The 69,379-nt window shown below is 51.8% G+C and overlaps 3 protein-coding genes across 6 annotated transcripts; 2 read left to right on the top strand and 1 right to left on the bottom strand.

Annotated features, from left to right (window-relative positions):
- Positions 1–24,645: 24,645 nt before the first annotated feature.
- Positions 24,646–42,500, bottom strand: LOC128340012 (transmembrane ascorbate-dependent reductase CYB561). 4 transcript variants are annotated; one of them, XM_053284613.1, is made up of 6 exons: positions 42,372–42,500; positions 35,938–36,173; positions 30,505–30,603; positions 29,734–29,837; positions 27,420–27,577; positions 24,646–26,219 (listed from the first exon to the last, which is right to left on the bottom strand). In XM_053284613.1, the coding sequence occupies exons 2-6, from the start codon at positions 36,143–36,145 to the stop codon at positions 26,024–26,026; spliced, it is 765 nt and encodes a 254-aa protein (XP_053140588.1). In that variant the 5' UTR covers positions 36,146–36,173; positions 42,372–42,500; the 3' UTR covers positions 24,646–26,023. The 4 variants fall into 4 exon arrangements, with proteins under 4 accessions (XP_053140588.1, XP_053140590.1, XP_053140589.1 ...); XM_053284615.1 differs by having other exon boundaries at positions 42,298–42,382; XM_053284614.1 differs by lacking the exon at positions 42,372–42,500 and adding an exon at positions 42,158–42,253.
- On the top strand, positions 41,362–46,073 carry LOC128338400 (basic salivary proline-rich protein 1-like). Its single transcript, XM_053280772.1, has 3 exons — positions 41,362–41,391; positions 41,601–42,644; positions 45,334–46,073. The coding sequence occupies exons 1-3, from the start codon at positions 41,362–41,364 to the stop codon at positions 45,643–45,645; spliced, it is 1,386 nt and encodes a 461-aa protein (XP_053136747.1). The 3' UTR covers positions 45,646–46,073.
- A 556-nt stretch (positions 46,074–46,629) lies between these two features.
- On the top strand, positions 46,630–68,570 carry MMADHC (metabolism of cobalamin associated D). The gene is made up of 7 exons (XM_053277749.1): positions 46,630–46,859; positions 47,199–47,349; positions 47,651–47,868; positions 50,417–50,522; positions 50,875–51,005; positions 64,972–65,058; positions 68,166–68,570. The coding sequence occupies exons 1-7, from the start codon at positions 46,845–46,847 to the stop codon at positions 68,358–68,360; spliced, it is 903 nt and encodes a 300-aa protein (XP_053133724.1). The 5' UTR covers positions 46,630–46,844; the 3' UTR covers positions 68,361–68,570.
- The last annotated feature ends 809 nt before the right edge of the window (positions 68,571–69,379 follow it).

Raw genomic sequence — 69,379 nt, 5'->3', positions numbered from 1 at the left:
TAATCCAGTCATCAGGGTGTTTGGTCTGGTTGCTTGCTTCAGTGTAGGCCCCCTCTGAAGGTGTAGCTCTTTCATCCTCTTCAAAACACACTGCTCTGCTTATGGTTATCCTGTTGGTGTCAGGATCCAGAATTCTGTAGGCTTTGGATTGTGCTGCGTAGCCTACAAAAATCCCTTTTGTGGCCCTAGCCCCTAACTTAGTCCTTTTTTCCTTTGGGATGTATGAGTAAGCCGTGCTTCCAAAGACACGCAGATGTGTCATGGACGGCTTATGACCATGCCAAAGTTCATAAGGTGTTGTTTCAATAGGTTTTGTGTTCATTCTGTTGTGTATGTATGTAGCAGTCATGATGCCTTCTCCCCAGAATTTCTGTGGGAGGTGTGCGTCAGCAAGCATGCATCTTACCATGTCCAGTAGAGTTCTGTTCATTCTTTCTGCGATTCCATTTTGGGGCGGGCAGTAAGGCACCGTAGTTTGATGCACGATTCCATGTTCTCTCAAGAACTGCTGTGTAGCATTGGACATGTACCGTATTTTCCGGCGTATAAGACGACTGGGCGTATAAGACGACCCCCTGACTTTTCCAGTTAAAATATAGATTTTGTTATATACTCGCCGTATAAGACTACCCCCTCTTCCGCACACCAAATAAAACTTATAAGAACCGAACCATCTTTTCTGTTACTCCATATTGTCTTGCAGCAGCGCAATTATTATGTTCCATGGCAAAGTTTACAACTTTAAGTTTGAAACTAGCTTCATATTTCTTTCTTCTTGCTGGTGCCATGATGGGGTTTGATGATGGCATGATAGGATTTTGACTGTTGGACATTTTCTATACTGTACTGTATGCTGTGTGTGCAGGAGGAGGAGGTAAGGGGCACAACAGGAGCTCGGGACTACAATGGGCGGTAGTGGATGCAGGGGCGGGCTCCGCTTTCCCTCCGCCCGCTGTTACACTGCACCGGAAAGCTGTGTGTGTGCAGGAGGAGGTAAGGGGCACAACAGGAGCTTGGAACCATAGTATAATTAGCGATCCCTAAACTATACTCGGCGTATAAGACGACCCCCCCATTTACGAGCAGAAATTTATGGTGTGAAAAGTCGTCTTATACGCCGGAAAATACGGTATTCTCCTCCATTGTCTGTGCGCAGGATCTTTGGCTTCCAGCCAAATTTGTTGCTTGCCATCGCCACATATTGTTTTAATTTCTCCAGCATCTCTGATTTTTCCTTCAGTAAATAAACACACGTGTATCGTGAGAAATCATCTGTTATAGTTAGAAAATATTTATGATTACCTATGGTTGCTGGTAGTGGCCCAGATATGTCGCTGTGGATCAGATCCAAGGGTCCTTTCGTCTTGCTTTCACTCTGCTTTGGGAATGGCTTGTTTACTGCTTTGAACTCGAGACAAGAAACACAGTTAGTTACAGTGTCACATGGTACAAAATCAATGCCATTAGCTAATCCCTGTTCCTTCATGTTTTGAATTTATTCAAAACTTCTGTGTCCTAGTCTTCTGTGCCATAATTGTAAGCAGTTTCCATGCTGACACAACTTGGCTAGGTTCACTACATTAGGCTGGTATGCCTCAGGTCTTTCTCTGTCTGTAGAATGCTCTTCCACACAATAAAGACCTTGAAATTCCGAGCCCACAAAGCAAACTTCTCCATTCTGGGTAACAACACATTGTCCATCTTTAATATACAATTCACAGCCTTGTTGCTCTAGCTTGGATATTGAAATCAAAGAGCTTGAGAATTCAGGGATAAACAAAACATCTCTCAGAAAAAATGGTTTAACAGATCCATCCAGCAATTTGCAATATAAAATTCCTTCGCCCTTTTTCTTTGCTTTAATTGTAGTATTATTGCCCAAATAAACAGTCTCTTCAGGAATATCAAACAGTTCAGTATAGAAACTTAGATTTTTAGAAATATGGACAGATGACCCAGAATCTAAAATCAGCTTTTCATTATTTTTCATTAAATTAACACTATAGTTCTTGTTGAAATGTCTGTCTGTATACTTGGAATCTCTATTTTCATTCTCCTTTGTTTGACTGATATTCCCAGACCTCCTGGTCTGATTCTTGGGACAATGCGCCACCCGGTGGCCAAATTCGTCACACAAAAAACACCTAAAGGCTTTGTTTCCAGCTGACCTCATTTCAGCACTGGCGGTCATGTGACCTCTCTCTCTGGGCTGAGTTTCTCTGGTGTAATCGGCTCTCTTTGTATGCAAATGTGAGGTGCCCATGCGGTTCCCTCTTGCAGCATTTCCTCCAGCATTCCCTCCCCATCTCGGGTTACGTCTGGAATGACCCACTGTAGCTTTAAGAGCAAAGTTGCTAGCCAGTTCACTTTCATAGCTTGAGTTTAAAAGGTTTCTTCAGTTTGCCTCCGAAGACAATGTTTCTACAGCCTTTTCAAAGTTTAGATTGGTGTGGGTTTCCAATTGCCCAATTATAGTGCTATAGCTGGCAGGCATACATAGGAACAGAGTCTCCAGCTTTTGACTCTGTGTAAATTCCTCTCCTGCTTGTCTAAATTGAAAAAAGAAATCTTCTAAAGTCCCAATAAAAGTAGAGAAACAGTCCCCTTCTTTATACTGAAGATCTTGCAATTTTCGGCGTAAATTAAACGTGTATGCCCATCCTTTCCTCATATGCATAGAATCTAACTTGTTTAGCATCTCCTTTGAGGTTCCAAGATCACAAATAGCATAAAGGAAAGTTTTACTCATGGAAGCTGCAATCATCGCTCCAGCTTTCTGGTCTTGGCGCACCCATTTCTCTTTCAGGGCTTTCTCAGCATTTGTGGTTCCATCTGGCGGGGGGTCTTCCTCAGTAACTTGGTGGAGTCCCTCTGCTTTCAGTGCAATCCTCAGTCGAGTCTTCCATTCCAAGTAATTATCCGCTTCCAGGATGGTAAGCCTGAGTTTTCCCTCCAGGTATGCAGCCATCGTCACTGGCTCCAAAAGGCAGTTGCTGTAGATTAGCAATTCAAAGTGTCCACGCTAGATCTCAATGGATCTCCTGGAACAAACCTAACTCTCAAGTTGCAGAACACGCAGCTCAAAATACTGCTCCCATAACTTGCTGGAGCCCATAACCTGTTGGAAATTCTCTGTGGTGAGAGAATCCCTTTTTCAATATAGCAGAGTGCACAGAGGCACAAACACAGCGGATTTAGTTATGCATGCATGTGTGCTAAGAGTAAAGTAACTTGGAGCCAATTGCTAGTTTCAAATCAATATAAAAGGTATTTATTAAGGAACTGCATTCTAGATAGGAAAGTGAGGATTTAGGATCTCTAATCTATCTATCTAAATGGATGCAGATGGATTCACCATCTTCTCTGCACATATGGTGCAAGAGACTTGCCATGTTGCAAGGTCAACAGCCAGGTAGCAAGAGAGAGAGAGAGAAGGAGGAAGGAAGTTGAATCCCCTAAGATTAGCAATCTACATTTCAAAGGGATAGCATCAGAGCAGCGGGAAGTGATGACCAAATGTCTTTGACCTTCTAGCCCTCTGACTTACTAGTCTGTCCTCCACTGTCTGAGGCAAAGAGACAGCGCAAAGTCCTTTAACTTTCCAACAGATGGAACAATCCCCTCCCGAAGAGGGAATTAACTGTCTCCTGAAGCCAGGAAAGAACATTCCTCCTCCCAACCCTAACTAGCCAGAAGGGGCAAGGGTCTAGGCTAGAGGTCGCTGTGCCCACGTTGGTGAGAATCCTGTCCACATCAATAGCCTCAACAAGCTCAAAGGTATCCCAGATAATATCACAAGACCCAGCCTCTATTACCTCAATGGATACCAGACAATTGGAGTCCAACATTGACCGAAGGAGAGCAACTCTATCAGTGAAAAACATGGCAAACATGGCACAGTGGCCAGATGGAAGATCACCAGAATCATCCTTTCCCAGCAAAGAGCAGATGATTTGGAAAAGGGCCGCTGGACGGGAATCCACTGATGCAATAAGCACAAACAAATGAGCAGATTTCACCACCCTTATCACCACTGTATACTCCCAAACATGGGCAACCAACTGTGTTTGGTCAGCTTCTGTCTTAGTATTCCTCTAGAATACTAAGCGCTCTAGGCATCTTTTTGCTCGCTTCATCTCTCCAAGTTCCCTGGAAAACCAAGGGAGTCGAGATCCATCAGCCCTAAGAGGCTGTTTAGGCGCAATCTCGTCAAGTGAAATTCAATAAATAAATAATACACAAATAAGTGCACTTGCAGCCCCGATGTTCCAGGCCTCAGTGAGTAATGCTAACTGATTAGCTACTAGATTGCTAGGAAACTCCCCAAGCACCCTCTGAAAACCATCAGGATCCATAAGGTGCCTGGGGCGGACATCATAAGAACACAAGAACATCAGAAGAGCCCTGCTGGATCAGGCCCAAGGCGGCCCATCTAGTCCAGCATCCTGTTTCACACAGTGGCCCACAAGATGCCGCTGGAAGCCTATAGGCAGGAGTGGAGGGCATGCCCTCTCTCCTGCTTTTACTCCCCTGCCGTCACGAGCTCATTCGATGGAAGACGCTGGCCAGAGATATATGATACAATAGCCCGTAGCTCAGGTTTCAATTTTATTGCTAAATAGACAGGTTTAACAGACTCACCAGGGATAGAGAAGTGAGGAGTGAGAAGCCCAAATTCCGAGGTCACAATCTGTCCGACAGAGGCTCAAGCCGATTTGACGTGTTGTTTCTGGCAGTTGTTCAAGGCAAAGGCTTCCTGATTTATAGACAGCAGCCAAGTGCACTTAATCGACACTCCACTCATGTCAGCTGCCATAGATTCAGCCGGGCTCCCGTTGCCTCCTCTCGAGCCGATTACTCCTCCGTAATTCCCTCACCTGTTGCTGACATTTTCCCCATCTGCATTCTCAAGGAGATAGTGGCTGTTTAAACTCTGGCTCAGATCTCGGCCCTTCTCTCCAAAGGTCACCCAGCCCTGCTGGCCCCTCCTTTGCCAAACACTCACCCTGGCCTGTCTCAATTACCTCCCCATTCACATCACCGGCCTGCTCCTCCACAGGGGCCTCCCCACTTTCTAGTAAGTCGCCTGCCTCCCACTCCTCTCCAGTGTCCTCGAGGGGGGGCATGACGCCTGCAACTGGTTCTCAGAGCCATCCTGCCTTGGAGGCTGGAGGTGGCCTTTAGCCCTCCAACTAGTGGCCATGGATAGACCTCTCCTCCATGAAGTGATCCAAACCCCTCTTAAAGCCATCCAGGTTGTTGGCTGTCACCACATCTCATGGCAGAGAATTCTACAAGTTGATTATGCATTGTGTGAAAAAGTACCTCCATTTGTTGGTCCTAGATTTCCTGGCAATCAATTTCATGGGATGACCCCTGGTTCTAGTGTGATGTGAGAGGGAGAAGAATTTCTTTCTGTCCACTTTCTCCACACCATGCATGATTTTATAGACCTCTATCATGTCTCCCCACAGTCATCTCCTTTCTAAACTAAATAGCCCCAGGTGTTGTAGCCTTGCCTCATAAGGAAGGCGCTCTAGGCCCCTGATCATCTTGGCTGCCCTCTTCTGCACCTTTTCCAGTTCTACAATGTCCTTTTTTAGATGTGGTGACCAGAATTGTACACAGTACTCCAGGTGTGGCTGCACCATAGATTTGTCTAAGGGCATTATAATATTAGCCGTTTTATTTTCAGTCTCCTTCCTAATGATCCCTAGCATGGAATTGGCCTTTTTCACAGCTGCTGCTCACTGAGTTAACATTTTCTTTTTTCTTTTTTTCCCAAATTCAATTTTTATTAATTTTAACAACCCTAATATTATCATTCATTACAAATACACACAAAAAGGTGGACTTCCCGCTCACATTTCTTCGTGAATCATCAACTATAAAATTTACCCTTGCTATAATAATAATTCAAAACATAAATTCAAACCCTTACAAACATAATTAATCTAACCAACCTGTGATTTATACTAAATTTCAAACCCTGCTGTCAAGTCCATAGTAGGAAAATAATTCTTTAGATACAACAAAAATGGTTTCCAATCTTCTTTAAAACATTCCAAGTTTTGATCTCTTAATAGTGCTGTAGGTTTTGCCATCTCCGCATATTCCAAAATTTTTATCAGCCAGTCTTCTTTTGAAGGCAGTTCACTGGTCTTCCATTTCTGTGCATATATAATTCTAGCCGCCGTAGAGGCATACATAAAAAGTGTTAAATTAGTTGTAGAAATTGCACCTTGTGTTATTCCCAGCAGGAAGGATTTTCAACGAGCTGTCCAACACAACCCCAAGATCCCCCTCCTGGTCAGTCACCGACAGCTCAGATCCCATCAGCGTATACTTGAAGTTGGGGTTTTTCGTCCCAATGTGCATCACTTTACACTTGCTAACATTGAACTGCATTTGCCATTTTGTCACCCACTCCCCCAGTTTGGAGAGATCCTTTTGGAGCTCCTCACAATCTGTTTTGGATTTCACTACCCAAAAGAGTTTGGTATTGTATTTGGCCACCTCACTGCTTACCCCTACTTCTAGATCATTTATGAATAAATTAAAAACACAGGACAGCTTGCCAAATAGATCAAATGATGGTAAGCAGGGGCGTAACTATAATAGGGCAAGGGGAGACAGTTGTCTGGGGGCCCACTGTCTTGGGAGGCCCCCCAGAGGCAAGTCACATGACTGACTCCCCCAGCCGCGCACCCGCATGGGCTTCCTTCAGTTGTATTCATCCTCCGAAATTGATGTGAGTGTTAAGACCTGGAGCTACCAGAACAGCATGTCTTTCTCTAGTACATAAGAACAGCCCAAGGCCCATCTAGTCCAGTATCCTGTTTTGGACAGTGGCCCACCAGATGCCACTGGAAGCCACAGACAGGAGTTGAGGGCATGCCCTCCCTCCTGCTGTTACTCCCCTGCAACTGGTTCTCAGAGGCATCCTGCCTTTGAGGCTGGAGGTGGCCTATAGCCCTCCAACTAGTAGCCATTGATAGACCTCTCCTCCATGAAGTCATCCAAACCCCTCTTAAAGCCATCCATGTTGTTGGCTGTCACCACATCCTGTGGCAGAGAGTTCCAGAAGTGGATCACGTGTTGTGTGAAAAAGTACTTCCGTTTGTTGGTCCTAGACCTCCTGGCAATCAATTTCATGGAGTGACCCCTGGTTCTAGTGTTGTGTGAGAGGGAAAAGAATCTCTCTCTCTCCACTTTCTCCACACCATGCATGACCTTATAGACCTCTATCATGTCTCCCCACAGTCGTCTTTTTTCTAAACTAAAAAGCCCCAGGTGTTGTAGCCTTGCCTCGTAAGAAAGGTGCTCTAGGCCCCTGATCATCTTGGTTGCCCTCTTCTGCACCTTCTCCAGTTCAACAATGTCCTTTTTAAGATGTGGTGAGCAGAATTGTACGCAGTACTCCAGGTGTGGCCACACCATCATTTTCTATAAGGTCATTATAATATTAGCAGTTTTATTTTCAATCCCCTTCCTAATGATCCCTAGGATGGAATTGGCCTTTTTCACAGCTGCCACACATTGCTTCGACACTTTCAAAGAGCTGTCCACCACAACCCCAAGATCCCTCTCCTGGTCAGTCACTGACAACTCAGATCCCATCTATGTATACTTGAAGTTGGGGTTTCACAAAGCTCCTCATCAAAGACTCCTGAGGAAACTTAGCAGTCATGTAATAAGGGGACAAGTACCTGTGTGGATTGCTAACTGGTTGAAGGACAGAAAACAGGTGGTAGGGATAAATGGAGAGTTTTCACAATGGAGGGAAGTAAGAAGTGGGGTCCCCCAGGGATCTGTATTGGGATTGGTGCTTTTTAATTTATTCGTAAATGCTCTAGAAGCAGGGGTAAGCAGCAAGGTGGACAAATTTGCAGATGATACCAAACTCTTCTGGGTAGTGAAATCCAAAACAGACTGTGAGGAGCTCCAAAAGGATCTCTCCAAACTGGGGGAGTGGGCGACAAAATGGCTGATGCAGTTCAGTGTTGGCAAGTGTAAAGTGATGCACATTGGGACGAAAAACCCCAACTTCAAGTATACGTTGATGGGATCTGAGCTGTCGGTGACTGATCAAGAGAGGGATCTTGGAGTCATTGTCGACAGCTTATTGAATGTGTTATCTCAGTGTGCGGCAGCTGTGAAAAGGCTAATTCCATACTTGGAATCATTAGGAAGGGGATTGAAAATAAAATTGCTAATATTATAATACCCTTATACAAATTTATGGTGCAGCCACATCTGGAGTACTGCGTATAGAAAAAAGACGACTGCGGGGAGACATGATAGAGGTGTATAAAATCATGCATGGTGTGGAGAAAATGGATAGAGAGGAATTCTTCTCCCTCTCACATAACACTAGAACCAGGGGTCACCCCATGAAACTGAAGGTTGGGAAATTTAGGACTGACAAGCGGAAGTACTTTTTTTACCCACCATATAATTAATCTATGGAATTCTTGGTGATGGCCCCCAGCTTGGATGGCTCTAAAAGGGGCTTAGACAAATTCATGGTGGACAGGTCTCTCAGTGGCTACTAGTCTTTTGGGTACTGGTCACCTCCCGCTTCAGAGGCATGATGCCTCTCAATACCAGTTGCAGGGGAGCAATAGCAGGAGGGAGGGCATGCACATATCTCTTGCCTGTGGGCTCCCCAGAGGCATCTGGTGGGCCACTGTGTGAAACAGGATGCTGGGCTGGATGGGCCTCCTTGTGCCTGATCCCGCAGGGCTGTTCTTATGTTCTTAACTCATTTAGGACTCTGCATGTTTTGAAAACATGTTATAAATCAGAGATAAATTGTTTACTCAAAAGCATTTCCTAAATCTACAAAAGATGGAGACAATCAGCAGGCCAATTCAAGCTGAAATGCCCAGTGCATCGATATTTGGCCCAGAGGTCTCCAGGCCTCAGTATTGTTTTCATGGGAGTCATTGGCATTGTATTTCTAGAATCTTTGGGGATGCTTTGTTCAGTCCTTGTTTGTCTCTGTGTGTTTTTTTGTAGATTAACCAAAGTTGTGTGCATACATTGAGGAATGGGTATGCAAACAGCAAACTCATTCCACACTTACACGTGGCATTAGTAATGCCTTTATACAGCCAGGACATGCCATCTTTGTTCTTTAGCCTCATGATTACAGGATAGAGAACAAAGAAGCCATCCAACATTCTTACTAAGAAGATTTTTCCAAAGCCTAAAATTGTCACAACCTATTAAAGCAAATGAAGCTTGGCATTTCACAAAAGGAGGTAACACTTTAATTCGATTGTAAGAGATAGAATTTCTCATCTCCATGGTTTCTGTTTCAGCCTAATCCTACTTAAATTTCATAAGCACTTTCATATTGGTGATTATTATTTCCAAATCACTATCCCCAACAGGCAAGCAAGGCATTATCTCCCTGTAGAGGAGGTACAAAAACTTCTGTGCCAGAAATACACTTGAGGAAGAGGAAGGGTGGGAAGGAAGAGGAAGAGGAAGAAGAAGAAGAAACCTTGTATTGGGTTGAGATAACACAAACCAGCTGGGTGATTAGTTCTTTCGGTCACAGCTTTCCAGAGGCTACCACATAAAGTCAAGGAAGTTATCAAGAGGAATAAGACTTCCACCAGACTTTGGAAGGCCTGTCTCAATGAAGAGAACAGAAAGGAACAACACAATCTCCAGCAAAAGAAATGCATGGTGACAATAAGAGAGGCGAAAAGAGAGTTTGAGGAACATTTAGCTAAAAGCTTCAAGGGGAATAACAAAAAGTTCTTTAAATACACCAGAAGCAGGAAACCTGCCAGGGAGGTGGTTGGACTGCTAGACAATGCGGGAGTGAAAGCGATTATTAAGGAGGATATGGAGGTTGCAGAGAAACTAAATGAGTTCTTGCCTCTGTCTTCACAGCAGAGGATGCTGAGCATATACCAGTTCCTGAATCAGGCTTTTTGAGGACGGAGGCTAAAGAACTGAATCAGTTAGAAGTGACAAGAGATGATGTTCTAAACAGTCTGGAAAAACTGAAAACTAGCAAATGACCTGGGGTCATGGATAACTTCATGGAGGAGAGGTCTATCAATGGCTACTTGTCAGAAGGCTATAGGCCAGCTCAGAAGCAGGATGCCTCTGAGTACCAGCTGCAGAGGAATAACAGCAGCAGAGAGAGCATGCCCTCAACTCCTGCCTGTAGGCTTCCAATGGCATCTGGTGGGCCACTGTGTGAAACAGGATGCTGGACTAGATGGGCCTCCTTGGGCCTGATCCAGCAGGGCTGTTCTTATGTACAGTTTAACTGCAGTTAAAGTTAACAGAACTTTTTACTGTAGTACGCCCACACTCAGAAAACCTCTGTTAATGATCTAAAATTAACTCCATTTTTTGCCCTAACAAACTCCAATTTGAACCTGAAATCTTCTCCATGGTTTGCTGCTGCTAACTGTGGTTATGCCACCGGAGTGTTATGCCTGAAGCCAGACCCGTCCCTGACCACAGTTAAGCGCGGCCCATTTCCTACTCCAGTCATAGAGGCGGTGGCGCAAACCCACCCAAGGATGTGGCAGCTCCATGCTTCTGGCACCTCTCGCTGGCAGCCGCTCAGGAAAACCAGCCCTGCCCCTCCTGGCATCTGCACAGCTATGGAGTTGCTAGGCTACAGGGACACCAACACACCCCGTCCCAGACCAGGCATCCTGACAAGCCACTTAGCAGCTCGAGGCAAGCAGTCTTGGCAGAGGCGTATCTAGGGAAAATAGCGCCCAGGGCAAGCACTGAAATTGCACCCCCTGTCCAAGCATCTGACACCCATCTTTCACATAACTTTACCATAATATCAGCTGAAAAATACAAGTCAAGCTCGTTAATCTTTTAATATTTCAAAAACTATTTAGCAGTGGACGTAGCCAGACCAAAAAATGCTGGAAAACTACAAATTTCAGTATGCTGGGGCTCATGAAATGCCCCAATACTATGTGGAGGTGTACTTGGAAAACTAAACAGAAGTGCCTGTCTAATTCTCTACTATGCATTGTAGCATCACTATTACACAAGTTTTAAAAATAAATGGAGAATTTGACTTTTCCCAGATACTCTGAAAATAATTAAAGGATATGCAGAGTAAACTGTGTCACTGCTTGGAATATATTCTAGTCTTTCAGAAAGACAGTTAAAATGAGAGAAAGAGAGCAAGAAACTCCCAGTGGGCCTTAATATTAAGGATTTCACACTGATTCAAAGACAAACTCACCATTAATAGCCATATTAGTAAGACATCACATTTAACTCACTTATCACAAGAAGCAAAGTAAGAGCAAATGAATACAATCCTAGCTCTTAAGCGTCTGCTCAGTATTCACAAGCCCTGATTCTCTGTACATAGTGCCAATCTGAATATGTGTACAGTGACTTATATTATGTATTATTATTATTTTACCTGTAGCCCCTTCGGGGGGCTTCCTAAAGGCTGGGGGGTTTGCAAAGCTTCTCCTCCCCCCACTGGCCTCTAGGGCCTCGCAGGGACCATTTGAGCATATGCAGTGGCCATTTTTAAAAATCTTTTTTTTAAAAATGGCCACTGAAAACAAAATGGCCACCGCGCATGCTCAAATGGCCTCTGCAAGGCCTGGCATGACCTAGGGCTTCACAGAGGCCATTTGAGCATGCACGGTGGCCATTTTGTTTTTGGCAGCCATTTTTTTTAAAAAAAATTACAAAATGGCGCCCCCCTTCAAGTGGCACCCAGGGCATGTGCCCTGCCTGCCCTACCCCTAGATATGCCCCTGAGTCTTGGGTGTCCACAAGCAGGAACACACAAGTGGGTGCACAAGCAGGGGAACAAGAGGGCAAAGCCGAGAGGCCGACCCAAGCCGGGCAGCTGGAGCAGCCAAGTTCTACTTTTCACAAAGAAAGGCTGGGGCAGGGGGACCCAGCCAGGCCCTTCCCCGGGGGGAGGGAGGTTTGCTCCCTCAGCCTTACTCATAGGAAGAACAATCCAGGGAAGCAATCACAAGTCTCACATGATGCATGTGTAGCATCTAGATATTGCCCTGCTATTACAGACCAGGACTGCTCTCTCATGAGAGTAGCTGGCCATGGAGGCACACATGAGGGTCTCCATGGCCCTCCATGATCCAGCTCCAGTGGCATCGACCTTTTGCACCCGCAAGCAAGCAACCGTCATGACCACTAGGGGCACTGGGAGTAGAGACAGACTAGTTAGGGTCTCCTTCCATTTTCCTGTCTATCTTTGCCTCAATGACCCCTCCGTTGATATAGTGTCCTCAGTAACTTCCTGGGAGTGGCTTCCTCCTTCTTCTTCCCAGAATGCTTCTAGCTCTCGCTCTCTCTGAGCCCCATGCTTCTGTAGGTCTCTCTCTGACCACCATGTTGCCGGTGGTTGGATAGAGGTCTTTTCTGATCATCATGGACTTCTGAATAAAGTCGATTTGCTTAACCTTACATGACTCTCCATGCTTCTCATTTAGAAGCGGTTGCCCTTGAGACTCTGTTAACATCTGCTGTAATGGGAGTGAGTGAGCTCCTGAAATACTCTGCTATAGAAGTAACTACCTCCAACAAAATGCTCTATCCCCTTGCTTAAAAAGGGAAGGTCTGAAACAAGCTGATATTTATCAAAGTTGTTGGAATCAAGGGAGGGCTTTTTAGTAGTAGTCTTAAGGCTCAGCGGCATCGTACCCTCCCTTAATGAAGCATTAATAATTAGTTCCAAGCACCTACCTGTTCCTTCCCTGGCAGATTTGACTAGCCATGAAGGGCAAGGGTCCAGAGCACACGCTGTTGCCCACACACTGCCTAGGGTCTTGTCCACTCCCTCAGGCCGCTCTAACTGAAAGTAATCCATCAGAATCTGACCAGATGGTTGCTGAATCACGTCTCCTGGAATTGTCAAAGTCCTGGAGTCCAAATCAGCACGGATGTGAGCAACTTTATCTGCAAAGTGACAAGCAAACTGGTCACAGGGGCTGCTGATGGTTCCTCCTCCATCACTGGGGGCCTGTGTGTGACTTTGCCACATGAAACCGCTCTGCTGAGCTAAATGGGGCAGGCGCAATGGAGGCAGAGAAAACACATTTCTTTGCCGCCCCCCACATGGACTCATGATGGATGACTGATGAAGCACAAATGGATTCCCCCTCCACCCAGCCCAGTGCTGCAAACGTAGAAAGCCTGGAAGGCCATGAGTTGGGTCAGTCCTTGCGAGGACGGAGCTCTCAGGGGCTGCACAGCATGTCCGCCACTATGAGTTGATGGCAACCTGTTGGCTCCTCCTGGCCAGGCTCCTCCGCCTCTGGGCTGGCGGGAGTGAGGCAGCGATGGAACCCAAACCTCCCCTCCTCCTCCTGAGCCAAGAGCGGCCAGGATTGCAGTACAGATGTTCTGCCTCTTTAAGATTAGGTGTGTGCTTGGTTGGGGGTGGCTTAACTTCCCCTTTTCTAAGTGCAAGCTGCTCAGAGTTTGTTTGCTGCAGTCTTGTCTGTCCTGGGAAGGAAGTTGTTGGTATCGGCCGAATCAAGGAGGTTTCCAACCGTGCTCTGCCTCCTGCTCCTTCCTCCAGGCCCCAAGGTCAGGCTAGCAGGTTGTGAGGATAGCCTAACAACTGAACCTAGGAGGGGAAGATACCACAGCTGTGGGCAAGGCAGCAGGGCGGGAGGCAGGCAGGGCTCATTTCTGCTCTCCTCTTCCCGCCCTGGTCGCCGCACTCTGCCTTGTATCGCCCGCCACCCTTTCAGCTCCAGACATGCAGCCTGGCTATACACCCGGTTCCCCAAGACGAGAAGGTTGAAGTGGTATGTCTGGTCATTTAGTATTCTGTGTGTGTGTGTGTGTGTGTGTGTGTGTGTGTGTGAGTGTGATCATCAGCTGTTTTTTATTGATCTGTCTTCTTTGGAGATTTCTGTACAGTCAAAAACAGGAATCCATCAATAAACCTGCTAGCACCTGGAAATTCTGATTGTTGTAACTTCTTCTGGGATAATCTGTATGGAAAATGAATTTTTTTTAAAAAAATGTTTTTTAAAAAATCCCAAAGCCACATACATCCTTTCAAGAACCAACCAACCAACCAACCAACCTGGAGCTATACTAAAATGAATGACCATGAATGCCTGTGGAAATTCATTGCTGCCATCTGAAGGGCTTTTGAAATCTATTCCATTTCAGAAAAGCCACCTGCATGGAGTCCATTGGCTGTGCTTTGGTTTTTAAGGGCCATCCACAAATGGCCATGCCAAAGGGAACCTTGTTGGAAACCAAACAATACGTTTGACAGAGACGGGTCATTCTGTTGGGAATTCTCTGTGGTGAGAGAATCCCTTTCTCATTATAGCAGAGTCCACAGAGGCACAACACAGCGGAATTTAGTTAGGCATGCGTGTATGCTGAGAGTAAAGTAACTTGGATCCAGTTCATAGTTTCAAATCAATATAAAAGGCATTTACAGTATTAAGGAACTCCATTCTAGATGGGAAAGTGAGGAGTTAGGATCTCTAATCTATCTATCTAGCTGGATGCAGATGGATTCTGCATCTTCTCTGCACACACGGTGCAGGGAGAGGAGCTTGCCATGTTGCAAGGCAGAAGGGCAGGTAGGGAAGAGAGAGAGGAAGGAAGTTAATCCCTGAGATTAGCAATCTATATATCCAAAGGGATAGTGTCAGAGCAGTAGAGAAGGAATGACCAATGTCTTGACCCTCTAGCCCTCTGACTTACTAGTCTGTCCTCCACTGTCTGAGACAAGAGACAGCGCAAAGTCCCTTAACTTCCAACACCCCCTCTCGATGTCTCATGACTCAGTTCACAATATTCATTTTCTCTCTTAGCTTTTCAAAGCAGGGTCTTGGTAGTGGCTTAGTGAGTATGTGAGTGAGTATGTCTGCAAGCATTTATTTGCAAGTATGTCTGCAAGCTTAGTGAGTATCTCAGCAAGCATTTCATTTGTCGGGCAGTAGATCAGCTTGATTAGTCCATCCTTCTGCAGACTTCTCACTACATGGTACTTCACATCAATATGTTTGGAACCCCTCTTTACATCTTCTTGTTTGGAGAGTTGAATGCAGCTTTGGTTGTCTTCATACACTGGTATGGGCTGTGGTACCTCTGTACCTAGATCCTTCAGTAGTTGACACAGCCATTGTATCTCGTGACTGCCCTGTGCAGCTGATACATATTCCGCTTCAGTGGTTGATAATGCTGTTATGTCTTGCTTGGTCCTTGACCAGTTTATGGCTCCCAGAGAAAATTATGTGACCGCTGGTGGATTTCCTTTCTGTTAGGTCTCCACCCCAGTCTGCATCTACGTATGCTTCTAGTTTTGGTTGACTGTTAGCTGGCAGCTTGAGCTTAAAGTGTGCAGTACCCTTTAGGTACCTAACAAGTCTCTTAATTGCATTCCAGTCCTTGACTGTTGGTGATGCAGTCTTTCTACAAAGTAAGCCAACTGCTGTACTAATATCTGGCCTAGTGAGTGTACTAATGTATAAACGCTTACCCAATGCTTCACAATATCTACGGTTGTCAGATAGTGGCTCAGTTTGATCTTCTTGCTTTATGTAGTTCACTTCCATTGGAGTTGGTGTAGGATTCACATTTTCCAGTCTGAGCAGGTTTATCAAGTCTTTGATTTTCTGTTCTTGGTTGTTGAGGAAACTTCCATCTTTCTTTCTTTGTACTTAGCAATAGCAATAGCACTTACATTTCTATACCGCTCTATAGCCGGAGCTCTCTAAGCGGTTTACAATGATTTAGCATATTGCCCCCAATATTCTGGGTACTCATTTTACCAACCTCGGAAGGATGGAAGGCTGAGTCAACCTTGAGCTCCTGGTCAGGATCGAACTTGTAACCTTCTGGTTACAGGGCGGCAGTTTTACCACTGCGCCACCAGGCAGTGGCTTCTCCAAGGTTGCAGGCAGGAATCTCTCTTGGAGAAGCCAGGGAGGGAACTTGGAACCTTCTGCTCTTCCCAGAGCGGCTTCATCCCCTGAGGGGAAGATCTTGCAGTGCTCACACTTCAAGTCTCCCATTCATATGCAACCAGGGCAGACCCTGCTTAGCTATGGGGACAAGTCATGCTTGCTACCACAAGACCAGCTCTCCTCTCCAATGCATGTTGTACAGTGTTCCATGTTGCATCTTAGAAATATCTCCGCCCTGCCTCCTACCTCCAGTGAAATGCTGCTTGTGGTGACTCACAAAATTAGTAAAAAGCCCAAACCAGCCAAGCAGTGGGAAACTGAGGGCTGATCTGATGCCCAGTCCTAACAGCAGCCGGCGGGTGGGGGGGGGGGACCCTGTCCCTGCTGCAGACCCAGAAGCAGCAGCACGGCAGCAGGAACCGGCGGTAGCACAGGGGGCATTGCCGCGTGCGACCCCCGGGCTGTGAAGGGGGAAGCCCCACGGCCAGCTCAGCTGCCGGAGCTTTGCAGGGGCACTGCTGCTTCTGGGTCTGCAGGAGGGGGCAGCACCAGCCCCACGGCTGCCACGAGGACGGCACTTCATGTCAGTCAATAATATGAATAAAATCCAACCGAAAGCCATTCCCAGTTAAAACCAACATTTTAAACATGGACAGTTGAAATATTAAAAGCCGGCCAGATATAAACTGCAGCTAAGACGCTGCCTCCCTAAAAGGACGGAGCTTTCGATGCTGTTCACACACGGAGAGAGGGCTAGGTGAAGGGGCGGATCCAAAGGAGGCCTTCGGCAGGCAGCAGAAGAAGAGCCGCTTTCGGAGGATCACCGGATCCGAGGCAGCGTATCGGGGGGGCCCTGCAGGCCGTCTCGCCCGCTTGTCTGTGTCTCCACCCAATCAGATACGCGATCCGATGACCTCCACAATGCTGGATTCTGCGCCTGCACAGGACTATCCGGGCCGAGCTAGGGAGCTCCTCGTGGCGCCTCTACCCGCCTGCTGGGCGTTCAGCCCTTTCCGTTCAAGCTGGCAGCAGTTCGACAGCCCGACTCCTCCGTTTCCTTTTGACCGCGTCAGCGCGAGGTTCTTGGAGACAGTGGAAGACTCTCTATCTGTCCTGAAGACTGGAGCTCCTTTAAGGCAGATAGAGAGGAGTTCCTTGGGCATAAGAATATAACAGCAGCTCTGCTGGATCAGGCCCAAGGAGGCCCATCCAGTCCAGCATCCTGTTTCACACAACGGCCCACCAGATGCCACCTCTGGGGAGCAGCCCACAGGCAAGAGGTGAGGGCAAGGCCTCTCTCCTGCGGTGGCTCCCCTGCAACTGGCATTCAGAGGCATCGTGCCTCTGAGGCTGGAGATGGTCCACAGTCACCAGACTAGTAGCCACTGACACACCTGCCCTCCATGCATCTGTCTAAGCCCCTTTTAAAGCCATCCAAGCTAGTGGCCATCACCACATCCCATGGCAGAGAATTCCATAGATTAATTATGTGCGGTGTGGGAAAAGTGCTTCCTTTTCTTGGTCCTAAACTTCCTGGACTTCAGTTTCATGGGATGACCCCGGTTCTCGTGTTCTGAGAGAAATATTTCTCTCCCTCCACTCCCTCCACACCATGCGTGATTTTATAGTCCTCTCTCAAGTCTCCCTTCAGTCCTCTTTTTTCTAAACTAAAAAACTCCATGAGGTTTTTCACACATGACTCTATGCCTCGGGGTATCTGAAGAGCGAGTCTGCATCACAGCAGATGAGGCATTTTAATTTGAGGGATTAGATGGACCTTAGATGCACCATTTGCATAGCCATCAGCACCTTTGCATCACCATCGGCACTTTTTTTCAAAAGCTGCTGGGTAATAGAGGGTTTTTTTTTACCCCGGACAGAACTTGGGCTTAGCCAGAATTCGCCACCTCCATTGGGGAGAATCAAAGCCTTGCCTGTCCTGGTCCCTGATAGCCCGCAGGGAGGTCAGATTAAATATGTGGACTGGAACACTGCAATCAGGAGTGGATTTGGGGGCGGGAAGCCCTGTCTGTAAAACCTCCGGTGCTGTCGCCTTATTTCGTAAGAAAGGTGCTCCAGGCCCCTGATCATCTTGGTTGCCCTCTTTTGTACCTTTTCCAGTTCTAGAATGTCCATTTTAAGATATGGTGATGAGGACTGTACACAGTACTCCAAATGTGGCTGATGATCTTTTCTGTTTTATTTTCCGTTCCTTTCCTAATGATCCCAAGCATTCAATTTGCCATTGTGACAGCTGCCACAAACTTGCAACAGACTGACCATTACAACCCAAGATCTCAGTTCGTATGTGAAGCGGGGGGAGCATTTTGCCCCAATTTGCATCACTTGACACTTGCTTACATTGGAACACATTTGCCATTCTGTCATCCACTCACTCAGTTTGGAGAGATCCTTTTGGAGCTCCTCACAATCTGCTTTGGATTTCACTATCCTAAATGTTTTGCATCATCTGCAAATTTGGCCACATTACTGCCTACTCCTACTCAGGGGTGTAGCTATAATTGAGCAGAACCCGGGACCCCCAGATCCTGGGAGGCCCCCAGTGCCACACCTCCCTATTATCTTCATTATCTCCCTCACTCTGAGGGGCCACCAGGGAGAGGGGAGAACACAGACTCTCTCCCCCAGCTACACCCCTGCTACTTCTAGATCATTTATGAATCAATTAAAAAGCACCGGTCCCAGTACAGATCCCTGGGGGACCCCACTTCTTACTTCCCTCCATTGTGAAAACTCTCCATTTACACCTACCCTCTGTTTCCTGTCTTTCAACCAGTTAGCAATCCACACATGGACTTGTCTCCTTATCCCAAGACTGCTAAGTTTCCTCAGGAGTCTTTGATGAGGAGCTTTGTCAAAAGATATGATTTGGTCACCGTATCTGAAGAAGGACATTGTAGAACTGGAAAAGGTGCAGAAGAGGGCAGCCAAGATGATTAGGGGCCTGGAGCACCTTGCTTATGAGGCTAGGCTACAGCATCTGGGGCTCTTTACCTTGGAAAAGAGGCGACTAAGGGGAGATATGATCAAAATGTATAAAATTATGCATGGAGTGGAGAGGGTGGACCGAGAGAAACATTTCTCCCTCTCACAACACTAGAACCAGGGGTCACTCCATGAAAATGAAGGTCGGGAAATTTAGGACTGACAAGAGGAAGTACTTTTGCGCCCAGTGCATGATTAATCTATGGAATTCTGCAACCTGGGAGAAGCCGCTGCCAGTCTGGGTAGACAATCCTGAGCTAGATGGACCCAGGGTTTGACTCGGTCCATGGGTGCTTCTGATGTTCCTGTGACGGCAATGCCTGCCCACGATTGCTCCCTGCAGCGGGGATTCAGAGTCCTCGTCTGCCTTGGAGTCGAGAGGCGGCCTGTGGCCATCAAGGCTAGAGAAGAGGCTGTCCCTCCCTGAGCTTTGGGCCTCCCGTCTCCTCCCTTCTGGGCAAAAGGCCTTTTCGCTTCTCTGAGCAGCCCCACCACCAGCCTCCAGTCTTCCTGAGCTTTAGCTTTCTTATTTAGCGTTTTATAAATCAAATAAATAAATACAAGTCTGAGCTACTCTGCATTGGTCTTTCCTTCTGTTTCTGAAGTGTGTCCTTTTTTGCTTTCAGCTCCTCTCTGAGCGGCTTGACTTTTTTTTAAGATGTCTTCAAATTTCTTTCTCATTGCAACTCTTTGTGACAGGACCCTCTTCAGGAACTCCCACCCATCTTAAACTCTTTCCTCCATTTACCTAGCCATGAAATCCCATCTTGCATTTCTCTGAGCTTATTAAAATCAGCTCTCTTAAAGTTCAAGGCATGTTTGACTACTACACTCACTGACCTTTATCATGACATCAAGAAATTCATCACTACATGGTCACTTCCCCACCCCCACCCTGCCCAGAATTTCCACTGCTACAAATTCATTGATCAGCAATTCCCTGCTGGGTAGGATAAATTCAAGGGACTCTTCCAGGGGGACAAAAAAAATTGCCATTGGAAACAGCTGGGAATATACTTTAATAAGGAACAGTATCATAGAAATGGATGAGGAAAAGGGGGGGGAAACAGAATGGACAAAAGTAAGATGATTTCTTTTGCAGTCTAAATCAACATCACCTTTCCCAGTTCTACAATGTCCTAGACGATGTCAAATGGATCACCTTTATCCACTTGCCTGTTGACATTCCCAAAGAACTCCAGAAGGTTAGTGAGGCAAGAATTCCCCTTGCAGAAGCCAGGCTGGTTCTCCTTCAGCAAGAGCTGTCCATCTATGTTTAACAATTTTGTCATGAAGTATGCCTTCTATCAATTTACCAGGCACAGAAGGGTTAGCTAATTGCTAACTGTATTTTTGCTAGGAGATCAGCAATTCGAGATCCTTCAACTCTTGGGTGGATGCCATCTGGCCCTGGTGATTTGTTAATTCTTAGTTTTTCAAGACAGTTTAGCATATTTCAGTGGTGCATTTTGATCCAGAAAGCAATAGCACGCCCTAGTAACACATTTCCTTTGAGTCCTTGTATTGTGATTCTTGATGTTTCTGTGAAGGACTCAGGTCTTCCTAGGTTTTCTAGCTTGTTATCTATCCCTTCTTTAATCCAACATTGTTTAACATCTACATGAAACTGCTGGGAGAGATCATCAGGAGATTTGGTGCAGGGTGTTATCAATGATGACACCCAAATCTATTCCTCCATGTCAACCTCATTGGGACAAGGCATAACCTCCCTAAATGCCTTCCTGGAGGCAGTAATGGGCTGGATGAGGGATAACAAACTGAGGCTGAATCCAGATAAGATCGGAACTCGGGAGACAATATTGATCTGACCATTCTGGGTGGGGTCACACTCCCCCTGGAAGGAACAGGAATGCAGTCTGGGGGTGCTTCTGGACACAAACTTCTCCCTGGTGTCCCAGGTTGAGGCAGTGGCCAGAGGTTCCTTTTATCAGCTTCGGCTGATACGCCAGCTGCATCAACTTCTTGAGATAAATGCCCTCAGAACAGTAGTACATCTGCTGTTCACCACCTTGAGCCATTTTTCGAAGGATGGTATATAAATCAAATACATAAATAATGTGCTACACCAGTCCTCCCCTCCCTGACCTTTCTGTAGAGTTTCCATACAGGAGTAACAGTATTTCACTGGTTCTCACCATTCTATGCCCACTATATCTAGGTTTTCATTAGCAACCCAGCACGCCAGTGTCTGGTACTACTGTTGTCTCGTGGACAAGGACATTATTTTTCAGCACAAAATGTGCTGAAAAGAGGAGAGGTCTATCAACGGCTACTAGTCAGAGGGCTACAGGCCACCTCCAGCCTTCAAGGCAGGATGCCTCTGAGTAACAGTTGCAGGGGAGTCACAGCAGGAGGGAGGGCAGGCCCCTTTCAACTCCTGCCTGTAGGCTTCCAGGGGCATCTGGTGGGCCACTGTGCGAAACAGGATGCTGGACTAGATGGGCCTTGGGCCTGATCCAGCAGGGCTGTTCTTATGTTCTTAATGGGTGCTGTTTTGTCGTGGAAAAGAGCAGAAGTTCTTTAAAACTTCTTAAAGACCCCTGGTTCTAGTGTGATGTGAAAGGGAGAAGAATTTCTCTCTATCCACGTTCTCCAGACCATGCATGATTTTATAGACCTCTATCGTGTCTCCCTGCAGTCATATTTTTTCTAAACTAAAAAGCCCCAGGTGTTGTAGCCTTGCCTCATAAAAAAGGTGCTCTAGGACCTTGATCATCTTGGTTGCCCTCTTCTGCACCTTTTCCAGTTCTACAATGTCCTTTTTTAGATGTGGTGACCAGAATTGTACGCAGTACTCCAGGTGTGGCAGCACCATAGTTTTGTATAAGGACATTATAATATTAGCCGTTTTATTTTCAATCCTTTTCCTAATGATCCCTAGCATGGAATTGGCCTTTTTCACAGCTGCCGCACATTGAGTCGACACTTTCAACGAGCTGTCCACCAAGACACCAAGATCCCTCTCCTGGTCAGTCACCGACAGCTCAGATCCCATCAGCATATACCTGAAGTTGGGGTTCTTCATCCCAATGTGCATCACTTTACACTTGCCAACATTGATGTGCATTGGCCATTTTGTCGCCCACTCCCCCAGTTTGGAAAGATCCTTTTGGAGCTCCTCACAATCTGTTTTAGATTTCACTACCTGAAAGAGTTTGGTATCATCTGCAAATCTGGCCATCTCACTGCTTACCCCTTGTAAGATTTGAATGCCAAGGCATGGTTTTCTCATGGGGGCTGGTATCTTATGGACAGGAACATGATTTCTCATAATCCTGTAACATTTCCCAGCCAAGATTTTTTCTATTGAGTGTTGTTTCTCATGAAAGAGTACATGATCTTTCAGCACCCTGTAAGATTTCAGTACCATGGTAAGATGTTCTCATGGGTATTTCCTCTTATTTAGAAGAACATAATATTGCAAATCCCTGTGAGATTTTTTCATGGGGTCTGTTTCCTTATTTACAAGAACATAATTTTTCAGCACCCTGTAAGAGTTGAGAACCATGGCAAGATTTTACCATGTGTGCTGTTTTCTCAAGAGACAAGAACACGATTTTTCAGCAACCTGTAAGATTTCAGTGCTGAGATGAGATTTTCTCATGGATGCTTGTTTCTTATGGGTAAGATGATAATTCTGCATCACCTGTGGCTTTATTCTAATGTTCCCTTGGACACATTTTGTGCATTGGGACAAAAATGTGAGCCGCACCCGTGAGAAAACCTTACTCTGGTAATGAGGTCTTACAAGGTACTGCAGAACTGTGTTATTGTCCGAGAGAAAGTACCCATGAGAAAACCTCACCTTGGTACTGAAATCTCATAGGCTACTTGAAAAATCATGTTCTTGTCTATGGGAAAGCAGCACCCATGGGGAAACCATGCCTTGGCACTGAAATCTTACAAGGGCTGCAAATTCATGCTCTTGTCTGAGAAAGCAGCACCTGTGGGGGAAAAAATTTCTTGGCGCTGAAAAAACATGTTCTTGTCAATGAGAAAACAGCAGCCATGATAAAAGTTTCCCTCAGCACTGAAATCTTACAGGGTGCTGAAAACTTCTCTATGACAACGCAGCACCATAAAGTGCTGGAAATTCATGTTCTTGTCCATGAGCAATAGTGAGCACAGTAATGGAAAAGTACCATCTAGACTGTCTTGTATGGGGGAAGAAAATCTCACAAACAAGTAAAGATCTTGTACTTGTCTAAGAGAAAACAGTACTGGGTGCTTTCCAGATTAGACCCTGCAACGGGGTCATGACGTATCTCTGAAGTGTGCTTCTGCACTTCCTGTGCTGTGACACCACAGTCCCTACACTGACAGCAGGGGGGTGTTCAGATTTCCAATGCCTTGTTTTGAATGTAATCGCTGCGACTTATTGATAAAATGTCATATACCCGGCTTTTAAAAGTGCTGGTTTTTGGGGTTGTTCGTTTTTTGCGAAACGGCTCCCCCTGCTGGGCGCTTTGCTATTTACATTTTGAATGCGATTTGCCTGAACGGAAGCATTTTGCCGCAGTTGAGCAGCTAACCCCTGCTAGCTTGGCAAAGAAGAGGCACTTTTTAATGTGGTGGCTCTCTTTGTTTGGCAGCGGGAGAGTAACTGGCCCTCTCCACCCTCAGCACAGGACCTCCAGTGACTGTTGCTGGTTTCTATCTTGTGTTTCTTTTTAGATTGTGAGCCCTTTAGGGACAGGCATCCATCTTATTTATGTATCATTTCTCTGTGTAAACCGCCCTGAGCCATTTTTGGAAGGGCGGCATAGAAATCGAATAAATAAACTGGGTACCAGTTGCAGGGGAGTCACAGCAGGAGAGAGGGCCTGCCCCTTTCAACTCCTGCCTGTGGGCTTCCAGCAGCATCTGGTGGGCCACTGTGTGAAACGGGATGCTGGGCTAGATGGGCCTCCTTGGGGGGCCTGATCCAGCAGGGCTTATGTTCTTAAACAATCTGAAAAGTGCCCTGGAAAAAGAAAACCTCACCTATCAGGAAAAAATCACTTTCTAGTCTGTGAGAAAATCAGACTGGAAAAGGAAATTCCACAAGGACATCCCTTTCACGCTCCACCATGCCAACAGCTCTTCTGTGACTCTCAAAGTGCCCCCCACCAGACCAGTTGTTCTACTTTGGGAGTGGTGTGGGAGAGCAGTGTAAAAATCCCTTGAAAAAATAAAATAAAAGAGCCAAACACCTGACTGGATGAACATGCATGAGTTCTTGAGGAGCCAACAGGAAGCGAGTCCTCATCAGAGGCTGAATAATCGCTCTCTTTTTTATGGGAGAGACGGCAGGGAGAAGCAAAGATGACCCTCCAGCAAAAGCAAATCCAAGCTTCCTCCCCAGTTAAGAGTGTCTGGACACAGCCAAGGAGGGCCGTGACTTGGACCTCCAAGGTCTGCCAGCCTCCGAGGAATCAGTGCTGCCCTTCGGGGAGGGGGGCGTGTGGGGGTCTCCAGACCTGCGGCAAAGATACAGCAGCAGCAGCGACCCCACCCCCACCCGCCACTTCTGATCAGAATCACTCCTGCTAGTGGAACGGCAAATACCTGTTTAACAGCCAACCCTCTAGTCTGCGGGAGAGGAACAAGGCGGACACTCGGCCCTCCCGGGAATGTCACCTGGGCCCCGTCCTGCTCCAGCCGCACAGACCTTTACTCTGCAAACAACTCAGGACAGAGTCAGCACTTGCTGTAAATATTTATTGAACTCCACCAAACACAATATACATACTGGGCAGTAAAAGAAAAAGTTAATTTGGTGTTAAGGCATATTTAGGTCAGTGTTTATTTATAGGAACTGGATTATCCCCCTTTGATTTTATAAGTTATTTTTATAGTATGCAATTTGTGCTGCTTGCAGAGAACAAAGTCTTGAATACAAGCAGTTGCGTGGAAAATGAATATTTTCACATGGACTGTTAATGTTGAGCATTTGGGTGCCCTGCAAGGCTTCAATCAAACCACTTCTCACCCTTTAGCCAAAGCCTCCTCATGAAGCCCCCGATCCGGCCTTTACCTCCACGATGGCCTCGGATGCTTCTGGAGCTAGTTCAGTCGCCTGCCTTTGGCACATGGCACATCTCCGAAAAGCCCGAAGGAGCCCTTCCTGCCCCACTCCCTGCCTTCCCCAAAGAACCACCGAAGGGTGTCCTGACTGTTGCACAATGGGCAGAGCAGGGGCGTCCATCAGAGCACCACCCATCGCTCCCAGAACAGCTTGTGCTTCCCAGGCAAGTTGTCAGCATCCAAAGAAAGACCTCCATCAAAACCCGAGAAAAGAGGAGGGTCCGGGGCTTTCGGGCATACCTCCCCCCACTAAGGCCAGGTGTGGAACGGAGAGCCCCAAAGCCTCCACCAACTCGCTGCTGCTCAAGGAAGAGGTGGCACTGAATGGAAGGATCCCTGCACTTGCGGGTCTCTCTCCCCCTGCATTCACTTTGGCCACTGCTGTGGAAATAAAAGGGAGAAACTCGGCAAGAATCCCTCAGTACATAAAACCAGAGAGAGGGTGTGTGTGTGTGTGTGTGTGTGTGTACACACGTGCGTGTGCGCATTAGGGAGGGGAGGGGCACACAGAATTCACTTTGATTGGCCCATCTAGGCCAGCAGGATTTCAAGTTGGAGAGGGTTTGCTCTGCCCTCTCAGCACCTGAATCGCCTCTTCTGGTAACAGGTAGAGAAGTCCAGTTACCAGTCAGCCAATGAGGACTGAGGAGCTAAAAGTGGGCTCCCGAGGAGCATCTCCTCACGCCAGCCGAGTCTCCCCAAGAGGGTACAAGACACCCCCCCCCCCGCTAGCCCCAGGGCCGAGGACACTCGCCCTCCCCCCGGCTGGAGAAGTGGCTGCCCCCTCCCTGCTCATCACGCGGAGTTCCTTAGCGTCTACCCAAGGAAACTGCATGGAAAGAAAAGTGGTCCCGTGGGGGGGGGGCAGGGCAGGGGGTGACACACGAGGAGCAGGGAAGGTGGCAGCCAGATGCCACAAGACAAGCCAGACACAACCACACGAAGACGCGCAGCGATCCCCCCCCCACCCCGGTGAGGCTCAGAGGTGTGGAGGGGCGCTAGTGGGGGCTCACGGGGCTCTCGTCTTCCGTGAGGTTCTTGAAGTCCATGGAGAGGGCCAGCTCCTCGGCTAGGGGGGGCCTCCTCCACTCGTCCCGGGTCAAGATGTAGCCCATCACTGCCCCAAAGGCGACCAGCAGGAGGCCCAGGATGTTGGCAAGGACTCCTTCGGAGACAAAGTTGCTGTAGCCGTCCCTGCAGGGGGAGAGAGCGCAGCGTCAGGCCTGCCGGCATCCGCACCCGAACCCTTCCCGGGCTTGCAAGCGAGTGTCTTAAGCCCCAGAGGGCCCGTGCGCCTCAAGGGCAAGCCCGCCAGGGGCCACCCCCCCCCCCCCGCAGCAGGAATGCAAGGCCCTCTGCGTGGACAATGGGAAAGGCTTCTGTGGCTGCAGTCCCAGGAGCCCACCAGCCTCTGGGCTCGGCTCGCAGAGGGGCAAGCTTGAAAACTGGCTGCTAGCCAGGGCCTGTGCAGGCGGGAGGGGTCCTGCCGGAGGAGGCCCTTGCCACAGGGCGGCTCGGCTGCTTACGGTGGCCCTTCGGGGTCCCCTCCATGTGGGCAGCTGCAGCTCCACAGCGGCTGGAGGGCCAAGGTGGCCGCCTGCTGCTGCTGCTGCTGGCGGCCCTGGGGAAGGGGCTGCGTGGCCTGCTGGTGCTTCCGAGGGCCCTGCTCGAGTGGCAGGCGCAGGGCTCGATGAAGACAGCGGAGAGGCAGCGAGGAGAGGCCGTGGGCGGGAAGGGCTCCTCGCAGAACAGGGTGACCCGAGCCTGGAGACGCACACAGGGACACCCAAGCCAGCCACATCATCACCCAGCGGAAGGAAGTGGCACCCACACTGGGGCCACAAGGGCAAAGCCAACAGCACAGCAGCCAGCCAGCCAGCCGAGAAAAGCCACCGCCGGCCGGCCGGCCTGCCTGCCTCCCACCGGGGCCGAGCGGGAGCCCCTCGGCGGGCTGGAGGCCTCACCCTAACCAGCCACTGAGCTGCCTGGCCAGCTGCGGAGACAGAGCAGGCAGGAGATGTGCAGGGAGGAAGGCGAGAGGAGCAGTCCTGAGCGGCACGCACAGGCCGTGCTCCTCCCCCGAGGGGCGGGCGGCAGCAAGAGTGCAAGGAAGGGTCTTCTCCAGGGAGTGCTCCGCGGGGGGGGGGGGGCTTTCACCTGCTCCCCCCCCCAAGAGGCCCAGAGAGGCCAGCCAGGTGCTTCTTGCATCTCGGGGAGGGGCTCCGTTCGTGTGCCGAGTTGGCCAGCAAGGCAGGGCACCCGATCCAAAGCAATCCGGAGGGAGGGCTCTTGACTCGGCCCCCCGCACGGCCAGTCACCGGCTCCTCCCGCCCCACCTGCTCCGAGCCCCGAAGGTTTGGCTTCAGCCGAGGAGGGGGAGGGAGCATCACTTGCCGGATCTTGAAGAGGAGCAGCTCCAGGATCCCCAGCAGGGCCGTGGCAAGAGAGAGGAGCAGGAGGAAGACGCCGAAGAAGACGTGCTGGGCTTTGTACCGGCTGCGGAGCGGGAGGGAGGCGCCAGGGAAGAGGAACAAGCCCAAGCCCAGCAGCCACTAGGAAGGAAGGAGGGAGGGAGGGAGGGAGCAGAGGCGTAACTAGGGAAAACGGCGCCCGGGGCAAGCACTGAAATGGTGCCCCACCGCGCCCCCCCCCAACATACTACATTATACTTAGGTTTTTCCTCACAAGCGCCCGCCGCCGCCAAGCCAGGCCACTGACTGGTGCCAGGCGCCAGCAAAGCAATGGGGGCGGCGCGGAAGGGACCGCTCGTGGGGAAGGGGGCACCGACGCGCTCCCTTGACTGCTGCAGCACTGCTGCACTGAGCAGGAAACATTTGTATTAACAAAAAAATTAAAAAAAAATTAAAAAAAATGGTCAAGGTGGCGCCCCCCACGTGACCAGAAAAGATGGTGCCCGGGGCACGTGCCCCCCCTGCCCCCCCATAGTTACACCTCTGGGAGGGAGGGAGGGAGGGAGGGGAGGCGGCCTCAGCTGTCAGCCACCCACGTCCCACCTGCCTCCAGCAGCCGGGGGGGGCACCAGACATCCTCTCCCTGGCGCCCCCACCCCCGGGAGACCGCCCACAAGCAAAGGCTGCGGCCCCGGAGGCCACCCTGCCTGCGCCAAGCACAGCGCCCCCCCCCCAGGCGCCAGAAGGAAGGGCGGCCACAGGAGGGCAGGGCCCCATGGGTGGTGGGACCGTCGCCGTCAGGCCCCTGCAAGTAGCCATGGCAAGGCCCACAGACAGACCCCTCCCCAGCGGGCCCACCAGGCATGCAGAGGTGTGCCTGACCGGGCAGAGGGGCCAGCCGGCCGGAGTCGCTCTGACACCCACAGAGAGTCCCGCTTTCCTTTGGGGAGCATCACGCCCAACAGCAAGTCCTCCCAGGGTGGCCTCCCCAAGGCACCGCTCTGCTTTTCTGGAGGGCAAGTGGACAGACAGCAAGCCTGCGAGGTCAGAGGTGGCGGGAGGGGGCCTCCCACTAGGGGTGTGCACGGAACCGCAGAGCTGCGGTCCGGCACTGGGGTGGGGGGTTCCATCAAGGGCGGGGGGGCTTTACTTACCCCTCCCGCGCTTTCCACACACTGCAGCTGTAATTATTCTAATAATCGCTCCTCTGTTGGCGGCTCCTCCGATGGCTCCTCCAGTTAAAAAAATGGCCGCCCCCTTGTAGTCCCGGCCCCCTGCTGCTGCCGCCCCCTTGAAACCCCCTCCCGCCCCCTTGAAGCCCCCTCCCGCCCCCTTAAATCTCGCCCTGGGCCCCGATCGATAACTTCAGAGGCGAGCGGCGGGGAGATATCCTCCCGCCCCCTTCCCTGCCGGGCTCAGGCTGCAAATGACTTTAGGAAGGCTTCTGCGCACGCCCAGGGCGAGATTTAAGGGGGCGGGAGGGGGCTTCAAGGGGGCGGGAGGGGGTTTCAAGGGGGCGGCAGCAGCAGGGGGCCGGGACTACAAGGGGGCGGCCATTTTTTTAACTGGAGGAGCCATCGGAGGAGCCGCCAACGGAGGAGCGATTATTAGAATAATTACAGCTGCAGTGTGTGGAAAGCGCGGGAGGGGTAAGTAAAGCCCCCCCCCCGCCCTTGATGGAACCCCCCAAACTCCCCACCCGCACCAAAACCACCCCGTGACCGGACCGGTCTGGAGGCCTTTAGAATGGCCTCCGAACCGATCCGTGCACATTCCTACCTCCCACACTCGGCCCCCACGTGACATGACAGCCATTCTAGAACGAGGAGGAGGTCAGCCTGTCCGTCTGGGGGGGGATGGGGGGCTGAGGAGGGAGGCCAGGGCGGGGAGAACCGCCCGAGCGCAGGCAGGTGTCTGGCTATCGGGAAATCAAGACCGATGCGCCACTCACAGGAGGCCTTTGCTTGCCATTGCGGAGACAAAAATTGCCCTGGAGGGCTCCGGTGACCACCTGATACAAGTGTTTTGCTGCTGTCAGCGGACGGGTAAATGCTCCCCCTTCCCACCCCACACACCCCGACCCCCACATTCTTTGCCCACGGTCCTGGATTTCTGTTGGGGTCTCCTTTCGCGCCGACTGACAGCTGGCCAGAGACACTGGAAGGTGGTGGGACCCTCCGAACCCCTCCGAACCCCTCCACCCGCCACTTTGCACAGCTGCTCCCTGGGGCTGGGGCACACACAGAGAGCCCTGAAAGGCGGCCAAGAAGCCTCCCCCGCCCACTCCTGGGCCTCACCTGGATGAAGTAGCAGCCGACCGCCGCCACCCCACACCAGCTGTGCAGGCTGTACATGTCCGGAATCCCTTGGCGCTGGTGGGACTGGAAGACGGCAACCAGGCCTGCAAGGGGGCAGGGAAGGAGGGAGAGAGGGCCCCCTCCAGTGAGTCTCCAGCTTGCCTCCCTCATCACAATCCATCCCCACGCACCTCCAAAACTGGGGCAGCCAGATCTGTGCTCCAGGCTGGCTTGCACCGTGGGGTGGGGGGGGGGCGCTAGGCCCAATTTCCCCAGGCTTCAACAGGGAAGGAAGTCAACTGAGCCTGCTGGTAGGAGCCAGAGGGACGGGCGGAGGAGGCAGCTCTTCCCCCCACCCCACCCCACGGATGGCCTGTTTGGCATCTACCTTTCTAGGGGCATACTGTATGTATGTATCTACCTGCCAGTGCATTCTGTCTCCCCCCCTCCCACCCCCAGGATAGCTACAGGAAGTGCCCACTGCCGGAGCAGTGTGAGCTGCCCCCAGGGCCGGTGTGGCTGGGCTTCTCCTCCTCCGGGGGAACAGACCAAGGGAGCCGTGGGGCGTGGGGGGGGGGGTCAGATGAGCTGCCTGCTGCCCGAGGTCCGGCTTCTGGGCTGGGGGACGCCTTGTCACTTGTGCCGAGCACATTCTTCACCCCTGCCCAGCTGCGGGGGGGGGGCTCTCAAGGACCCAGCAAGACCCCCCTCCCCCCCGCAAGCGTCAAGGGCATGGCCACTCGGGGACGGGCAGGCGGGCTTTGGACTTACCGACCAGCGCAAGGACCAGGGCGAGGGCGTGGAGCAGCCCGTGCAGGATCTTGCTGGAGCGCTTGCTCTCGTTCCTGAAGACTCGGTACACCAAAAGGGCTGGAAAAGAGGGGGGGAGGGGGGTGAGACAGCGGGGGGGGGACAGGCAGCCCCCTCCCTTGCCAAGGGCTGGGAAGGGGCCCCAACTCAACGTGCTTCTGCCATCATGTCACTCGCCGGAGCAGCCAGCTGTCCAGAGGGGAGGAGAAAGCCCCACACAGCTCCCCTCCAGCAGCAGCAGCAGCAGCAGCAGCCACCTCCCCCTGCAGGAGCCCGCCTGGGAGTTATTATTCGCACTCGGCTCCAGTCTAAACGGCGTGAAGCCACTTCGAAGCATGGAGGGAAGCAGCCCCTCCCCTCTGCTCTTGGTTTTGCTTGAGAGAGCGCCAGCGCGGTGTAGTGGTTAGAGTGCCGGACTAGGACCAGGGAGGCCCGAGTTCAAATCCCCATCCAGCCTCGTGAGACTTGCTGGGTGACTCTGGGCCAGTCACTTCTCTCTCCGCCTAACCTACTTCGCAGGGTTGTTGTGAGCAGAAACTCAAGTATGAGCTCTGAGCACCTTGGAGGAAGAGCGGGGTATAAAATGGGGGGGGGGGGAGAGCTCCTGCAGAGATGGGTCTGCATTTCTGAAGAGAGCCTCTCCTCACGCTAATGACTCTCCTATTTTCAGAAAAAGCAGCTTAAAACCAGCATCTCAGAAATCCAGAAACGCCTCGAGATAAGCTAGAATCCGCAAGACCGAGCCCGACTGGGGTGTGGGGTGGGCCCCTGGGCTCGGTTTGGCTGGCGTGTGTCTCCTGAGGGAGAGTCTTCTTCTTCTTCTTCTTCTTCTTCGGGGGGTGGGGGGCAGAAGCCCTGGGGGCCGGGCCGGGTCTCCTGCTGCTGCCCGGGGGGGGGGGGGGGGCGGCCGCTTGCCCTGCCCAGCTGGAGCAAAGGAGGCAGCAGCGACCTTGGAAAGTGGAGCATGTGGGTCACCATTTAACCGGTGGGGGGGGAGGCAGGAGGAGGTGCCTCGCCAGGGGCGTAACTACCATTAGGCAGGGGGAGGCAGTTGCCTGGGGGCCCCACTGCCTGGAGGGGCCCCCCAGAGACACCTCACGTGACTCCCCATTGCCCCCTGCCCAGCCCCAAGGCCCTTCAGCCCTTGCCCTGTTTGCCCTCCTCTCTCCTGCTGGCCCTCCTGGTCGAAATCCCAGCAGCAGCCCAGCTGCTTTCCTCCCGGGCGCCTCTCAGCTGACCGGCGGGTGGGCCGTGTAGGCCTCCGTGAAGCCTGAACTCAAGTAGGCTGGCAAGCCCCAGGAAGGAGGCTGGCAGTCAGAGTGGCCACTACAGCTCCCTGCAGCAGACCCTCTTCTGCCCAGGCCAGACAGCTCAGCCTTGGCCAGGGAGAACAGGAATTCCTTTTTGTGGTTACATCCCCCCACCCGCTATATAGGGATCTGCTTGCCATAGGGCTTTGATGTGGGGGGGGGGGAGACTGAGAAGTCTCTGAATATTTAATTTAAAACTGATTGGAAAATTTGCTGGCTTAAAAAAAACCCTCTAAAAAGCCCTATCAGTGGCTTGTTTCATGGCAGGAAATTACAAAAACTTCTGGAATAAATTTATTTATGTATTCATTCATTCATTCATTCATTCATAAATACACTTCTGTTCAAGTTGTTTTGCAACCCAGGTCTGAGTGAGAACTGAGACATGAGTGAGAACTGTGACGCATGTGTTGTGCTTTTATGTTGTCCCCCCTTAGGGTCAGTCTGGCCCACCTGTGAATGCAGCACCTCCATCGGTCCAGAGGAGGAGGAGGAGGAGAGGTGTGTTCAAGGGCTTGCAAAGCCTCTTGTGAAAAACCTCCTGGAATCGAACTTGACTGAATTGGTTCAGAATTCTAAGAAAACAAACATAGGCTCACCCAGCATGGTTGAAAGTCTCCTTTGCTAATCTGCAGCGAGGGGCCCATTTTAATAATTAGTGTTTCTAGTGTCTTCTCATTTGCTCAATTTTGTACATCTGTTTTTTGTATGTTTTGAATCAGGACAGAAATGTGAGAATAAAAGTCCCCTGCTAACTGGGCAAAGAGGCACCTTTTTCTCTTTGTAAACCACCCTGAGCCATTTTTGGAAGGGCGGTATAGAAATCGAATTATTATTATTATTACTATTATTAAAAAATTTCTTGGGGGGGGGCATTTAAGACTCTTGTCTCAGGGCCCACTCCAACCTAGTTACGCCCCTGCGCCTCGCCCAGACACTTTGCTGACCAGCATCTCAGGCACGGCGGAAGCCCCCAGCAGGGATTCGGGAGGGGTGTGTGTGGCTGAAGCCCCCCCCCCGGGGTCCCCCCTCCCCAGACTCCTCTTCCTCGGGACTCACCCCAGTTCCTCACTCTCCTCCTGGAAATGCTGGCATCTTAAGGGGAGATGGAGAAGCGGGAGGCGGAGGAGTCTGGCTGGACTGCAGGTGGCCCCGCCTGGCCCCTCGGCCCCCACCCAGCCCCAGCGCCTCGCACTGGCCCATCGCTGGAGCGGCCAGGCGGGGGCTGCTCTGGCCAGGAGGGAGAAGGGGCTGCTCTCTGGGCCAACGGGCTGGAAGGACCACAAGGGAGCCCAGGAGGAGGCTCCGGGCCCGGCCAGGGATCTCCTGGACCAAAGAGCCCCTGGCAGGCGACGGGCTGCCTTCTGCGGGGGGGGGGCTTTGGACAGCCGCCTGCCAGCTCCAGGCACCGCGCAGGGCCCGGCAGGGCTCTCTGGCCCCGCTCCAGCCCGGGGAAGAGCCCCTGCTTCGTGTGCGCAGGAGCTCAGTCCCCGGCAGGGAGGAGGGCTGGGAGCAGAGCCTGCCGGCTGGGGGGGGGGGCATGGGGTGGCCCTTCCGTCCCACAAGCTCCCTCCCGCCAGCGTCTGCTTGGCTCCTCCTGCCTCCCCCCCCCGCTCTGGCCGTGGGGCCCCCCTCCGCCCAGGCCGGCCAGCCCAAGAGCCACGCTGGGCTTCTCTGCGGACTCCCGGGCGACCAAGTCCCTCTTTGGCCCGGTGATTCCGGGCTCGCCCAGAGCCTCCCTCACGGCCTCCCTTTCAGAAGGACTGACCGGGCATTTTTGAACCCACGGACAGTCCTCGGGATGCCCGGCAGCCTATCCGAGAGGGTGTCTTTTCATCGTCCGCGTTGCCCGGCCGGCCGGGACCAGTTCTCTTGGGACCTTGAAGCCAAGCCCCACACGGAGGAGCCAGGCAAGGGGCAAGAGCTCGTCTCCAGGCCCCTTGGTTCAACCTCCCGCTGCCATGGCTCCCTGGCACCCGGGACGCTCAAGCCCTGCCGTGCCGACACGGAAGCAACCCGGCCTAACCCCAAACCCTCCCATTCAAAGCCTGAGCATCCTCTCGCCCCCCCCCCCGCCCCCCAGGCTCCTGCAGGCTCTCAGTCACTCAGAGTCCTCTCATCTCCGAGGCCCAAGGTGGCAGGGCAGGGCCTGTGAGGCTGGGGGGCTGACCCTGCTCTGCACAATGAACTTTGCCAGGCAACTTTCCTGCAGCTGTTGCTTTGCCTCCCCCCCCCTGCCCCCACCACCACTCCCCATTTTTAAATTTGATTTTTCAACAAAATCTGCAGGCTGAGTCTGGTGTTCCAGGATAAAAACCAAAGAGAAGAAGAGCTACTCAGTGAATAGTTCACATTTACAGAAATCTTACCTAAAATGGTTAACTTTTAAAATATTAACACATCTATATACCATTTCCAAAAGTGCTGAAATAAGAGTCCCATGGACAGAGAACCACAGCACCTGTGGACAAGTGGAAGGTGCCAGCAGACTCAGGGTGACCCACAGATATGTCAGTCTTCTACAGAAAAACCCCTCAAAAACTGTCGTCCCCCGCCCCCCACCATACATCAGTGGGATAGAATGTTCAACTCAGAGTGCAGTTTAACAGGCAGGGAGATGGGTAGAGCAAATGGAACTCTGTGGCGATGGGAGAGGAGGGACTGGGGAAAAAGAATGGCACAGCGATCCGCTTGAAGAACTCTCTGCTTCTGGGGGGAAGATGTGTAAAATTATTTTGTTCCCACCCCGATGTCACAGTTTGATGTTTCTCGGGAGGAAAGGGAGTTGGGACTGAGCACCTCTGCCCCCACCCAACCAGGGGCCCAACACTCTTGTTTTCTCACCAGCTGCTTCACGGTGTGGTGCTTCTGAGGGGGCTTCGAAAAGGAGCTGGGACTAAGCACCCCCCCACCCCCGAAAGAAAGAGAGGCCCAAATGAGAGGGGGGCCTTGCCTATGAGCCAAGAGCCTCTTTTGAATGGGCCCCCTGTCTTGGGGGCTGGTTGCCTTTTCGCCGGGCTCAGCCACGGGCACACCAGGGAGATGGGGCAACTTTGTTGTGGGTCCGTTCTTGTGCTCACTCAGTTTCAAGGTAAGATGATGTATAGGTGGCATTTGAGACCGAAAAGACTAGCGTTGGTGTATAAAAATGTTTCAAACAAATGCTGGAAATGTGGAGAATGTGAAGGAACTTTCCTGCATATGTGGTGGTCGTGCAGGAGGGCAAAGGCCTTTGGGGATATGATATATAATGAACTGAAGAAAGAAAATTTTCAAAATGACATTTTTCAAATGGCCAGAGTCCTTCCTGCTGGGAATAACAGAAGGAGAGCTTCCTAGAAGAAATTTAACATTTTTAATGTATGCAACCACAGCGGTCAGGATAGTTTATGTGCAAAAGTGGAAAGACACTAAAATGCCCTCGAAAGAAGACTGGCTGATACAAATTTTGGAATATGCAGAGATGTCAAAGCTCACAACATTTATAAGAGAAGATAATTTTGACTGCTTTAAAGAAGACGGGGAACCCTTTTTGCTTTATTTAAAGGATTATTTTCCCAATATGGACTTTTCAGTAGGATATGAAATACAGTAATAGCAGCAGGTCGGGTTGCGTAGAATCAAGTAGTAGTGTGGAGTATGTATGTCTTGAATTATTCTAGCCATGGTTTATATGTACAGTTATTGTGAACCGCGCAGCTAGGTAAGCGGGAAGTCAATATTTACTTAGGTGTAGAGTTAGGAAGTGAATGTAATTGAATGTAAAAGTTATTGTAAAATCGAATAAAAACTTAAGAAGGAAAAAACATTTCCAAGGTTGCACAGCAACCACCGGTTTGTCCTTGGGATGAGCATACGTGCCAGACAGGTGTACACGGGGGAAGCATCTTCTCGGCTGTCCTAAAAAGAAGCGGTTCTTTTCAAACCGGTGGCCCTGCTGCTTTGGCCACGGGATGGCTGCTTGCTCAGCCGGCCAGACGGCCCTCTGCCACCAGCCCGATGCCCAGCTGCCCCCGGGCGCCACTGCAAAGGCAGTCACAGGGACAAGGACCCCACACCCGCCCCAGGCCTGGGCGCTGCTTACCGTCTCCTTGGAGAAAGACCATCCCGATGACCATGCACAGCGGGTGGACGTTGAACTGCAAGGTCTCGCTCTCCCAAGCAATGCCGCCTCGATACTGGCCCATCCAGGCCCCCATCAGGATGATCACAGCAAGGCCCAGGACCTGCGACGCTGCCACCATGGAGGTCAGGCCCACCGGGCGCGGGCTCCTGGCGGGGGAATCCTCCATGCTGTGCCCAGCAGGGGTCTGCCCGAGGCTGCCAGAGGATGGGAGGAAAGCCGTCAGGACCCTGGAGGGCTGGGGAACGGGGATGTCGCCTCTGGAAAGGCTGAGGAAGCCGGGAAGGAGCAGCGGGGGGGAGACCCTCGAGGGAGCGGCACGCCAACCACCCTCAAATTCTCACTCTTGCGGGGGCTTAATGTGTGGATCAGGGGCTTCCGTTTTAAAACAAGAGGTCTTCAGCACTCAAAACAAAAGAAATCACAACCAAACACTCATCACAAGGGGTAAGAGACACGCTCCAGATTTAAGCACATGGCCGTGTGTACCAGCTGCAGTTTCCAGACTACAAAGGCAGCCCCACGTAGAGCACATTGCTGTAGTCAAGTCTTGAGGTCAAATTTCAAATTAAAATTTTAACCATGTTATAGTATTTTACTCATGCAATTAAAAAAACAACCATAACCCTGGTTTAAATCAAAGATCCAGTTGTAATTTTTAAAAACATGATTTTTAAAAAGTAATTTACCCTGTGTTCTTTCCCTAATTTATTTGTCTGATTTTTACCAAATCAACTTGAGGATTGTGTTGAACTTTGACAAGCCCTCTCTGACAGAATACACTTGACCCTCCCCCCATCCAGATTTGGGGGTAGATTTCTACCCCCGGCAGTGTACGTGCGTGTAAAGAAGCAAACCGCGGCATTCCCAGCTACACCATTGTTGTCACACTCTTACCTGCACCACTCTGGCACACAATACCTATATCCACAAGTATGGCCGCTCACCAGTTATATTTGTGTTATTAAATACAAATGTGACAGAAGGTAGAAAGCCACCCCAAAATGAACGGACCCCCAATGGTGCTTCTATGCCATCCCATTGCAAGTCAATCAGGATAAGAGAGAAGACCCTGTTTCTCTTTGGAGACTTCAGTTTTGTTTCCTCTTGCAAGTTCAATTGACCTAGAAAGGCAAAAGTGTCCGAAAAACAGTCAGAGGCAGGGCATAGTTCTGCAGACTGGACAGACGAAACCAGCCCCTCACAGAATGTCAGATCTGGTGTTTGCAATGAGAAGCATCTGGACTTGGAGAAGCCAGGATTTGAGCCGCCAGAACCAAGGCAGCAACCACCACACCAGGTCAGCTTCATTAAGCCTGGCAACTGCAGTACGTCTCGGGTAGGATTCAGCCCAACCCCAAAGGGGCTGAAACAGAGGTGTGGTGTGTGGCGCTGAAGCTCATTCACTTGCCAGTGAAGATCCCGAGATCATGCATTACATGACTGGCAGAAGACGGTCCACAGCTCCACAACTAATGCAGACATCATACATGAGCACAGAGGGGCAGCGTGTGCAGGAATCCAGAGACCCCGCCCGCCCCTCCCACCAGGGCACGCCACCCGCCTGGAAAGAGGGAACCACCACCGGGGGACATGGGAGCGCTGCAGGGTCCTGACACCCCACTCAGGCCCACCACGGAGCAGCAAGGACAGGCCCGGCCAGAGCGAGCGCCGGTGTTGGCCAAGCTATGGGAAGGAGGCAGCCGGCCGGGGCAGCGGGCGGCCACTAGATGCCTGTGCAGCAGCAGCAGCAGCCAAGCAAGCAGTGGCAGCGAGGCGGAGCCTCTGAGGCCTGGGATGGCCCTGGGAGAGGCGGAGCCAAGAGCCAGGAGGGGGCTCATTGGGGAAGGTGGGAGAGCTCAGAGGGGAAGGAGCCGACCTCCTCCGCCCCAGCTGCAGCCGAAGTGCACCGGGAAGGGAGCGCAGCCAAGTCAAAGTCTCTGCAGAAAAGTCGCATGTGTAGGAAACCCATCAGGGAGAGAGAGAAGACCCATCCTGCCTCGCTGGGGGAAGGCGAGAAGAGACGGAGGTCTCTCTCGGGGGGGGGGGAGAATGGAAGGGGAGTAGTGAGCGCCTGGTCGGAAGGGGGGCGCCCTGGCTGTCTCTGCCCCCAATGCCCCTAATGGTCCGTAGGGCTGCTGGTGCTCAGGGCCAAGGCCACCAGGGGCTGCCTGAGGAAGTGGGAGGCCTTCAAAGGGGAGTGGGGGGGGGAGAAAGGCCACTAGGCGCATGGAGGCCAAAGAGGCGGCCAACGGTGCTGAACTGCCCTCGTGGTTTGGGCGTCTGTGCAGAGAGGCAGGGGAGATGAACCCCCCCCCACACACACACACACACGCAGCTCGAGGACACTCCGGGAGAGTGTCAGCAGGTCTGCCGGGGGTGACAGCGTGGCCGGCAAGGTCTTGCTTCAGCCCCGACATCATCACGTGCTGCTGGGCTCGGAAGACTGAGCTGGGAGAACCGATCCCTGGCAGCACCTCCAAGAGAGGGCCGGGAGAGACGCCTGCCACTTGGGAGAAGCCGCTGCCAGTCTGGGTAGAGCTAGACGGACCTATGATCCGACTCGGTACGTGGCAGTTTCCCGTGTCCGTGTCCGGCTCGGATGGGCAGAAAACGCTGGTTGTGTATGTACCCGGCCAGCGTGTGGCCAAGGACAGCTGGCAAGCCACCAAAAAGAAAAGGCGGGGCGACTGTGGGAGGCTGACTTGGAGGCTGCACTTGGCCAGCTCCCAGACCTTGGGAGGAGGGCGGCCTCGAGGGCAGCCACGGCGCGTCCTTCCCAGTGGCGTGCTGAGAACGGAGAGGCCGGTCTTTGGGCCGCCAGGCCTGTCGGGTCTGGGATGCTCCTTTTTCTTAGCTAGCAGCTCACGTTCCCAGGAGCTGTGCAGCCACACGGTGGGGGGGGGGATGCTTGGGGTTGGGGGGGGGAACGCTGCACTCCCCCTGGGTGGTTTCCAGACAGTGAGTTTTGCACTGCAAAGAGTGGTGCGAACTGCGACATTTTGTGGTGCCGATTTAAAACCGCAGCGGAAATCCGTTGCCTCCGACAACGGGCAAACACAGCTCCCCACCCCCCTCTTTTTTTGCAACGCAGATGTGACGTTATAGGGCTGTAAGGCAGCAATAAAACACGAAAGGCGGCTTCGGAGATGGGAACGGCCCCTTGCTGCTCCCTCCTGCCCCCCACTCTCCTGCCCCGCTCTCTCTGCCCCCCTCCCTCCTGCTCCCCCCTCCCCTTCCGTTCCTCTCCTCCTCCCTCCGGGGCCCATTTCCCAGACCGACGTCTGGTCAGTGGCAGCCCTCTAGCTCCAGCACGGCTGGCCGCCGTTACCGTCCTCAACTGTCGGCACCCTGAAGGTGGGCCAGGCGCTCCCCTCCTTCCAGAGACCCGCCTGCAGCTGCCAGGCGCAGCCCCGCCGCCTTCTGCCGCCGCCCCCGAGGTCGCCTGCCCACCCCTCTCCCTCAGGCCCAGCCGTCTGCCGGGGCGACGCAGGTCCTCCCCTCCCTTCTGCTCTCCACCCTCCGGCGCTCCCAGAGCGGGCCAACCTCTTCCCTCCGTTCGGCCCACTCTCGGCGCCTGCTGCAGCCGAACCATCCCAAGCCCCAGCGGCCCCTCGCTGAGCACGGGTGGCGCCTCCCTTCTGGCCCTGCTGCCGCCAAACTCCCTCATGTCCAAGCCCCAACAGCTCCAAATGTCCGCCCCCCCCCCCTCCACTCCTCTCACTCAGCCCCAGCAGGCGTTTCCCGCCCAAGCATGCCGGGAACTCTCACCACCTCTCGCGAGGGTTCTGCCGCCAAACCCAGGCCCCCATGCCGGCTAAGCAAATCAAATACACAGACGGTAGGTTCTGCAGTCTGGAAAAGCTGAAGGGCATCCAATGGGACTAAAGTCGTAGGAAGCTGCCCAGTGGCGCCGCTAGGGGAGAGGGGGCCAGGGTTCATCCCTCTTTCTAGCGGCCCCACAGAGGGAGAGAGATCATGAAGAAAACAGGGAGGGGTGGACCTGGGGGCCCCTCAGGAACTGGGGGCCCGTGTTCTTTGAACCCTTTTGCTCAATTATAGCTACGCCCCTGAAGCTGCCCTAGACTGAGTCAGACCCTGGGTCCATCTCGCTCAGGATTGTCCACACAGACTGGCAGCGGCTCCTCCAGGGTTGCAGGCAGGAGGAGCCTCTCTTGGAGATGCTGCCGCCAGGGAGGGGACTGGGAACCTTCTGCTCTTCCCAGAGAGGCTCCATCATCCCCTGAGGGGGACGGCCTTGCAGTGCTCACACATGGAGTCTCCCACTCAGATGCCACCAGGGCAGAGCCTGCTTAGCTAAGGGGACAAGTCAGGCGGGCTCCCACCAGAGCAGCCTCTCCTCTGCCAAGTCCTCCTCGTGCATAACCAGTCAGGACTCAAGATGAGGGCCTACAGCAGAGGCTTCCCTTACGGTACCTTGTTTTTAACTCTTAGTGAATGAATGAATGCAGAGCCCGGTTGCAAAAGGTTAACATATTCCCTGTAGCCTCCCGATGGGTTCTGCCCAAGAGATGCTTCCTAAAGAGCCGCATCTGCAAAGAGTCACGGCCCCTTGGCGGGGGGTGGGGGGGTGGCTCCCAATCCGGCCAGGGCTCCTCCGCGGGGACCCTTCCTAGGCAGGGCCGCGCCCAGTTCAGGGCCAAGCGCAGCAGCCGCTCTGGGGGCGGGTGGGGGGGGAGCAGCCGCGTCACCCTGGCCCGACACGGACGCACGAGACACACACACACACACACACACACAGAGAGGCTGGTGCTCGCCAGAGGGGCTGGGGAGGGAGCGGATTCGATCTGCAGGGCTAACGGGATTAAGGCCACGGTGGGCCCTGCCGGGCCAGCTCCCTCCTGCTGCTGCTGCCGCCGCCGCCCGTCCTCAGCCTCCAGGGCAGAGAGGCGGCAAGGCGGCTGCAGTGGGGAGGAGGCCGCCCACCAGGCCCCTGGGCGAGCCTGTCCTCACGGGCGGTGGGCGGCTGCCCCCTCCACACCGGGCACACCCTTCGCAGCAAAGAGCAGTCCGTGCCTGGCAGACAGTTGCCCCACGGCCACCCCACTGGCTGCCTCCAGCCCCGCCCCGCCATACACCCCCCCCCCAGGCAGAGCGGTCTTCTTTCAGCCAGCCTTCTTCTCAGGGGGGCTGCAGGTGCTCTGAAGGCCCAGCAGCAGTCCGGGGGGGGGGTCAACTGCACACAGACAGCCCCCCCCAGGCTAACCCAGCAGCAGCAGCAGCAGCAGCAGCACCTCTGAGGGGGCCAGGAGCTCCAGGCCAGAGACCCCCCCTCATGGCTGCCCGCCCTCCCTCCCTCCCTCCCTTTCCGGAGGGCGGAGGCAGCTGGGGGGGTTCTGGGGCTCTGGGCCATCCACGTGCCCCATGGGCCTGCAAGCCCCGCCCCGGAACGGAGTGTGGGACTCTGGGACTCCCCCCCCCCTCTCTCTGGGTGGGGTTTTGCACCCAAGGCTTGAAGCCTCCCCCCCCCCTTGGAATAAAAGCCAGTATAGGACTCCTGGAGGGTAATGAGGGGGGAGGCCTCCGCCCTTCATTGATGGGGGGGGGCCGAGGATGTGGACGCCATTTCTGGGTCGCAGACTCTTTGGAGGGTGGGTGTGTAGCACGTGCCAGGCCGCGCATGCGCTTCACACACCACCACCGCGCAACGACAGCCAGCCTGGCCGGGGGCACCCGGGAGTGCCGCCTCCGCCTCCACCGCGGCCCCCCCCCCCCCGCCCGCAGCCCCCTCCTCACCCCGCAGCCGCCAGAGGGGCGCACGCGGGAGGCGGCAACCTCCAGCTTGCCCAGCAGCAGCAGCAGGCGCCGGCGGGGGGGGGAGAGCTTGCCCTGCAGAGACCCCCCCTCCCTCCCCCCCTCCCTCCCTCCCAGGCGGCTCGGCTGGGCTGGGCTGGGCTGGGCTGGGCGCCGGCCACGGGGCGTGGGGGGGGGGGGTTGCTCCGCCTGCCCTGGCACCTGCCGCGCGGGCAGAGCCCCCAAGCGGCGGGGGAGGGGCGAGGGGGCCACGGAGACCCCCCCCCGGCCCGCGGCGGCGGCGGCGGCTCCCCGATGCTGGGGGGGGCACAGCTGAGCTGAGGGGCGCCGACTGCTCGCCCGCCGGGAGAAACGCCGCCGCCGCCGCCGGGAGGAGCGAGGAGCCCGCCCCGCCGCCCGCGCCCACCTGCTGCTGCTGCTGCTGCTCCGCGGGACGGGCGGCGGCCGCCACCCCCAGCAGGAGCCGCAGCTGCCCGGCCGGGGCGGAGGAGACTCCCCCGCTTCTTCGGGGGCGGGGGGAGGAGGAGGAGGGGGGGGGGCTCCCACCTGCGCCCGAGGCCGGCCGAGCGTCGCGGCGGGCGGCGGCTGAATCCTCCCCAGCTGGAGCGAGCCTGACTCACCTTTCCCAGGCAGGAGCAGGAGAAGCAGCAGGAGGAGGAAGCCGCTGGGCTGCAGCGGGGCGGGGCGGCACTGACCCTCGCCAGCCCGCACCCCGCCCCCGCCGCGGTGCGCGTGCGAGCGGGGCGGCGCTCCCCCTCCCGCCGCCATCTCTCCCGACAGCCCCGCGAGGTGGGCCGGTGCTCACCCAGCAAGGCTCCCCTCCGCATGATGCAGCCAAGGCGGACCCTGCTGGGGGTCCTGACAGCCCAGCTCTCCTCCGGGACCACCCCCAGGCGAGTACCTGTGGGGGGGGGGGCAGGGGGGAGCGTAACCCCATCCAGAACAGGCAGCAGCTCTAAACCATCTCTTCTCTTGTGTCTTAACACTCCACCATTAGTACCTCTACCATCTTATTTAGATCCAAGCACAGTTTGTCATCCCTCATCCAGCCCATTACTGCCTCCAGGCAGGCGTTTAGGGAAGAGATGCCATTTCCTCATCAGCATCATGATAATAGCCTCCACCAAACCTCCTGATGATCTCTCCCAGTGGAGCCTTGTAGATGTTAAAGAGCAGTGGAGACAATATGGAGTCCTGGGGGACACCATGGACAGGCTCACTTTTTGAAGGACTGCACTTTAGAGAAAGAAGACCTGTTTCCAAATCAGGCTTGCTTAGTATACATCAATGATACCTTCCAGTCTTCCAAATTTTATTACCTTTAACGCTTATCTGTCCTATATTTATTATTTGCAATCAATGTGAATGGCTACATGTGGTCAATTTCCTCAGTTTGCTTCCACATTCAGTAAAGCACCCACCACCACCACCACCCAATGACTGTTTTAATTGCATCCCACCATGTTCTACTCATGATATCTCCAATATAAAAAAAATTGAGAGATGCACCATGAACATCACATTCAAGCAGATGATGCAATCTCCAGCCAGCCAGTTCTCTTCAATCACTTCCCCCCTTTACCAATCTGGAGAGAACCAGCATGGCTTCCGCAAAGGTAAATCTGGCCTCACCAACCTTTTGGGAGTTCTTTGAGAGTGTCAACAAGTGTGTGGATCAAGGTGATCCAGTTGACACAGTCTCCCTGGACTTCCAAAAAGCTTTTGACAAAGTTCCTCATCAAAGGCTCCTGAGGAAACTTAGCAGTCATGGGATAAGGGGACAGGTACATGTGTGGATTGCTAACTGGCTGAAAGACAGGAAACAGAGGGTAGGTAAGAACATAAGAACAGCCCAGCTGGATCAGGCCCAAGGAGGCTCATCTAGTCAAGCATCCTGTTTCACACAGTGGCCCACCAGATGCCGCTGGAAGCCTACAGGCAGCTGTTTGAGGGCCTGCCCTCCCTCCTGCTGTCACTCCCCTGCAACTGGGACTCAGAGGCATCCTGCCGTTGAGGCTGGAGGTGGCCCACAGCCCTCCGACTAGTAGCTGTCAATAGACCTCTCCTCCACGAAGTTATCCAACCCCCCCTTAAAGCCATCCAGGTTGTTGGCTGTCACCACATCTTGTGGCAGAAAATTCCACAAGTTGATTATGTGTTGCGTGAAAAAGTACTTCTGTTTGTTGGTCCTAGAGCTCCTGGCAATCAATTTCATGGAGTGACCCCTGATTCTAGTGTTATGGGAGAGGGAGAAGAATTTCTCTCTATCCACTTTCTCCACACCATGCATGATTTTATAGAGAGAGGGAAGGAAGAAGTGGGGTCCCCCAGGGATCTGTTCTGGGACCGGTGCTTTTTAATTGATTCATAAATGATCTAGAAGCAGGGGTAAGCAGCGAGGCGGCCAAATTTGCTGATGATACCAAACTCTTCCGGGTAGGGAAATCCAAAACAGATTGTGAGCAGCTCCCAAAGGATCTCTCCAAACTGGGGGAGTGGGCGACAAAATGGCAAATGCAGTTCCATGTCGGCAAGTGTCAAGTGATGCGCATTGGGGCAAAAAACCCCAACTTCAAGTATACGCTGTTGGGATCTGAGCTGTCGGTGACGGACCAGGAGAGGGATCTTGGGGTGGTGGTGGACACCTCCTTGAAAGTGTCTATTCAATGTGCGGCAGCTGTGAAAAAGGCAAATTCCATGATAGGGATCATTAGGAAGGGGATGGAACATAAAACGGCTAATATTATAATTAGGGGTGTGCACGAAACCGCCAAACTGCCGTCCGGCACTGGGGTGGGGGGTTGCCTTAAGAGCGGGGGGGAGGGTTTACTTACGTGCACGCGCGCACACACAGAGGACTCCTGGGAGCTTTTCACAGCGAAACAGGGGAAGGGGCGGCAGGGAGGTATCCTGCCGCCCCAATTACTACTAAAATTACAGGCGCCAGAGCGGGAAAGCGGCGGGAGGGGTAAGTAAACCCTCCCCCCGCTCTTAAAGCAACCCTCCCATCCGAACCGCCCAGGTCCGGACCGGTCCGGGCACATCCCTAATTATAATGCCCTTATACAAATCTATGGTGTGGCCACATCTGGAGTGCTGCGTACAATTCTGGTCACCACATCCCAAAAAGGACATTGTAGAACTGGGAAAGGTGCAGAAGAAAGAGGGCAGCCCAGAGGATCAGGGGCCTGGAGCACCCTCCTTCTCGGGATGTGTATGGAACTGCGGAGGCAGTCTGGGGCCGGCGGGGGTCTCCCTTGAAGGGCGGGGGGCGCACTTACTCCTCCCACCGCTTTCCCCCCAATGGCGCTCCCTTTTTTTGAAATGATTTTTGGGCTGGCGGCGTTCCTCCCTGTTGTTAGCCGGACATACCGGAAGGAACAAGCATGCGTGCATCCGCTGCTGCGCCTGCGCACCCGCCGCACGTTGCATGCGCATGTCATGCATTCTTGGGCCTGATCCAGCAGGGCTGTTTTTATGTTAATGTTTAGAGAGATTTAGTATTTGTAGAGTAGGAGTTGTGTTAATTATGTGTCTAGGCAGAAATTCGAAAGGTGTGGGTTCCCCAATTGCTTGTTTCAGGTGCACCCGAATTACTTCTGCCCGGCGTATTCTGAACAAGGTGTTCCGAAAGTGTTACCATGCTGGAAACTGCTGGGATTTCCGGGGTGGCAGCAGCCAGAGAAAGGGTCACAGCTAGTGCGGAGGCTGCCAGAATCTACCACCAACCAACCCCTCACGGAGTGGCTGTTGGCTTCTGCGAGGGGCCGGAGTCTTGCCAAACTCTACCACTCGGCCCACAAGGATCGGCTGGACAGCTCTGATAAGACCAAGCAGATACTGACTTGGGTGGGGGGAGCACTGTGCCACCTCAAGTGCTGCAGCCGGAAATGACTTGCCTAGCCAGCATGAGGTTGCCGGTCCGAATCCCCCCCGCTGGTGTGTTTCCCAGACTATGGGAGACCCCTCGATCGGGCAGCAGCAGCCATAGAGGCTGAAGACGCTGAAAGGCCTCCTCATCTCACGAAACTGTGCGGGAGGCGGCCATGGCCAGCCCCTCCTGTATTCCACCAAAGACAAGCACAGGATGGCTCTGGGGGCGCCAGGAGTCGAAACTGACGCCTTGTATGGATGTTTCAGGCAGAAATCCATCAGGTGCAACACCAGCACCACCACCTTTTATTTGTTTGCCACCCCAGAACAAATTGTGGTCTGGGCAGTTCAGAACGCAACATTAAAACATTCAAGAAACCCGTAAAACCCGTCAAGTCACATCACACCAGAGACATAAATGTAAAAATCCGCCTTAAGAGCAAGGTCTCCTCCGGGGGGGGGGGGGGGCGTCGGGCGAGCCTCCCTGCGGGGGGGGAGGAGCCCGAGGGAGGAGGCGCCCCCCAGCTCGGACAGACCCCGCGGGGGGGGGGGGTTGCAGGCGCTCCTCCGCCTCCTCCTCCCCCCCACCACCACGCCGGACTGCGCAGTGCCGGGCTCGCGCGGGGGGGGGCGGGTGTGGGTCTCCCCCTGGAGCGGGAGGGCTCCTGTTCCCCGGCGGGCGGTTGTGCCCGGGCTGGGGGGCGCGGCTGCTCTCGCGGTGCCGCCGCCGCCGCCGCCGCCTTCAAGCAACCTCCCCCCCCCCTTGCAAAGCAGCGCGCGCGGCGGCAGCGGCAGGCCGGGGCCGGCTTCTCCCGAGCCCTCCTGGGCAGCGGCGGCAGCAGCTGAACCGGCCACGGCGGCCCGCGCCCTGCAGGGAAGGCGGGGGGGGCGGGGGCGCCGGGGGGGCTCAGCCGCGGCGGGCCTCCCGGACTCCCCGTCAGCGGCTGCTGGGCAGGCGGGCAGGAGGCGGCGCTGGGGGATCGGCGGGCGATTGGCCTGGCCTGCTGCGGGGTGGGGGGGGGGGGAGATCGAGCGAGCGAGCGAGGCTCGATTGCTCTGGCGGGCGGGGCGCCGTTTGGCCGGAAGGAGCCGAGGCCGCCTCCCCGCCCCCGTCACCCCGCCGCGGGACTCCGCTCGCGCACGCGCAGCTGCCGGACGCCGCTCGCTCGCCCGCGCCGTGGAGGAGGGAGCCGCTGCGCCCCCCCCCCGCCGGGCAGCCCATGGACATGGCCGGGGTAAGTCGCCCCCCGAGCGGGGAGGCTCCTCGTGGGGCCTCGGAGGAAGCGCCTTGCCCTGCCGGCAGCCGGAGAGCAGCTCGCCCCCCCCCGCCCGGGCCTGCCTGCCTGCCTGCCGGCCTCCCCCTCTCCCTGCCTGGAGAGGAAGGCCCGGCCCGAGCAGGCAGCCTCCCCCCTGCGCCGGGAACCCAGGACGGCGGGGCCTTGGCCGCCCTCTCGGGGAGGGAGCCCCGGGGGGGGGGCGGGCGGGAGGGCGAGGGGGGGTCCTGCCCTCGTCTCCCCCGCGGGGTGGAGGGCGGCGCTCCACTCGCCCCCTCCTCTCTTGCCTCCCCCCTCCAGGTGCTCGGCGCCCGGGCTCGGCTGGTGACCGCCCTGCCAGGCTTCCAGGCCCTGGCCCGGAGGGTGGGCCTCCCCAGAGCCTTTTCCACCGCAGGGTCCTCGGGCTCCGACGAGCCTCTTGTTGCGGCTGCGCCTGCCTCTCCGGACCTCTGTAAGGAACACGCCAGCGCTTTATACCTCCTTGAATACAAGCCTCTGTGTGGGTGCGTGCGTGCGCGTGTGCCTCTGTGTATGTGCAGAGTGCCGAGGGTACTTGCAGCCCAGCTGCCGGCCTGGGCCGGGGAGCAAGTTCCACGGGGGTTCAGCGGGGTCTGCTTCCTCAGGATGGCTCCCCTTCTAGGAGTTACCTGTGGCCTTTTGAAGCCACGGGCAGAAATACGTTTGGTGTACAACCCCAAGCGGTGTGTGCGAGTCTCTAAATGAGAAGCTAACACACCATTCTTATTTGCTAGGTCCAAGGACGGTTTGGCCCGATGAAGTGATGGGGCCTTTTGGAGCCCAGGACCAGAGATTCCAGCTGCCGGGTAACATCGGCTTTGACTGCCACCTGAATGGTACGGCGTCCCAAAAGACAGGAGACGCTCAGAAAAGGTTGCCCGACATATTAGTGGAGCCCTTGGCCAGCGAAAGGCATGAATTTGTGATGGCTCAGTATGTCAGTGAGTTCCAGGTAAGAGCCTAGGTGCAGAGGGAAGATGGTAGCGGCCGGCTGCTGGACCCGCAAGGCTGCTCCTCCGCTCCAAGCTCCCTGCAGCCAGTCCGTCATTTGCAGGACCGGCTGTGGCTTAGATGCGAGAGGTTCTGCTGCTCCTCGGGGGCAGAGATGTGGGTTGCGGGGGGGGGGGTTCTGTTCCCACGTGGCTGTTTCAACACTTTGGCAATACGGTGTGGGAAATGGCGAGGGCGGAGGCGTTCCTTGTTACTGTGCAAAGGGGTCGGATAGTGTGCCAAGTCAGATCATAACCTACTCAAGGCGTCGGAGACATACGAAGAGTAACTTCTTTAAGAGAGAGGACTGAAAATCTCCTGCAAACGACGGGGGGAGGTTGCAGGAAGCCCAGGCCTCTGCTCAGCGGACTGGGCAGCTCTCAGCGGGGAGTCTGAACACCTGGTGGTCAGGCCAGTGCCGATCCAGAGGTGGCCTGTCAGCAGCCAGCATTCACCTCCCACATCTCGCTTTCCTCCGTGGCAGAAGAAGACTCGGCTGTCTCCCGGGCCTTGTAGCTCCCCAGATAAGATCCCGGCTCTTGGCTGTAAGGGGGTGAAGCCAGCCCTCGGGAACTTTGGCCCAAGTTCCACTCAGAACGAAGGAAAGAGCCGTATGCCACGGCGGGCTACCCTTTGCAGCTCATCCAGCGCAAGCTGATGAGTTGAGGCTGGCTGCGAAAAGTGCGTGGCGTGCAGGGCCAGTGATATTGCAGAGCTGCCGGTCTCCACTCTGGCATTTCTCTTTGATACGTCCCTCTGTGTGAATACTTCTGACAAACTCCCACGTCTCCAGCCAGCTGGTGAGTGGCAGGACGGCTTCATGCTGGTTTTCACGTTTTCCACTTCCGGGGCACCGTTCAACAACCCCCCCCCCCCCACCTTCCAACGGAGATACTCCCACTAGGGTCACCCAAAGCGCGAAGGTCATCCCAGCTGCCCAGCTAAAGCAAGCAGGCACCTTTATTGGGCAGCAGCGATATAGGAAGGTGCTGGAGGTGGACAATCACTTCAGTGACAATGACAAAGGCATCATTTCATGTTGTGTGGGAGAAGGCAATGGTAAACCACTCCTGTATTTTACCAAGAAAACCACATGGACACGTTATGTGAAGATCCAGCTCCCTTGAGAAGTCCATAATGCTGGGAAAAGTGGAAGGAAAGAGAAGAAGAGGACGGCCAGCAGCAAGGTGGAGGGACTCGATGACGACAGCCATGAATGCACCACTGAGAGACCTCCAAAGCCAAGTGGAAGACGGATCGTTCTGGAGAGGATCTATCTCTGTGGTTGCTAAGAGTCGACACTGACTGGACAGCACTTCATCAATCAGCTGAACAAAGAGGAACCTTTGTGTCTTCCCTTATATCTAGCAGGGAGTGAGCAACTGGCCCTATCCATCCCCAGCACAGCATTCCTCCAGTGGCGGTTGCTGGTGTCTACCTTGCGCGTTTTAGATTGTCAGCCCTTTGGGCATAGGGAGCCATCCTACTCATCTTTATATGTAAACTGCTTTGAGAACTTTGGTTGAAGAGAGGCATATAAATATCCGCAGTAGTAGTTTGCCTGGTTGATGCATCCGCTGAGAGACCTTTATCCATTGTAGAGGACGTCTTGGCTTGTTCTAAGGGTGTGCAGGTGGTCCATGTGGGGTGTGGGCCAGGGCTATTGGGCTTCACCCTTGTGCTGCATGGACTGAGAGTGTACCCAACACATGGGGCCGGCCGGCCCTCGCCTGCAGCTACATGTGGGCAGGAGAAGGCGGGTTTTGGCAGACCGGCCAGAATCCTTCTTGCCTCTTCTCATGGTGGAGCCCCAAGGTTCCCAGGAATACACTTTGAAAACCAGCAGGAAGGAATGGGATGCACCTTGGTGCTAGGTCTCCCTGTCGAAAGGATCCCTTGGTGCTTTCTTTGCAAAGGCTGGGTTCACCCAACTCATGGAAACTGGTAAGTGCTTTGCGGGGGGCGGGGGGCGTTCCTGTAGCATGCACACACACCCCTGAGGCATGTGGTCCGGACCCGCTCAAGTCTGCTTGGCAGCTGACCAGCCCGACTTGTGTCCAGGCCGACTTCAGCCCTTGCTTATGAACCTCCACTTGGAGTTGGTGGCGCTTTGGGTTGGCTCGTTGCCAGCCGGACTTGGGCGGGGCTGGACCACACGTGCCGTGGGCGTGCCTGCGCCACAGGGACCCCTGGATCACTCTGCTGGACTGCTCACCGACTTCCGGTAGGTCCTATGAACCGCCCAGAGTGGTGGCCCCTTGCCTTCCCCTGGAAAGTCTGGACATGTTGGCCTTGGCAGGGCTACAGGTGGAGAGTCTTCTGGGCTGCTTGGCAGTCACCTGCAGTTGGTCAGGGATAAAACTGCACTTCAGCTGCCTACAAGTTAGGGGGCGCATCATTTTGCTGAGCCGGTCAGGGTTCCAGAAGTGGGCACAGATCTCTGCACCAAGTATTGGTCCTGGTGCAAATGGTACAGATCAGAACATTCTCTGTTCTCATCATTTTTCCAGAGCACTGATGTTCCTCATAAGCAAGAAGTTAGTGATGCCAAAACTTACTTTGACGCTGCCAAGGTGGAATGTGCAATACAGCCATGCCCAGAGCTGTTACGCAAAGGTATGGAACCGCCCCCCCCCCCCGCCTCACGTTTTAACCATTTAATTATCTTGGTTTATAAAATCTAGCATTGCATAGGCAGAGGACTTTTTGCTAGGCCTTGAGTTAAGCCCCACCATCTGGTGACAGTCTGTCCAGGAACACACACACACACACACGAGCGTCTTTGTTCTGCATGCTAGCTGTGGACAAATGCTGTGTTCAGCAGCGGCCTGGCCAAGAATCCCTGGAAGATGCCTTCTGATCACCATCTATTCTGTCGCTATCTTGTTTCCTAGTGTGGGTGGGGGAGAGAAGCAGAACCATAGCAAATGCTATGTCTGTTTTTTACCATCGCTTTCTTTTTTTGCAGATTTTGAATCTATCTTTCCAGAAATGACTACCAATAATCTAACGGTACTAACAGTAACACAGAAAACCAAACATGATATGACTGCATGGAGTGAAGAGGTAGAAAATGAGCGAGAGTTTCTGATTGAAAATGTAAGTCTCTGGCTTATGGTTATACTTTCAGCTGCTATCAAATCTACAATGGCTGGACCAATATGAACCAAACTGGGTACAATTTGTAGGGGTAGCTCAACGCCATAGTTTGTGATGATGTCATTCCTTCCAATTCAAGATGGTGGATGTGTAAACTTTTGAGGCCCAAGTGGGCTAACTTGTGGACTGCCCAACTGATTCGAACCAAATTTGGTACAGTTTTAGTGAGTGGCACACAGGGACACCTCAACGGTGTGGTTTGTGAGGCTGTCTTTCACCCCAGTTCAAGTTGGCGGACATGTGAACATTGGAGGCACAATTGGGCTAACTTGTGGACCGCCTAACTGATTCGAACTAGATTTGCTACAAGTATAGGGACACATAGGGACACTCAAGAGCATAGTTTGTAATTCTATCATCCACCCTGATTCAAGATGGCGGACACGTGGACATCTGAAGTGCAAGTGGGAACCAATTAGTGGTGTGCATGGTTCGGTTCGGAGGCCATTGTCAAGGCCTCCGAACTGGTCCGGAATTCCAGGGGGGAGTGTGTGTCTTTAAGGGCGGGTGGTAGTACTCCCCCTCCCGCCGCTCTTCTCCCTCCGGCGCTGGCGCTTTCCCAAACGTTCTTGGGGCGGCAGAGTTCCTCCCTGCCGCCCCTGCCCCTGTCGTTGTCCTTACTAGCTTAAAAGCAGGAAGACCTGGTGGCGTGCATGCGCCCTTCGCGGCGCACGCGCTCATCTCCGCCGCTGGCCCGCGCGGGCCACATATGTCACGCTGCGTGCGCGCACCGCAAAGGACGCATGCGCGCCACCAGCTCTTCCTGCTTTTAAGCTAGCAAGGACAACGACGGGGGCAGGGGCGGCAGGGAGGAACTCTGCCGCCCCAAGAACGTTTGGGAAAGCGCCAGCGCCGGAGGGGGAAGAGTGGCGGGGGGGTAAGTACTACCCCCCCCTTAAAGCTACACACACACCCCGTGCCAAACCGCCCCACCGCAGTTCCGTGCACATCCCTAGAACCAATTTGGACCAAATTTAGTACTTGTAGGGACACTTCAGTTTGTGGTGATGTAATCCTCTCCAATTCAAGCTGACAAATGCATGAATGTTTGAGGTGCAAGTGGGCTAACTTGTGAACTGTAACTGATTTGGAACAAATTTAATCCAGTTGCATGGATAGTGAAAGGAATGTAGGCAGAGTAGTTCTTCGGAACATAGGAAGCTGCCATATACTGAGTCAGACAATTGGTTCCTTTAGCTCAGTATTGTCTGCACAGACTGGCAGCGGCTTCTCCAAGATTACAGGCAAGGGTCTCTCTCAGTCCTATCAGGAGACGCCAGGAAGGAAACTTTATTTATTTAAAAGCTTTCTATACTGCCCTTCAAAAAATGGCTCAGGGCGGATTACACAGAGAAGTAATAAATAAAAAATAATATGGATCCCTGTCCCCAAAGGACCCGCAAACATAAGAGAGACACCAGCAACAGTCACTGGAGGTACTGTGAGGGGGGTGGAGAGGGCCAAACTTAAAACCTCCTGCATGCAGATACTCCTCCCAGAGTGGCCCCATCTCCTAAGGAGAATCTCTTCCAATGCTCACACATGTAGTCTCCCATTCAAGTGCAAACCAGGGTGGACCCTGCTTAGCAAAGGGGACAATTCATGCTTGCTACCACAGACCAGCTTGCCAGGTCTTGTAGTAGCTTATTAGAACAACTTGTTACTTTTTTTTCTCTCTTTGTTGATAGAATGCTGTGTTGCTGACCTGGATGCATGCTAGCCTCCAGGAATTCAGAGCTTGCTTTAAATTGGGATGTTTGGCCTCAGTGGCTTAACGTTCTGTGCCCCAGTGTAAAAAAATGTTCCCTCAGAGAGAACGGACATGTGGTTAATGCTCGGCCCTGAGGACTGAAACCCTGCCCTCACTCTCCAAGGGCAAATCGTCCTCCTGAAGACACCACGGCAATGTTGCTGCGTTGGCCTCGGAATCTCTGCCAGAAAGGCACCATTTGTCTGGTGCTACTCGGAAGCAGGCGCAGCCAGCGCCGGCCGTACTTGCTATGTCCAGCACAGGTGGGGGTGAACTGGAAGGTGCGGACAGGATTCGCGCGGACCCCTGGGAACTGCAGTTCCCCCCCGCACCCCAGCGCTTCCCCATGGCCTCCTTCCCATGCTCCACCTCCTTTGCAGCCTCCAGCTCAGGCGAAAAGCCCTTTCCCTGCACCCCAGTGCTGGAAGTAGCAAGGGCTTCCTGGTGCTGGCCATGCGGGGGGTGTGTGTGTGTGGGGGGGTGTTTCCGTCAGAGATTCGGAGGCACAGGTCTGTGTGGCAGGACGTGAACCACTGCTCCCGTCTACCCACTTCAGGATAGAAAGAAAAAGCAGCCCTGATGAGGAGGTTTGTGTGGGCGTGGGGTTGGGAACCCAGTCAAGGCGCAAAAGCACCCCAACCAAAGGACTTCCTTGTAGGGAACAGAAGAAGAGGAAGTTTGGGGTTCAGGTAGCACCTGCGGGGGTTGCTTGCTTGCTCGTTGCAGTTTCAGAGACGTGAAGGGAGGAAGTCCGGGTGGGCTGGCCAAGCCCGCCCCCTCCCAGGCCAGCCCCCCTCCCTCGTTCTACCTGCTCCCTTGGCCAGTTCCCCTGAACTGAAGGGACGCCACCCCAGGTCACCCCACACGACTTGGAGGCGTCTTCGCCCAGGGCCTTCTCGGGGGGTTGCAGCTGAAGGAGTTGGGAAGTGTGGTGTGGTCAGTGGAAGGCTGCTGCCTCACCCTGCTGGCTCCTGTCCAGCTTGCCGTTCATTCAAACACACCAGGGTTGTTGTTGGCACCTGTAATGCTGCCAAGGCAGCTCTCCCCACCCTATAGCTGTGCGTTTTATTTTTTCTTACCACCAACTCTCTCTCTCTCTCTCTCTCTCCTCCCCCCACCCCCAGTCCCATGTACACTTGCCTCGTTCCTGTTGCTCTTGTGTTCAGAGGTAGCTGCCTTATACCAAGTCAGACCACTGGTCTATCTAGCTCAGTATTTATTTAAAAATTTATACCGCCCTTCCAAAAGGCTCAGGGCAGTTTACATTAAAACACCATTAAAATCAATTAAAAATTAAAACAGAAATTATAAAACTGCATAAAATAATAATTAAAACATCATAAAACCAATTAAATAGCCAAAACAATTTAAATACAAGTTTTAAAAAGCTGAGAAAGCTTGGTTGAAGAGATGTGTTTTTCGAAGTTTCTTAAAAATAGCCAGAGATGGGGAGGCTCGTATCTCAGCAGGAGCGCATTCCGCAGTCTTGGGGCAGCAGCTGAGAAGGCCCGTCTCTGTAGCCACCAGACGAGTTGGCGGCAACTGGAGCCGGACCTCCTCAAGTGACCTCAATGGACGGTGGGGCACATAACGAAGAAGACACTCTCTTAAATACCCAGGGTTAGGGTTAGGGCCTGAGCACTTTATATTTTGCCTGGAAACCTATTGGCAGCCAGTGTAGCTCCATCAGCAGAGAAGTAATGTGGTCTCTCTGAGATGACCCAGAGACCAACTAGGCTTGAGCCCAAAATGTTTCAGAGGCCATTATGGAGGCCTCCAAAATGTTTCGGCACAGGGGACTGTTTCGGCGCTGGCAGGGTTAGCACTTTAAGGGCGGAGAAGGGTGTACTCACCCCTCCCGCTGCATTTCCCCCGCCAGCGCGCTGTTGTTTGTAAGCCCCTTGAGGTGGCAGTGTTCCTCCCTGCCGCCCCGTTTCCTCCGTTGGCTGGAAGTCGCAAGCCCTCGTGCCCCCGGCGCCTGCCTTTCTGCCCTGCGCGCGCACGCGTGACTTCCAGCCAACGGGGGAAACGGGGCGGCAGGGAGGAACGCTGCCGCCCCGAGGGGCTTACAAACAACAGCGCGCCAGCGGTGGAAATGCGGCGAGAGGGGTAGGTACACCCTCCCCCGCCCTTAAAAGTGCCAACCCTGCTGGCGCCGAAGATTTTTCGTGCACATCCCTATTCTGAACCAACTGAAGTTTCCAGACTACATACAAAGGCAGCCCCACATAGGGCGCAATACAAAAGTCCAGTCTGGAGGTCACCAACGAATGTACCGCTGTTTTGCGGTCATTTATCTCAAGAAACAGGCGCAGCTGGCATATCAGCCAGAGCTGATAAAAAGCACCCTTGGCCACCGCCTCAACCTGAGAAACCAGGGAAAGGTGTGTACTCCCAGACTGCAAACCTGTTCCTTTTGGGGAAGTGTGACCCCATCTAGAACAGGGAGATCAAAATCGTCTCTGGAGTTCTGACCCCGCACAATAAGTACCTCCGTCTTATCTGGATTCAGCTTCAGCTTATTCTCCCTCATTCAGCCCATTACTGCTTCCAGGCAGGCATTTAGGGAGGATATGCCAGCTCCTGAAGAAGTTGGCATGGAGAAGTAGATCTGGGTGTCATCATCATACTGATAACACCTCGCTCCAAATCCCCTGATGATCTCTCCCTGCGGTTTCATGTAGATGTTAAAAAGCATTAGAGAAAGTACGGAGCCTTGAGGGACGCCATACTTAGCTCAGATCTCGAAGAGCAACAGTCTCCAAGCGACACCATCTGGAATCTATTCGAGAAGTAGGAGCGGAACCACTGCAAAGCAGTGCCTCCCACCCCCAACCCCCTCAGACGTTCCAGAAGGATACTATGGTCAATAGTATCAGAAGCCACCGAGAGGTCCAAAAGGACCAACAGAGTCACACTTCCTCTGTCAATTGCCAATTGGAGATCATCCATCAGGCCAACCAAGGCAGTCTCCACCCCATATCCCACCCGAAAGCCTGTTTGAAATGGGTCTAGATAATCAATTTCCTCCAAGACCCACTGGAGCGGAGAGGCCACCACCCTCTCAATTAAGTTGCCCAACCATGGGAGATTGGAAACAGGCCTATAATTGCTCAACTCTGAGGGATCTAATGCAGGCTTCTTTAGAAGAGGTCTAATAATTGTCTCCTTAAGACAAGGAGGCATCCTGCCCTCCCTCAGAGAAGCATTGATGATTTCGACCAGGCCGCCTACAACAGCCTCCCTGCTTGACAGAACAAGCCATGTTGGGCAAAGGTCAAGAGAGCAAGTGGTGGACCTCACAGCCCCAAGCAGCTTGTCCACATCCTCAGGAGTCACAAACTGAAACTGATCCAGTTGATTCACATAAGAGGAATAGTTGGACGCCTCCAGTTCAGACATCAAATTAATTGTGGAGTCTCCCATCTAAGAGCCCGAATTTGAGAGATTTTATCTGCGAAAAGCTCTTTAAAAACATCACAGCAGGTAACTGATGACTCCAAATTCTGGTTCAAGGGAGGGGGGGCAGATACTAGTCCCCTCACAACCTTGAACAACTCTGCCAGACGTGAACTCACAGAGGCAATCGGGCAGAAAAGAACTGCTTCTTTGCCACACGTATCGCCTGAGCATAGATCTTTAAATGTGCTCCATGTCGTAATCTGTCGGATTCGAGTTGAGTCTTTCTCCACTTGCACTCCAGTCGCCTACCTTGCCACTTCAGACTCCATAGATCTTCCGTATACCAAAGGGCCAATTTTGAAGCAGGTCGGAGGGGACGCTTAGGAACAATCGTGTCTACTGCCCTGGTGAGCAAGTTGTTCCAATTCTCAACCAGGACATCAACAGGATCACCAGCAGAGCCAACACTGAATCCCTCCAAGGCTTCTTGGAATCCTATCGGATCCAATAACCTCTTCAGGCGGACCATTCTAATAGGTCCCTTGCTCTGCGGAGGTGGAAAGTGGTCGTAAGTCCAGCCTTAACCATATGGTGGTCTGTCCATGACAGTGGGGAAATCACAGGCATCCCCACCCATGGAACACCACCCTGATCAGAATAAAAGACCAAATCAAGTGTGTGGCCTGCAATATTCGTTGATCCAGAGACCGCTTGGGATAGGCCCATAGTTGTCATGGCTGCTATAAACTCCTGAGCTGCCCCGGACAAGTTGGTCCCGAAATAATGAACATTGAAGTCCCCCAGGACCGGAAGTCTGTGAGACTCCAACACGAGTTCTGCAACCAAATCCGCCAGCTCAATAAGGGATTCCATTGGGTAGCAGGGCGATCGGTACACCAATAGAAGTCCCGATCTATCCCTGGTCCCCAAACTAAAGTACACTCATTCAATAAGGTCTGATACCCTAACAGGGACCCTGGTAAGGGAGATGTTATCCTTATAGACCACAGCCACTCCACCTCCCCGCCCACGTCCCCTCACCTGCTCCTCTACAGAATACCCTGGAGGAAGAAGCTGGGACCAGACTGGGCCACCAGTTTCCCCCAACCAAGTCTCGGTGATGCACATCAGGTCAGCCCCTTCATCCATAAGCAAATCATGGATGACTTCAGGTTTATTTTGGACCAACCTGGCATTGCAAAGGAGCAAGGCAAGGCTCTGCGGGTTGTTGGCAGTGCTCCCCAAGGTCAAAGAGCTGACGGGAGGCGGCTATTAAATTTCTGGCTACCCTTCCCTAGAAACGCCCTGCTGACCTGCCAACGTTAACTTTTTCTATTCCCCACCACCACTGGAAGATCTGCTCTGCATTCAACGAAGGTGCTCCCTGTCTCCCCATCTCCAGACAAACCCAAACACATTACAACTACTTCAACCAAGTCTCAATAACAAAGCTGGCACGCTTACTACAGCTATTCTTTGAACAGCCAAACTGAAAATAGTATAGCCCAACCTTCAGTCCTACACCAATGGCCAGCACCAAAGGTCAGCCCCCTGCAGGCTGGCTGCGCCGTCTGCTGCAGCCCCCTTCCTTAAAAAGCCTCCAGTGTCCAGGTATTGTCTCCAGGGCTGCTCAGCTTCGGCCCTCTTGCAGATGTTGGCCTACAGCTCCCATAATCCCTGGCTATTGGCCACTGTGGCTGGGGATTATGGGAGTTGTAGTCCAAAAACAGCTGGGGGGGCATAAGTTGAGCAGGCTTGGTCTACACAGACCAGCAGCAGCTCCTATCTTGGAGATGCTGCCAGGGAGGGAACCTGGAAGCTAGATGCTCTTCCCAGAGTGGCCCCATCCCCCAAGGGGAATACCTTGCAGTGCTTACATATGTAGTCTCCCATTCAAATGCAAACCAGGCGAGCCCTGCTTACTAGCAAAGGGGTATTCAAGTCATGCTTGCTACCATGAGTCAGGGACAGACCTGGGAAGGGCCTCCTCTAGGAAGCAGGTCTGAAAGGAAGCCAAGTAACCAAGCAAATCACCCTAACACTAAAAGGGAAGTCATCGAGAGAGTCTTACCGGTAAAACATCACAAAGCATCAATGCTGTTGTCAGTTTACGTTTTGATACCTGAAACCATTGTGCTTATAATAATATCTGAGTTAGCCAAAGCACAATAAAACCTATTGCTTCAGTTTTACAAAACTGCCAGAACATTTTCTTTTTTCTCTCATGTTTGCCAGAAGTTTCTTTTACAATGCTACAGGGCAACCTATTATATTGAAGAAATATAATAAATAATAAGCCTTGTCACAAGTCTTTCCCAAGACTGTGATCTTTGTCTTGGATGCATCACAGAGTCTGTGTGGGTGCAGCAAAGTTACCTAGCAGCAGGCTGCCTGTCTCCATGGCTTTGGCCACCAAGGTTGAGATAGTTTTGAATCTTGTTTCTTGCCTTCTCAGGTGTTTGCTCTCTAGCCCCAAGTTTGATGTATCCCTTCTGCTTCCTCACTCAAGTAACTTATAGCTTGCTTGGCAAAGGCTTTGGGGTTAGTTCTCTGTATCTTTGTGGGCAAGTAGAACTGAAATGTACTGTGCTGCTTTGTGGATCAAGAAGTCACCATAAAAGATGGACGCCTAATCTTAAAGAGCTAATCCCACCCAGGATCTAATTGGCAAATATGCATTCTTAAACTGCTGGATGTGCATATGAATGAGAGACTTTGCAGGAGGAATGCTGCAGGGCGCTCAGCTCTGTGTGTGAACAGGATCTTAAATCCTGCTTTGAAGCCCGAGTTGACTCAAGGCCCTTTGACAAGCTGCTTCCAGTCTACGGAGATAAAATGGTGCCTAAACTGCCCTAACCCCCTGAAGTGGCACAGCGGGGAAATGCTTGACTCACAAGCAGAAGGTTGTCAGTTCAAATCCCCGCCGGTACTGTATCAGGCAGCAGCGATATAGGAAGATGCTGAAAGGCATCATCTCACACTGATGAGGAGGCAGCAATGGTCAACCCCTTCTTCTGTATTCTACCAAAGAAAGCCAGAGGGCTCTGTGGTTGCCAGGCGTTGAAATCGACTCGACGGCACACTTTAAACTGCAAAAGCAGTCTCAAGGTCATAGAACTCTTTCCTAATCCTCACTACCTCCACAGTTTCCTCTAGTAGAGGAAATGGTTGAACAGTTTAAAATATGAAAGCAAGAACTCATGATAGAATCTTGATCATGGCAAGTCAGCTTGATTGATAGCATTTCTGAAACAAACGCCTTTTCTTATTCCAAGTCCTGATTTTTCTTTCCCCTTTTACAGTACAAAGATGGCAAAAACGTAATATTCCTTACATGTAATATTCCATGGAAATAACAAGCCAAGGCTCTGGTGGCCTAGGAGTTCTCAACCTCAAAGTGTTTATGAAACCCCACATCTGTAGAATATTATTTGGCTTGCAGTTGACACAGAACCCAAATCCCGGTTTTCACTTGAAACCCCCAACCAATATATAAAGCCTGCTGTTTCACCCTGATCTTCTAAATTGTGGCCTCTCTCTTCGCCCTTTCTTAACTTCCACAGTATAGGTCTGGAAAAGGTGGCAATCACGACTCCGCCCTCCCCCCATTTCTCCACTCATATTGGCGTTGGATCATCAGGACCTTACAGATGCTATCAAAGGCATACAAATATGAATATTTATGTAGCGCTTTTCAACAAAGCGTCCCAAGGTGGTTTACATAGATAGAAATAAATAAAATGGCTCCCTGTCCCCAAAGGGCTTACAGTCTAAAACAGAAGATAGACACCAGCAACAGCCACTGGAGGGATGCCGTGTTGGGGATGGATAGAGCCCGTTGCTCTCTCCCTGCTAAATAAAGAGAATCACCACTTTAAAAGGGGGCCTCTTTTCTCAGTTAGCAAGGGATAACATATTTATTATTGTTATTTATTTAAAATATTTATACCCCACTCCTCCAGTGTGCTACTGCTTGGGGCAGCTCACAACAATAAGATAGACACAGATACAATAAAAATAATAAAATTAACTAATTTTTTTTAAGTATCCCCTGCTAATTAAGCATACATACCCCCATTGATCTTTAAACAGCTCAGTCAGACTGAAATATCTTTCTCACCAGACCAAATTAATCACAAGTTCCCAAACATTAATTTCACGTGGTTTCAGCTTTTGCCACTTACGTCTTTCTTGACTACTGCTCAGATGATTCAATCAGTGAATAGGAAGCTCACTAAATTTGAAGCTCTGGTTCTAGCAGCTTCATCATCCAAGCACCTGGTGTCCAGTCTGTACTCAATGCTGCATGATCAGTTAACATAAAACCTTAATTGGTCTTGAAATCCCTTGGGATAGATGACAGTGATTGGAATAGCACTTGGAACCATAAACCCATGCTCTTGTCACAAATAAGGGAAAGCTTTCTCAAAGTTGATCACAGAGGCACCTCCTTCCACCTCTGGTGGACATGCCCTCGGATCAAGTCTTCTTGGCACTTGATTTTTAAAGAAATGGGCAAAATCACAAATCAAGGAATTAAATTAGATCCTCAACTAGCACTCCTGAGTATCTTTGCTGGTGAAAAGGAGGTTATCTTATCAAAAGATTTAATAGTGTATGATTTAATAGTCACCCCTTTGGGGGAGCCACTTCAGGGGATAACGAGGGCAAGGGTCCCGCTGTTTGGCGCCAGATCCCTCACAGTGTGTAAAGGTGAGTGGCTATTTTATATCGACTTCTGTTTGAAATCCTGGGTAAGTTGAGTTTTTAATGTGTCTGCGTCTGTCTGGAGATGGGTAGACAGGATGTATCCACTAATTACGGGGCAGCTATTCCAGTGGTGGTGGGGAATAGAAGTAACGTTGACAAGTCAGCAGGCCTTCTGGCTGTCCTGCCAACTCTTTGACCTTGGGAAGCAATGCCAACCACCCAAAGAGCCTCGTCTTGCTCCTGTGTAATGCCAGGTCAGTCCAGAATATTATTTCTTGTTCACACAGTCAGACAGGTGTTATTGACTGGTTTGTTTTATCCAGACATCGAGTCCTTCCCAAGGACCTGGGATGGCTGAATTTTATTGTCAATGGTTATAGCTATCGTCGCAGAATATAGGCTGTTCCCAGTAAAGCTGCTTTTTGTAATTGGCTGATCGTGATTTCTGTGGCCCCTATGGTGCTGAGGTGCTCTTCAAGGTCTTTTGGAACTGCACCCAGGGTGCCAATTACCACTGGGATGATGATGATGACATTTATATCCCGCTCTTCCTCCAAGGAGCCCAGAGCGGTGTACTACATACTTGAGTTTCTCTTTCACAACAACCCTGTGAAGTAGGTGAGGCTGACAGAGAAGTGACTGGCCCAGAGTCACCCAGCTAGTTTTATGGCTGAATGGGGATTTGAACTTGAGTCTCCCCGGTCCTAGTCCAGCACTCTAACCACTACACCACACTGGCTCTCCTGAATAAACCTGAAGTCATCCATGATCTGATTCTGGATGAAGGGGCCAACCTGGTATGTATTACAGAGACTTGGTTGGGGGAGGCTGGTGACCCAGTCTGGTCCCAGCTTCTCCCTCCAGGGTACTCTGTTGAGGGGAGGGGAAGTGGGCGGGGATATGGAGTGGCTGTGGTCTATAAGAACATCTCCCTTGCCAGGATCACTGTTGAAGTGTCTGTCCATATTGAATGTGTGTACCTAAGTTTGGGGACCAGGGACAGACTGGGACTTCTGTTGGTGTACTGATCTCCCCGCTGCCCAATGGAGTCCCTAACTGAGCTGATGGACTTGGTCTCGGGCTTGGCGTTTGAGTCTCCCAGGCTTGTGATGCTTGGGGACTTCATTGTTCACTTTGGGACCAATTTGTCCAGGGCAACTCAGGAGTTCATAGCGGCCATGACAGCTATGGGTCTATCCCAAGCAGTCTCGGGACTGATGCATGTTGCTGGTCACACACTTGATCTGGTCTTTCACTCTGAACAGGGTGGTGTTCCGTGAGTGGGGACTCCTGTGATTTCCCCATTGTCATGGATGGACCACCATCTGGTTAGGTTGGACTCATGACCACATCCCATTAGGATGGTACGCCCCAAAAGATTATCCTTCTTGGAATAGGATTCCAAGAAGCCTTGGAGGGATTTAGTGTTGGATCTGCTGGTGATCTTGTCGAAACTCTGCTGGAGAACTGGAATAATCAACTCACCAAGGTAGTGGACATGATCGCTCCTAAGCGTCCTCTCCGACCCGCTTTGAAACTGGCCCCTTGGTATACGGAAGAACTACGAGGGCTGAAGCAGTGAAGTAGATGACTAGAGCGCAAGTGGAGAAAGACTCGGTTCAAATCCGACAGATTATTACAAAGATAGCATTTGAAGTTCTATGCTCAGGCGATATGTGTGGCAAAGAAGCAATTCTTTTCCTCTTGTATCGTGTCTGCAAGTTCTTGTCTGGTGGAGTTGTTCAGGGTCCTGAAGGGGCTAATGTGCGCCCCTTCCCCCTTGCATCAGTACTTGGAACCAACAATTACTCGCTGTGATGTTTTAAAAGAGTTTTTTGTGGACAAGATCTCTCGTTTTAGGGCCAACTTAGAATCAAACTCCACAATTGTTAGAGTCTGATGCCGAGGTGTCCAGCAGCTCCTCTTATGTGATTATCCTGGATCAATTTCAGTTCGTGACTCCTGGGGATGTGGACAAGTTGCTTGGAGTGGTGTGGTCTACCACTTGTCCTCTTGATCCTTGCCCGACATGGCTTATACTATCTGGCAGGGAGGCTGTTATAGAGGGCCTGGTAGAGATTATAAATGCTTCTCTGAGGGAGGGCGGAATGCCTCCTTGTCTTAAGGAGGCAATTATTAGACCGCTTATGATGAAGCCTGCCTTGGAGCCCTCAGGGTTAAGCAAGTACAGACCTGTCTCCAACCTTCCATGACTGGGCAAGGAGACTGAGAAGGTAGTAGCCCTCCAATTCCTTCTGGTTTTGGAGGAAACTGATTATCTAGACACATTTCAAACTGACTTTAGGATGGGCTATGTGGTAGAGACTGCCTTGGTTGGCCTGATGGATGATCTCCAATTGGGAATGGACAGAGGAAGTGTGACTCTGTTGGTCCTTTTGGACCTCTCGGTGGCTTTCGATACTGTCGACCATAGTATCCTTCTGGAATGTCTAAGGGGATTGGGGGTGGAAGGCACTGCATTGCAGTGGTGGCAGATTCCAGCTGGTGTCCCTTGGAGAATGCTGCTCTTCAAAATCTGAACTTTCATATGGTGTCCATCAGGGTTCCACATAGTCTCTCCGATGTTGTTTAACATCTACATGAATCCGCTGGGAGAGATCGTCAGGAGATTTGGTGCAGGGTGTTATCAGTATGCTGATGACACCCAAATCTATTTCTCCATGTCAACCTCATCAGGAGAAGGCATAACTTCCCTAAATGCCTGCCTGGAAGCAGTGATGGGCTGGATGAGGGATAACAAACTGAGGCTGAAGCCAGAGAAGACGGGAGGTACCTATTGTGCGGGGTTGGAACTCAGGAGACGATTTTGATCTGCCAGTTTTGGATGTGATCCTGCTCCCCCGGAAGGAACATGTACGAAGTCTGGGGGTGCTTCTGGACACAAAACTCTCCTTGGTGTCCCAGGTTGAGACGGTGGCCAGAGCTGCTTTTTATTAGCTTTGGCTGATATGCCAGCTGCATTCATTTCCTGAGATGAGCAACTTCAAAATGGTGGTACATACACTGGTGAGCCCTAGGCTTGATTACTGCAATGCACTCTACATGGGGCTGCCTTTGTACATAGTCTGGAAACTGCAGTTGGTCCAGAATGTGGCAGCCAAGTGGGTCTCTGGGTCATCTAGGAGAGACCATATCACTCTTGTGTCGAAAGAACTATACTGGCTGCCGATACGTTTCAGGCAAAATACAAGGTGCTAGTTATTACCTCTAAAGCCCTAAGCAGCTTAGGCCCTGGGAATTGAAGAGAACGTCTTCTTCGCCGTGAGCCCCACCGCCTGTTAGGATCAGCTGGAGAGGCTTGTCTGCAGTTGCCGCCAACTCGTTTGGTGGCCACTCAGGGACGGGCCTTCTCTGTTGCTTCCCCTCGACTTTGGAGTGCACTCCCTGTTGAAATAAGAACCTCCCCATCTCTAGCAACTTTTTAAAAGGCACTGAAGATACATTTATTCACCCAGGTTTTTAATTAGATTTATGGTTTTAATTTTTAATGTTGGTTTTAAATGATTTTAATGTTAAAACCAATTAAACAAACAAATCATTGTTTAATTGATTTAATGTTTTAAGTAAGATTGTATAAGGGTGATGAGATACGCATTTCCACACTTCAAAGCTTTTTTTTAATGACCTTCTTTAATGCACACAATTGAAAGTTAGAAGTTCAAACTTTTAATTTTCAATTGTGCATTAAAAAAGGTCATTGAAAAAAGCTTTGTTTTAAATAATTTTCATTGTAAACTGCCCAGAGACACAGGTTTTAGGTGGTATAGAAATATGCTGAATAAATAAATAATCCTTATTGTACAAAACATTTACTTACCAACTAGCAGTTTTTTCCCTAAGCTTCATGTGACTGCAGTAATATTTTAGTTGTAATCCTTTTAGTCCTGTCATTCAGCTTTTCCAAGAACATCTGTGTTCAATTTTGCACTAACTTTGTGCAGGATGAAAATTTAGGAAAATATACACTAATTGTAAAAATGTTTTTATACCTAATTTTCAGCATCCCTTTTTTTGTCTCCTTAGTTCATCAATGGTGCAAAGGAAATTTGCTACGCTTTGGGTGCTGAAGGCTATTGGGCTGATTTCATTGACCCAACGTCAGGATTGGCAGTAAGTATTTCCTTCAGAACGTGGTAAGGGGAGTGAACTGACAGCAGAATAGGACCTCCTGCTGCTGCTGCTGCTGCTGCTGCTCCTTGTTCCACTTCAAACCTTTGATAACGTTGCTTTAGACTAGCTTCTGGAACTCCTTTCATTTAATTCTCTTTATTAATTATGATTTCTTTATGTATTTCTTATTTATTAATTGAGAGCTGAAGCATGAACTGGCACTGCCAAAACCACCATCCTAGCCGGGCTCCTTCAAGAGCAGTTCAAGGCAAAGCACACGAGATTACAGGTGAAACTCGAAAAATTAGAATATCGTGCAAAAGTTCATTAATTTCAGTAATGCAAATTAAAAGGTGAAACTGATATATGAGATAGACGCATTACATGCAAAGCGAGATAAGTCAAGCCTTAATTTGTTATAATTGTGATGATCATGGCGTACAGCTCATGAGAACCCCAAATCCACAATCCCAGAAAATTAGAATATTGTGAAAAGGTTCAACAGTCTAGGCTCCAGGTGTCCCACTCCAATCAGCTAATCAATCCATAACACCTGCAAAGGGTTCCTGAGCCTTTAAATGGTCTCTCAGTCTGGTTCATTAGGAATCACAATCATGGGAAAGACTGCTGACTTGACAGTTGTGCAGAAAACCATCATTGACACCCTCCATAAGGAGGGAAAGCCTCAAAAGGTCATTGCAAAAGAAGTTGGATGTTCCCAAAGTGCTGTATCAAAGCACATTAATAGAAAGTTATGTGGAAGGGAAAAGTGTGGAAGAAAAAGGTGCACAAGCAGCAGGGATGACCGCAGCCTGGAGAGGATTGTCAGGAAAAGGCCATTCAAAAGTGTTGGGGACTTTCACAAGGAGTGGACTGAGGCTGGAGTTAGTGCATCAAGAGCCACCACACACAGACGGATCCTGGACATGGGCTTCAAATGTCGTATTCCTCTTGTCAAGCCGCTCCTGAACAACAAACAACGTCAGAAGCGTCTTACCTGGGCTCAAGAAAAAAAGAACTGGTCTGTTGCTCAGTGGTCCAAAGTCCTCTTTTCTGATGAGAGCAACTTTTGCATCTCATTTGGAAACCAAGGACCCAGAGTCTGGAGGAAGAATGGAGAGGCACACAATGCAAGATGCTTGAAGTCCAGTGTGAAGTTTCCACAGTCTCTGTTGATTTGGGGAGCCATGTCATCTGCTGGTGTTGGTCCACTGTGCTTCCTTAAGTCCAGGGTCAACGCAACCGTCTATCAGGAGATTTTGGAGCACTTCATGCTTCCTTCCGCAGACGAGCTGTATGGGGATGCTGACTTCATTTTCCAACAGGACTTGGCACCTGCCCACACTGCCAAAAGTACCAAAACCTGGTTCAATGACCATGGGATTACTGTGCTTGATTGGCCAGCAAACTCGCCTGACCTGAACCCCATAGAGAATCTATGGGGCATTGCCAAGAGAAGGATGAGAGACATGAGACCAAACAATGCAGAAGAGCTGAAGGCCCCTATTGAAGCATCCTGGTCTTCCATAACACCTCAGCAGTGCCACAGGCTGATAGCATCCATGCCACGCCGCATTGAGGCAGTAATTGCTGCAAAAGGGGCCCAAACCAAGTACTGAATACATATGCATGCTTATACTTTTCAGAGGTCCGATATTGTTCTATTCTACAATCCTTGTCTTCTTGGTTCCATGTAATATTCTAATTTTCTGGGATTGTGGATTTGGGGTTTTCATGAGCTGTATGCCATGATCATCACAATTATAACAAATTAAGGCTTGACTTATCTCGCTTTGCATGTAATGCGTCTGTCTCATATATCAGTTTCACCTTTTAATTTGCATTACTGAAATTAATGGACTTTTGCACGATATTCTAATTTTCCGAGTTTCACCTGTAAAAGCCGTGGGTCTTTCCAGGCTGGATGGGGGAGACTCTGCCGGGAGGATTCCCGTGTGCACCCCGTTGTGAATATTTAAAAGGTGCATGTGGCTTTCTGCTTGTTCCCGGGCCACAGAACTTCAGAGAGGGGAGGCTCTGACCAGGAAGGCGGCTTTTATGTGGCAGGGCCTAAGCTAATGTGTTGAAAGCAGACGTTACTTGATGTTTGTTTTTTAAAGCAGCAGTAAGAGTGAAGGCTAGAATCCTAAAGGCATTTACTTGAGAGTTAATCCCATTGGACTCACTGGGACGACCCTTCTGAATAAACAGACTAGCAGGAAGGCAGTAACTAATGTTCATGTGGTAGAAACAAAGTATAAAACGACTAGGTTTTCTGCAAACCATTGCAATCTATCAAATGTAATGATGTTCAGAATAAATAAATAACTCCCAGATTGCACAAACAAGGTAGCTTAGCACAAGCTCAACAGTGATCTTTCAGACATGTTGATCATACTGAGGTTTGTGTCCTACCAGGCTGCTACCTGATGCCCCAAAGGTAAATGGTCTTTTCAAAACCTAGTCATATGAGAACACCTCTTTCTTGCAAAAGAACTAGAAAGCTGCTAAATGGGCACTCTAGGTGGTTTTTCTTGTGTAGATGGGATCAGTAGATGGGATTATGTCCCCATGGAGACTCTGCTCTGTCCTCAATGCCATGAAAGGTGTCCTGTGGATGGCCCGGAAAACCTGTCGCTCCTCCGCGTTGGGAACTCCGGGGATTGGGAATATGCTGTTGCCCATCAGAGAGATGCACCTGTGGGTGACCCTCGAGGGACTTTTGAGTGGCCATGGGAGGAGATTGTGTAGTTACTCTTCACAAGGGCAGCAGTCGTAACAGAAAATGTGCAAGGGCCATATTAGAAACGCCTGATAACTTGGACTTTGACCAAGGAGATCGAGTGCCGTGGTTCCCAGCCTGGGGGCCTCCCAACGTTGCTGAACTACAAAGTCCCGCCCTCCCTAGCCACAATAAATCACCCCAGCCCTACCTCTTGCTGTAAACTGCCTAGAGACTTGGTGAGTGGGCAGTTACATCAATAAGTAGATAGTTCAGCAACATCAGGAGGCCCCCCCAGGTTGGGGGCCACTCATCGAGGGACTTGAAGGGCATCCTGGATATACTGGTATACCACACCCAATCTTTCCTTTTCTTTGTACTTCAGTTTTTTGGCCCCTACACAAACAATACCCTTTTTGAAACAGACGAACGCTATCGCCACTTGGGGTTCTCCGTGGAGGACCTTGGCTGCTGTAAAGTCATCCATCATCGTCTCTGGGGAGCACATGTGGTGGTCGGGAGCATCTTCACCAATGCGGAGCCTGACAGCCCCATCATGAAGAAACTGTGTGGGAATTAACCACACCTCCCTTCTCTCTCAAGAGTTGGTCAATAAACACTTTGGGGACATAGCCGGTGTTAAATTACACTAATTTATGGATTGGTTATTTTTGTCTTTATGGACTGTGTAATCTCTACATGATTTAGAATGATTTAATCCAGTGTAAATTAATTTGCAAAAGATCTTGTAAATTGCAGATATGGCTGTTTGATACAGGTTCTAAATCCATTGGGACTTCAGTGGTGGTCATTTGCATCTTCGGTATGTGTGAGTTTGAAGAGAGATGCTTCTTGAGGTAGAAATTGAGGTAGTGTTGCGAAAGGCAATACTCTTTGCCTTTTGCTCTGCGTGCGTAGACACACACACACACACACACACACACACACACACAGAGCCCTTAATTTATACCAGGACCAATATTGCCTGATCACAATTGTCCATGTTAAGAGTCTTTGAGACTCATCTTCCGATTTTTTCCCCCCAAACTAAAAAGATAGAGCTCATTTTTAGCAGTTTTAAACAGCTGTGATCAACTTTGCTTGGAACTACCATGACTTTGAGTCCAGTTTGAAACATGCCAGGCTTCATAGGCTTTACAGGGCAGGCCAGTGCGTGTTTCCTCAAAGTAAATCCTATTGGATTCAGCAGGGCTCCCTGCCAGGTAAGCGTACATCATCAAACTGCAGCCTTCACCATGGAACTGTTGGCATAACTCCACACCCTGTTAGCTCACAAGCCAAGCGAAGGTAGGATGTTGTCAGGGTACTTATTGTCCTGTAAATCAAAGGAGGGGTGGGGTTGCACTGATATCTTTAAGGTCTCATTCTTGCTAAGAGAAGTAAACATAAAACAAATATTTATCATATTTTTATAGCGCTTGATATGTACATCTCTAGGCAGTGTACAAAATTTACAATATTTAAAAGTCAGACTAAAATGCATGACACAATAAAAACAATAGAACAGAATAAAATAGTTATTAAAACAAGTTTTTAAAAGTATTAAAATTAATTCCAGTTAAAAGACTGGGAAAACAG

Source organism: Hemicordylus capensis, chromosome 1 (genome assembly GCF_027244095.1).
Source record: "Hemicordylus capensis ecotype Gifberg chromosome 1, rHemCap1.1.pri, whole genome shotgun sequence".
NCBI lineage: Eukaryota > Metazoa > Chordata > Lepidosauria > Squamata > Cordylidae > Hemicordylus > Hemicordylus capensis.
This window is presented reverse-complemented; position numbering and strand designations above follow the sequence as displayed.

Bases quoted from the DNA above. Each gene is read 5' to 3' on its own strand.
- LOC128338400 (XM_053280772.1), top strand. From the start codon at position 41,362: ATGGGCCTGCAAGCCCCGCCCCGGAACGGA. The intron at 41,392-41,600 runs GTGTGGGACTCT...GTGGGTGTGTAG, and splicing joins AAGCCCCGCCCCGGAACGGA to CACGTGCCAGGCCGCGCATG. The intron at 42,645-45,333 runs GCGAGTACCTGT...TGCTTGTTTCAG, and splicing joins TCCTCCGGGACCACCCCCAG to GTGCACCCGAATTACTTCTG.
- MMADHC (XM_053277749.1), top strand. The intron at 47,869-50,416 runs GTAAGAGCCTAG...TCATTTTTCCAG, and splicing joins AGTATGTCAGTGAGTTCCAG to AGCACTGATGTTCCTCATAA. The intron at 65,059-68,165 runs GTAAGTATTTCC...TTTGTACTTCAG, and splicing joins ACCCAACGTCAGGATTGGCA to TTTTTTGGCCCCTACACAAA.
- LOC128340012 (XM_053284611.1), bottom strand. From the start codon at position 41,274: ATGAGGGGGGGTCTCTGGCCTGGAGCTCCTGGCCCCCTCAGAGGTGCT. The intron at 36,174-41,203 runs GTTAGCCTGGGG...ATCCTCTGGCAG, and splicing joins GCTGCTGCTGCTGCTGCTGG to CCTCGGGCAGACCCCTGCTG. The intron at 29,838-30,504 runs GTAAGTCCAAAG...GCCCCCTTGCAG, and splicing joins CCTGGTCCTTGCGCTGGTCG to GCCTGGTTGCCGTCTTCCAG.